General features: G+C 41.7%; 2 protein-coding genes and 1 long non-coding RNA gene across 8 annotated transcripts; 1 reads left to right on the top strand and 2 right to left on the bottom strand.

Annotated features, from left to right (window-relative positions):
- Positions 1–3,500: 3,500 nt before the first annotated feature.
- Positions 3,501–24,270, top strand: LOC113452215 (vomeronasal type-2 receptor 26-like). Of its 6 annotated transcripts, XM_087919241.1 has the most exons (8): positions 3,501–3,684; positions 4,022–4,148; positions 7,561–7,825; positions 9,383–9,560; positions 10,905–11,759; positions 12,197–12,424; positions 21,062–21,188; positions 21,456–24,270. In XM_087919241.1, exons 3-8 carry the CDS (start codon positions 7,584–7,586, stop codon positions 22,349–22,351), a joined length of 2,526 nt encoding a protein of 841 aa, XP_087775367.1. In that variant the 5' UTR covers positions 3,501–3,684; positions 4,022–4,148; positions 7,561–7,583; the 3' UTR covers positions 22,352–24,270. The 6 variants fall into 6 exon arrangements, 3 of the variants coding, with proteins under 3 accessions (XP_087775367.1, XP_087775366.1, XP_087775365.1); XM_087919240.1 differs by lacking the exons at positions 7,561–7,825; positions 12,197–12,424; XM_087919239.1 differs by lacking the exons at positions 7,561–7,825; positions 12,197–12,424 and having other exon boundaries at positions 9,282–9,560.
- Positions 24,271–42,296: 18,026 nt separating this feature from the next.
- LOC148123603 (uncharacterized) lies at positions 42,297–46,015 on the bottom strand. The gene is made up of 2 exons (XR_015740640.1): positions 45,054–46,015; positions 42,297–42,541 (listed from the first exon to the last, which is right to left on the bottom strand). It is a non-coding gene; the product is annotated as an uncharacterized LOC148123603 (long non-coding RNA).
- Positions 43,031–44,439, bottom strand: LOC148123604 (vomeronasal type-2 receptor 26-like). Its single transcript, XM_087919238.1, has one exon. It carries the CDS (start codon positions 44,240–44,242, stop codon positions 43,286–43,288), a length of 957 nt encoding a protein of 318 aa, XP_087775364.1. The 5' UTR covers positions 44,243–44,439; the 3' UTR covers positions 43,031–43,285.
- Positions 46,016–52,466: the final 6,451 nt, after the last annotated feature.

Raw genomic sequence — 52,466 nt, 5'->3', positions numbered from 1 at the left:
CTGGACAGTCACCTGTCTGTAATGGTATAGGTTCTCCTGTTCGAGCAAGGGCTGGACTAGAAGACCTCCAAGGTCCCTTCAAGGTCTATTCTGTTTGATAATGCTTTACTCCACATTTCCAAAGGAGATGCAGAGAGGAAATGAATCACTGTAGTTGTTAAATCAGCTACATGATCATTAAGTAAATCTAGCTTCTCCCATTGACTTTGTCATAAGAAGCTGGCTGGGAAGATCACAAGTGAAGCTCTCAGTCTTTCTATTTTGGATGGATAACGTAAGATATGATGAACGAATGATTCCCTGCTGCCAAATGTGGTTATCACATGACTCCAGGACATTGCAACTGTTGTAACTACATACCAGGTGTCAAACACCCAAACTTTGATCACTTGATTGGGTGGATGCTGCAACAATCTTAAGTCTAGAGTCACCAGGAGAAAGTCATCATATAAATTTAATTCCATAGTAGTACTCTTTCCCAGACAGATAGTAAACCTTAGCCTTTAGTTTAAATACTTGAATTCCCATCAGTGACACAGGTATACCAGGATATTTCTGGGCAAAAGAGCATTTAGTCCGTTCATTTGAGATACATTTTCTTTTCTTTTTTGTATATTTTTTAATTTTTTTCTTATTTACAAACATATCATTGTGTGATCAGTGGGGTACCAGGATATCTTACATTTTAAAACAAATATGACAATATTGTTCATAGTCAATACAATTGATAATCTTATAAATTTTCATATTAATGCACATATATTTTTCATTGTGCACCATTTCAGTATCTTTTACATTTTTAATTTTGCCACAATTGTGTTTGAGATACATTTTCTGATAGTTCTTAGTATCCTTTTAAAAACTGAACTGAACTGATTGGGGAATAAAATAATGGGACTACTGATAATGAAAATAGAGCAAGGGTTTCAAACCACATCATCATCACATGATGTATCACAACTTTTTTCCCCTTCACTAAACTGAACATGGGTGTGACCAGCATGTGACACATCCAGCCCATGGACCACGAGTTTGACAACCCTGCTTTAGAGTATAGTCAATCGTTATTCCAAGCCAAACAATTGTCACTGTTTTCACCGCTTTGGTAATACTTGTCAAAACTTCATTTATTCCAGCTTTATCATTTCCTAAGTCAAATTTCCTTTAACAATAGTGCTGGAGACAAAGTGTCTTTTGACAAAAAGCATGAATTGCTGGCTGGATTTGACATTATCAACTGGGTTACTTTCCCTAACAAATCATTCATGAAAGTGAAAGTGGGACAGATGGATCCTGAAGCACCATCAGGCAGAAGGTTCATCATCAATGAAAGAAAAATCACATGGCAGGACCATTTTAAACAGGTATCTCCATAATAAAGATAAAGGTTCCCCTTGCACATATGTGCTAGTTGTTTCCTGCTCTAGGGGGTAGTGCTCATCTCCATTGCAAGGCTGAAGAGCCAGCGCTGTCTGAAGACCTCTCTGTGGTTATGTGGCTGGCATGACTAAACACCAAAGGCATACAAAATGCTGTTACCTTCCCACCAAACAATGCATATGTGATTTAGCCCTATGTATACAGTGGCATTTTTACATGCTTTTGAATTGCTGGGTTGGAAAAAGCTGGGACAAGTAATGGGAGCTCACTCCATTACGTGGCACTAGGGATTCAAACTGCCAAACTGCTGACCTTTCTGATCAATGAGCTCAGTGTCTTGGCCACTGAGCCATCGTCCCTTTAACATCATAATATGGACCCATAAATTTGTAATGGACTAGATGTCATAATTTTTGGTATCTAAAGAAGCTAACTATGTAACTGCTTCTGGTGTGATTGTGATGAGGTCATCCAAGGTGCCTTGAAATTTATTGAAGAGATATTCTTGAACTGTAGGTATTATAAGTTTGCAGTCTGCACCAAGTCACATTGAAGGCTCTCAACCATTCCCCACCTAAAGAGCTTTGCCTTAGTTCTGACAGGGTCTGTCCTGATTCTGTTCAGGTGGCTGCATATTTCTTGAAAAAAAACTGCATTCCTTGAAGTGGTTTTGTTGGATCTGTGTGTTCTGTTTGGTTGTGGTTATTAAAAGTTGCTCATCTTTATCTAGGTTGTAACACTGTGGTGTATTATTCCAAATTGGCTTCTTAGACTTAAGCTAGATGAGAGGTAGATAGACTAAAGTTTTATGTATTGAAAGATCTCTTTTCAGCAATTAACAATCCCCAGTGCTTTTATATTAAGTGTCTGGAAGAGAACAAATTTGAAGTTGTTGACCCTATTCAGGAAATTTTTGGATATGAAAAGCTAGTTTGCAAGGGCGGAAGAAGAATTTATTTTAAAAAAAGATTGCTTCCTTTCTTTTTTTTCCTGCACAAAAATGGAGGCCTTTCTTTTCTTTTTCTTTTTTTCTGACTGACCCTCTGTTTTTTTTCTTTTTTGTAATAAAGTTTTATTATACATTTTCTCAAAAATGAAGACCTTTCAAACTGAGGAAATGCTTAGTTGTCCCAAGGTTCTACTGTGTATCTTAATACCTCTGACTGAGGATATTAATTTTAATTACCTGTCTAGCTTTTAGGCCATCCTTCTAGCTTTACCCATGGTGATCCTTTCAAGCACATAAGACTCTGTCAAGGTGACTTCTTAATATGTAAGTTTCCAAATATCTGAGGCAAATAAATATACTTGGCATGTCAGCTCCAGGGTACAAAGTGATAATTTCCCTGCTCTTTATATAATTAATTTTTGGGAGGGTTATTTTATCTCTACCCATGTACACCCACACTCCATCATCTATATTCTTCCAGTGGATTAATTAAATAACTCAGGAACTTCTTCGGTGGCAGTGGAGAAAGGAACTGGATGGTGCAAGCAATGAAATTCCCCCTTTTCTACTTGTCTTGTGATATTGAACGGACATCTAAAAGAGTTGAAGTTTTCAGTGTGAAGCCACCTATCAGAACGTGGAGATAGTTCAGACAGGAAACCAGTTCCATTATATTATATTTATTGTAAGAACTAATCAGGGGTGGGATTCAAATGTCTTAACAACCGGTTCTGTGGGCATGGTCTAATTTGTGGGTGTGGCTTGGTGGTCACATGACTGTCTGGGCATGGCTTGTATGTAAATATTGTAAATATTTATGTAAATATTGAATTTTTTATTTAAAAAAGAGCAACTTTTACCCCAAATCAGGCAAAGCAGGCAGGCAGATTGAGTTGCTCACAGAATCACAGATTCACTTAGAGATCTACCTTTCTGCAATCTATTGCCTGAGTTTGTCACATAAAATTTGCTTGCAAGCAAAATCATAAAATTTGGAAGTAAGCAAACTCACAAAATTAAGTCACAACACACCATGCAAGTAAATATTGATTTTTGTTATAAAAAGAGCAACTTTTACCCAAAATCAGGCAAAGCAGGCAGGCAGGCAGATTGAGTTGCTCACAGAATCACAGATTTACTTAGAGATCCATGATTCTGCAATCTACTACCTGAGTCTTCACTGAAATGTAGAACCTTCAGTCCTAAGAAAGGTTCAGCTCTGCTTTTAGATTATCTAGAAAACAAGAAATGGAACAATTTCCTGCTTTGTAGTTAATCTCCCGGCACAGCAGAACAGCTGATGGTTGGGAAGGAAAACAAAGAGAAAATAGCAATTTAGCAGGCAAGTTTGCCAGGTAAGGAGTAAGTGGGCGGGGTGGGGAGGGTGCGCAGCATTTCAAACTCCTCTTCTTTCCTGCTTTTTCAACCTCAGCTGTGTCATGCAAAGCAGCTGAGGTTGAAAAAGCAGGAAATAAAGGATAGCCAAGTGCTCAGGCAGGTGGGCAAACCAGTTCACTGTCAGCTGCTCTTCGGAACTACCGGTTCTATAGAACTGGGACGAAGTGCTAGCATCCCACCCCTGGAACTGATGAATATTTCTCAGAAGTTTATGATGCATGTACTGATTTCTGAAAATGGTTGGATTCAATGGAATAAAATATATTTCTCTCCTTCCCCCCACCCCTCTCATAGACTATACCTCTTGCTCTGTGCAATGATCATTGCCGACCAGGTTTCAGAAAGAAAAGGAAGGAAGGGAAGCCATTTTGTTGTTATGATTGTAATACCTGTCCATCAAGAAAGTTTTCAAATGAAAGTGGTAGGAAATGTTGTACTGTAGTGTTTGTATATGTGCAAATGAAAGTATCCACAAAGACACAAACAGATAAGTCAGACTGAGACAGCTATCACACACATACAGGTCATTCTCATTATTCATGAGAGTTCCATTCTAGTTGAACTCTCAAATAGTAAGATTTAATAGAGATCTCTTTAAGAGAGGTGTGAATCTGTGTTAATGGTGCTGGACTACATTTTTGTATGCTTTTGCTAAGAGAACAAAGGCAATAAATGGTGAAAATTGTTGCAAATTTCCATCCCAAGAACCATAGCTGTCCACTGATGTTTGATGACATAGGATGTTTTCATTTTGTAAATACTTCTCAATGAACAAAAGTATGCAAAATTTGAAATACTGTTATGAATTCTGAAATACTGTACATATTTTCACAGATATGGATGACTGCTTAGACTCTCCAGAAGAACAGTATCCAAACAAGGAAAAAAACTTGTGCATTCCAAAGGATCTAAATGTCTTGTCTTAAAATGAATCTTTGGGCATCACTTTGGCTGTTCTGGCTTTATCATTTTCTGTGACCACAGTGGTGGTACTTGGAATTTTCATAAAACATCGGAATACTCCCATTGTCAAAGCTAACAACCAGAATCTCACTTATCTTCCCCTTGTCTCCCTCTTCCTCTGCTTCCTCTGTTCCTTGCTAATCCTTGCTATTCCAGCCCCAATTGCTGACCTGTCTTCTTCGTCAAATTGCTTTTGGGATCATCTTCTCAGTTGCTGTCTCTTCAGTTTTGGCCAAAACCCTCACAGTGGTTCTAGCTTTTATGGCTACTAAGCCAGGATCAAAAATGAGAAAATGGGTGGGGAAAAGATTTTCAAATTCTCTGATTCTCTGTTGTTCTTGCATTCAACCAAGTATTTGCATATTGTGGCTGTGCATTGGCCCTCCGTTCCCAATTTTAGACATGCATTCTCTTCCAGAAGAGATTGTAGTTGAATGCAATGAAAGATCAGGCAACATGTTCTATTATATTTTAGGGTATATGGGATTTTTGGCTCTCATCACCTACATTGTGGCTTTCTTTGCTCGAAAACTGCCAGACTCTTTTAATGAAGCCAAATTTATTGCTTTCAGCATGCTGGTATTTTGTAGTGTATGGGTGTCTTTTGTCCCAACTTATCTGAGCACGAAAGGAAAATACATGGTAGCTGTAGAGATCTTTTCCATCTTGGCTTCCAGTATAGGAATATTGGGATCTATCTTTTTCTCTAAATGCTACATAATTTTACTGAGACCAGAACTCAACACAAAGGACCAGCTAAAAAAATAAATAACAATTATAGATATTCATTTTATTTTGAAGAATTTACTAGTGCCCTTGGGAAGAAAGTTGGAGAGGTAAAATGTTGATCAGTCAGGAGGAACTAGAATGTGTAAGAAAAAGACTCAGAATACCCCCAACTTGACCTCACTGCTCTTCAAATGGGGAAAATGGATTTTTGGCTTAGGTTTCAACTGTCTGTTACTATTGCCTAAAACAATAAAGTAATATTCCTTGAATTCCTGCACCATCAGTTTCATGACCTGGCGTACTTGAAAAAGTTGATCATTAAAAAGTAACATATTTGATTATAATATTTCTGGTTCAAATCTTAAACCAACTCATCTTTGCTGCCAGATGAAGACAAAATACTGTATTTATCTCCCTGTATAAATTGTATGTTTTATGAAAATAGCAATAACATACCACTCCTTAGTGTTTTACAGGATTCTGAGAACTTTATGAGATCAGAATATTTTCCCCGTCAATCTATTCTTCATTTTACTGACCTTGGAAGAATAGAAGTTTAAATCAACCTCAAATAATCAGGATCAAGCTCTCTGTGGGCAGAGATACCCTGCAATACTGCATTCTAATCACTGTGCCACTTCTAATCATACCGCCAATGACTGCCACCTTCTCTTCAACCAGGAGCCAAGAATCAAGGGGGAATCCCAAATTACATCTGGGATCCATTTTGGCAGTGCAACCTCATCCAGCATCATAGTCCTAGAACTGACAGGTCCCAAATTGTAAAGCCATTCAGAATTGCCAGGGTTCAATTGAACATTATCTTTCTCCATAGAGATGTTCACAGTATCCAAGCATTAGGATAAGTCCTAGGATTTGCATTTCCTCTTTTGCCTATAGAGCCAGCTATGAATCCTACATAATAGCAATAGCACTTAGAGTTACATACTGCTTTACAGTGCTTTACAGCCCTCTCTAAATGGTTTATTGAGTAGCATATTGCCCCCAATATTTTGGGTTTTCATTTTATCGACCTTGGAAGGATGAAAGGCTGAGTCAACCTTGAGCCTGGTGAGATTTGAACTGCCAAATTGCAGGCAGCTGGCAGGCAGCAGAAGCCTGTAGTACTGCACTCTAACCACTGCACCCCTAATGGCTTGTAGCCCCTATATAACTCCCTAGGAATCTGACAACAGCCAATAGAATATTAAAGGAGATGTTCAATCACATGGTTTGATCACTTGGAGGCTCATGTCATTCATCAACCCAGAAAAAAAATATGACCCACTTTGTGTTACTTTGAGAATATGGATTAAAAGTGAACTCATTGAAATGAGGTAAAAAATCCAAGCAGTCTTTTATTTTGCAACTGTGTTGAAAATGTGCCTCTCCAAGGTTTTAGAACTTTTTGTTCTAAAATTTATTCACTTTGTAACTTAAAAATTTATTTCCAATGATATTTCTTTATTATTTGCTTAGTTATGAGGCTTTGCACTTTACTGCTCCAATCCAAAAGGACTTTCAGAAACTTACACACCTGCACCTCTTAGGACATTTAAACCAAACATCATGATAAAATTGAACTATAAATACAATAACTGAAAGTAATTAAAGACCCTCCCAGTAGAATAAAGGGGGAGGGAGTCTACAAAAGGACGCACTTGTCTTTGGCTTTTTGGATCAATCATTTTTTTAATGTGCTTCCAAGAATTCATCAGAGTGGGAGACAATATTCTATTGTTGAAGAGAATTCCATCTTTACAGCCAGAGAATTAGTTTTAAAAATAATAATAATATATTTTCATTGTAATGTTTTTTTACCATCTAGCTCATATATAATTGGCAGTTATAGGCTATTTGGTTCAGAGCATTGATTTCCTCATTCTATTTCTTACTCAAAGACTCTAAGGAGCTTCACTTTCGATTGATCTTATAATTAGCAGCAGAGTCTTGGTAATGCAACTTCTTCTCAAATCCTTAGGGATGTCCAAGGAACAACCCCCCAAAAACAGTGAAGACTGAAAGATGCTATTATTTGTGGAACCAGAGGGGTAGAAATGTCACAATCTGAGAAAGAATATATATGCAGACTATTCTAAATAATGAGAGCTTCTTCTTTTTTTAATGTTTCATTGTTGCAGATGGAACTGGTTCGTATCTGGTGATGAAAGTCTTCTTGAAAAAGATGGCATTTTTCATGGCAGTAATGGCAATCCTATTGCCAGGGGTTACATGCCTTATTCCTCATACTAAAACATGTGCTATGGGGAAACCTCAATTTATTAAGCACAAATATTTTCTGCCAGGAGATTTCACGATAGCTGGGATACTCTCTCAGTTCTACATGGCATCTGATCGAGTGGATTTCACAAGACATCCATCTGAAGAACTGGTTGATGAGATCATGTAAAGACTTTCTCTTTTTAGCTGTAGTATGTCTCAAACCAGATATCTTTCTCTAAGAAGATGCCTGGACTGAGTTAATTAGTGGTATTGCTTGCAGCACAAATTATTTCTCCTGGTTTCCTGCTGGTTAGTTCCTTCATTCTTAAGCTAATAGAAATGGATTCCCACTGATATTTCTTACTGGCAAATAAATAACAAATACACAGCTTAAGGCAGATTTCACTGCAATGCTTCTGTTCAAATTCTATATTAGGCTTTTCTCATTTTCTTACTGTGGAATGAATCTTCAGTGCTCTACTTTTGAAACACTTTTTATAGCTGATTGAATGTCAACCTTTAACAGTTTAATTTTTTTCCTGAATATTAGGGAACAATGGCACTATGTAGTACTTTTAATTTGTTTGTTCAGCATGTATGGAGTACAAACGTAGGGCTGCCCTAATGGAACAGTTGTATCTTTTCCTAGGATAAGGAATTCCAGAAAAAGAATTACATACATCATTTATATGGAATATATAAAGAATGGTTGCAGGAATTGGGTATATTTAGTTTAATGTTCCAATATCAAAAGGGCTGCCACAAAGAATAGGGGGTCAACTTATTCTCCAAAGCATCTGAATGTAGGACAAGAAGCAATGGATGGAAATTAATCAAGGATACAAGCATCCTAGAATAAAGAGAAATTTATCTAGCTTGCTTTACTTCCACCCACTTTAGGCACAGGAGTTAAGGAGCTTAAATCTGTAATGTTGGAGGAAAAAACATCCTATATTAACCGCCCCAAACTTTGTTGCTCCAGCTTGCTTGTAAGTGAGGGAGGAGAAGAAGTAATAGATAGAAGCTAATTGAGGAGAGAAGCAACCTAGAACTAAGGAGAAATGTCCTGACAGTGAGAACAATTAACCAGTGGAACAATTTGCCTCTATAAGTTGTGGATGCTTCAACACTGGGGTTTTTTAAGAAGAATTTATCTGAAATGGCATAGGGTTTCCTGCTTGAGCATACAGTTGGACTAGAAGACTTCCAAAGTCCCTTTCAACTCTGTTATTCTATTTGCTCTCAAGTAACGTTTAAAACATATTTTCTTCCTTTACCCATAAAAGGTGAAGATTGAAGAGCTAAAGATACAAGACTTAGAAGTAGGTCTGGGGTAAATCATAATGTTATTATCAATAAAGCAATCCATCAGTTTCCTAGTGAATAACTTTTAGGAATCATAATACCTGGCTTAAAAAATTAATGTATTGTCCTGACCGTTTCTCCTTTCATCAAAAAATAATGTTTTAGAACACTCTTTGGGGTGCTAATACATTCACATGATTTCTTGCATGGTATTATGCAATCTCTTTTTTTCTGTGTAGCATTTAGCTTAACTGTAAATAAAGTTTATGTAATGCCACATTTTTTAAGAGAAGAAATATGATTTGTAATGTATTTATGTAGACTTTTTCTACAGAATTACCAACATATCCTGGCCTTAGTTTTTGCAGTAAAGGAGATCAGTGAAAACAATCATATTTTATTCAACATGACTCTGGGTATGCACCTCTCTAACAGTTATTTCATGGCGAGATGGACCTACTTGGCTTCAATGGAGCTCCTTTCAACACGCGGTAGATTTATCCCCAATTATAAGTGTGATTCCAAGGACTGGGCAGTATCGGTTATTGCAGGACCTAACTCTCACATCTGTCCCTTCATGGCAAACATTTTGAATGTCTACAAGGTGCCTCAGGTAAGATTTACTCTTGAAATACATATCATGGTCTATGACAATAACTTTGAGAGATAGAAGGAAGAACTGTAGCCTAGACAATGCTTGGTTAAGAAAAAATCTGATCCCAAACCGATTTGAGAAAACATCTCAGAATTGACTCCAGGAAGGAAGGAAGGAAGGAAGGAAGGAAGGAAGGAAGGAAGGAAGGAAGGAAGGAGGAAGAAAAAAAGGAAGGAAAGAAAAGGGAGGGTCATTCTGTAATATAAAGATCAAGATAAATATTCCCAAATACTAATACATTGAATTGCTTAATCAAGTCCATGAATACTTAATATTATTATTAAAACATGGTGAGAAAAAAGAATTGATGAAAATATATTAACATTTCTATTAGGTGTATTTATAAGTTAAGGAATCATAGTATTTTAATTAGTTTGGATTCAGTTTTAATAGTAAATCGAGTATAGTACCTAAACATACCTATTTCATATGGTCGCCACTACATTATTCATCTGGTTGATGATTTGTGTTATTTTTTTAGTGTAACTTTATTACATTAAAACAGGTAGGGGGAAAATTCTTTCAGACGTGGAAGATTGTGGTTTCAGGGTTTGGATTATCTCAAATGATTGACCTTAATCTTGCCCACCTAAACTTGCTTACTCAGTTGTCTTTACATTGCCATGAAGTAGGGAGAGTCAATTCTGAAATGGTTATAACATTTCCTGAATGAGATGGCTATAACATTCTTGTTTTAATTGTTTTTATTAAAGTCTATTACGTGGCAAAATATATAATAGATATTATTAATATCAAGAAATATAAAGACAAAAAGATAAAGTCAAGAAAAATTGAGAAAGATAAAGGAAAAGGAAAGAAAGAAAGGCATAGAGAGAAAAATAAAAACCAGTGGTTTTAGTTTTTTTTAATCACAGTACAGAATATGAAAAAGCTACGACCTCAACATTTCTTTACATTTCCAGTTAATTCAAACCATTTCTATAACAACAAAGTTGATCAAATCATCAAAATGTAAAATCAAAGTTTCCTTTTTTTTCCATTTTAATTGTAAATTCAAAAGTGGTTTCCAGGTGGAAACAAAACTCAGTAAATTGTTCCCTTTAATTAAAGCTGTCAATTTTGCCATCTCTGTCATCTTGGTCACAAATTAACACATTGCTGTCTTCAACTTTGCAACTATGGTACTTCTAAACATCAGATTTTTATGAACAAGATTAAATATCTATTAATGTTTGCATTAATGTTTACAATAAGGACCATGAATTAAGAACAGATTTTTCAAAAATAATAAATACTTCATTTTGGAAAATCATGTCCTCCTCCCTTTTCCCCCACATTTAGCTGATATATGGATCTTCTCCAATGACAGATGACCAGATACAAGCTGCTTTCTTCCATCGATTTTTCCCAGATGGTGATCAACAGATTGTGGGTATTCTCCAGTTGCTATTATATTTTAGGTGGAAATGGATTGGGCTGATTCTCCAACGTAATGAGAGTGGAGACAGATTCATTCAAAACGCTGTTCCTTTGTTTTCCCAAAATGGTGTCTGCTTTGAGTTCATGGAAGAAATGGCCAAGGAAACATTTTCTAATGATATTGGAGCAGCATTTAAAGATTTTAGTAAAATGTACATTATTATCATGAAGAGCACTGCCAATGTCATTATCCTATATTGTGAAAACCAAGTCACCGTCATTTTTAGAATGTTGCCCTATTTTACAGAATTTGAAGAGATACCCATCGAGAGAAAAGATAAAGTTTGGATAATGCCAGCCCAGATGGAGTTTACATCCCTTCCTTTTCAAAAAACTAGGGGTATGGACTTTTTCCATGGTGTGATATCTTTTGAAATTGCTTCCAAGGAGATTTCTGGATTTAATAAATTCCTTCAGATGAGAAACCCAACTTCAGAAGTGGAAGACCATTTATTAAGAGTGTTTTGGGAACAGGCTTTTGAATGCTCTTTTCCTAAAGATAAGTTAGATGAAGACACTGGAATGCTGTGCACTGGTGGAGAGAAGTTGGAGAATCTACCTAAGTCTGTCTTTGACACCACCATGACTGGACAGAGTTACAGCATCTACAATGCAGTTTATGCTGTGGCACATGCTTTACAAGCCATGTTTTCCCCCAAACACAGAACAAGAGCAAAAGTTGGGAGAGAAATTTTTTTGACCCCAAAAGCATGGCAGGTAATAAGAGATTGAATGAACATTTCCCATTGGTCTTCTCTCTAAGGCAGTGCTGTGTCCTACTATTATGGATATATCGGAGTGTTGATTTTAAGTCTCCTGCTACTCCGTTTTCCAAATCTTTTTGGGGACCTAGAGAAACCTTTGTAACTGTGAATAGGTACAACAATGATACAACAATATGGAGGAAAGAATTAAGATGCAGCAAAATCTGCCTGTTTGGAACAAATTCAGAACACCTGTGGCAGGGGAGAAACATGAAGGATGTAAGAACAATAATTCATTTAATTAACCCAGTTGTATTAAAACAATATCCATAATTTAGTACCTTTGAAATTGATCTCCCTCCCTTCCTTCTTTCTCCCTCTCCCTCTCCCCACACTCCCTCTCCCTTCCCATCCCTTCTTTTGAAATTACCAACTTTTGCTTCATTTTAGTTACATCGCTATTTGAGAACCACGTCATTTAATAACACTGCAGGAGAGAAAATTTCTTTTAATGAACATTTGGATTTAGACACTGGATTTGACATTATCAACTGGGTCACCTTCCCAAATGAGACCTTTGTTAAATTCAAAGTTGGAAAGATCAACCCAGCCACTTCTCCAGATAAGCTATTCATCATTTCTACACAAGACATCACCTGGCCTACTATGTTTAACCAGGTATTTCCTGCTCAGATGTCACACTGTGTGTTCTTCCCCATCCCTTCTTGCTTCCAGAATTATTAATTTGAATGGATCTCATCCTTTAAGTTGTTAAGTTGAAAACTGCAAAGATGAAGAAATTATGACCAGAGATTTTGAAATACAAAGACTTCAATCTCTGTATAGAAAAATAATTTACTGATATATTCTCATTAACTCTTTATGGTTTTAGCAGAATTTACAGCTGCTGTCTACTCCTGCTGGCATTTCAAGCTTGTCTGGTTTAAATACATATTTGAAAGTTGCTAAAGTAATTAAAGCTATTTATCATATAATTCACCAAGTAATACAAAACATAAGAAATATCTCAATTTGTCTATTAAACAGTCTCATTCATCTGAACCTCCCCCCCACAACAAAAAATAGCATTTTCCCTTTAGTTTTCTCTTTTCTTAAATGGCATGTCCAGATTTTCCATTTACTAATCATTGTATCTGGGGAACAGTCAGACTAATTGGTCCAGTGATTGATTATCCTGACTGGGAATGCCTGCAGGGAATTAACCTTGAATCATTGAAAAGTCACCAGCAATCAATGACCCACATCCTCCTAAGCTCCATGGAACCTTATCTATCTGTTTCCAGGGAAGGCACACAGGCTGGAAAGATACCTATATTATAGGTAGTATTGCCATAAAATATACAAGCAATCAAGCAATCAGAATAGAGATGGAAGGTATCTTGGAAGTCTTTTAGTCCAACCATTTGAACTAGTTGAACAAGTTGAACGAGTCAACTTGAACTCATCACGTGTTGATCTATTGAACATAGTACATAGAATAATGAAGTTGGAAAGAAGTCTTCTAATCCACCCCCCTGCTCAAGCACAAGACCCTATACAATTTCAGATAAATTGTTGTCTGTTCTCTTTTTGAAAGACTCAAGTGATGGAGCACCCACAACTTCTGACGGCACACAGTTCCATTGGTTGATTACTCTCATATCAGTATGATATTTCTCTTTAGTTCTTGGTTGTTTGTCTCCTTGGGTCGTTTGCATCCATTTGTTTCTCTCCTTGGGTACTTTGCCTTTTGGTATTTTAGAAGATAGTTTGACCCCTTGTCTTTGTTGGAACCCTCAAATATTGAAACACTAGTATTATGTCAGCCCTAGTTCATTGTGTAAAACTAAAACCCACATTCAAATAGAATGTTCAGAAACTTTTGAGTTTTAATAAATCCTGGTTTCACTTTTTAAAAGGTTTTTCTTTATTAAACAAACGAAGAAACAAACACAAACATAAACAAAAAAAGACATTAAAAATGTTGAACATGGTACAGTCTTCCTAACATCGATCTTTGTCATTACTTTGCTAAGTCCAATAATAATAATAATAATACATAATTTCATTCCATATACATTAAATATACATATAATTATTCCATATTCTCTTGAATCTTCCTTTTCTCTAGCCAACTGTAAAATATGTCCCATATTTTATGATAATCCAAATCCTCCTTATTTTTTAATTCCTTTGTTAGTTTATCAATTTCTGCACACATCATAATTTTCCTAAGCATTTCAAATTCTTTTGAAATATCTTTACTTTTCCATTTCTGAGCATACGCCAATCTTGCTGCAGTAATTATATGGATTATTAAATATATGTTTTCCTTGTCATATTTCCTCATATTAATCCCTAACAGAAAGAACTCTGGTCTATGTTCTATTTTAATCCCACATATTTCTTCTAGCCACTTGCATAATTTTTGGGCCTTTTTGCAACTCCACCACAAATGGTAATAAGTTCCTTTTTCTTTATTACATTTCCAGCATGTGGGAGAAAGTTTTGAATACATTATTGCCAATCTTGATGGAGGTATTTGCCATCTATAAAATAATTTATACAAATTTTCCTTAAACAGTATAGCTTTGTTATTTCTTTTCCATAATATTTGCCAATCGTCTAAATTAATGCTATAACCAAAATTTTTCATCCGTACCACCATTGTTTCCTTTACATTTTCTTCTTCCAATTTAAATTCCAATAAGACTTGATAGATATTTTTTTATCATCTTCTCCTCATTTCCTAATAGAAGTTCATCTAATTTTGTCATAGTTCTACTAATTCCCCACTCTTTCTTGTCCTTTAAATATTTCAATTGGAGTCGCAAATAGGCCCACCATTCCACATCAATTGCTTGATTCTTCAAATCTTGTCTAGATTGTAATTCCCCTTTTCCATTTAGTATGTCTTTGTTATGTCCCTGGAACTTGCAAGAGTTCCCACTCAGGTCCGCTCACGCTGCGGGGGCGTTTGTTGTTCCCCATTGGCTGGTGTCCCCCAGCCGGCTATAAAAGCAGGCTGCCGGGTTCAACCAGCCGCTGATCGCTGCGAGCCAGTTCCAGGCTTGGCTAGCACGTTCAGTCCTTTATTGTTTCAATAAAGTATTGTTGCACCCATGCCCTGGTCTAGCCTCTCATTGCTCAACTACAACACTGGCGACGAAGGTGGGATGGCTACCAGAGGCAACTCGCAACAGCTGAAGTCACTGAATTGCTGAGCCGCAGCCGCGCCTCCGGAGAGCTCGGTCAGCAAGAGCGAAAGTAATAGTGTCTGTAGCCGCTTGTTAGCAAGCTACAGAGGAAAGTGAAGCGCTGCGAGCCGCAGCCGCTTAATGCAAAAGAGCGCGAAATTCAAACGACTGTCGGTTGAATTTCAAGCCGGGATACAGTGCGGTGCTGTAATTCCGAGTCACTGACACTAACGCAGGCGCGAAATTCAAAGTGCCGTCAGAGCGGTTAGCCATCGCCGCCTACGCTCCCCAGAAGCACGAAAAAACAAAAAACGCTGCCAACGGCCGTTGCAGCTTGCTGCGTGTAAACCCAGAGAGAAAGAGAGGTGCGGAGCCTCTCCAGAGCTGAAGTCACTTGCCCTCCCCAAGGGCACAAGAGTTCCTTTTCCTTCATTGTTGTGTCAGAGAGATCCTATAGCAGTTAGTCACTGGATTCTCAACATGAACTCCAACCCAGCCTTCCCATCGTTCAAGCCGGACGAGGAGAAATGGGAGTCATACAAGAATCGTTTTAACCACTACATCGACGCCATTGGGCTGGCTGATGCAGGGGAGCACCGAAAAAAATCATTTTTCCTGAGCTACTGCGGAGCCATCGTTTTTGATACTGCCACAGCACTCGTGGCTCCACGTGAGTTAAAAAATGTTCCCTGATCAGAACTGTTAGAAATCCTTACTAACCACTATTCTCCCAGACCCTCACAGATTGCCAGGCGGTTCACATTCCGAATGAGGAAGCAAGCAGACAAAGAGACTATCAATCAGTACATGGCTGCCCTTAGGACTGCAGCACTCCATTGTGGGTTTGGGAGCTACCTTGATGACATGCTCCTCGACCAGCTAGTCTGCGGGGTCAAGGACCTACACCTCCAAAGACGCCTACTCGCTAAGAAGGACCTCAACCTTGCTCAAGCCGTCGAGGAAGCCCTGGCAGCGGAGCTGGCAGCACATTCAGCCACCGAGATCCAAGGTCCTGTTTCCAAGCAAATTGCGGTTTCCGTCCACTCTGAAGAGGTGGTCATCGAGGAGGACCCCAGTGATGAGGTCGACATCCACCGCCTCGCCCACGCCAGACACCCGCAGGTAGGAGCCAAGCAAGAAAGCAATGGTCCACCCAAGCACATCACTCTGTGCCTATCCTGTGGTGGACCTCACCAGAGGGCCACCTGCAAATTCAAGGGAGCCACTTGCAACAATTGCCACAAAAAGGGGCACATCGCCAGAGTCTGCCAAGCCGCTCACAACTCGGCACAAAGGGTCCTTTCCTTTTCACATTCTGGACCCCAAAGGCAAGTATTGAACTGTCGCACGCGCCACTATGCCAAACACACTTGCCATGCTATTAGTAAAATCCCACTCTCCGTTTTATTAGAAGGTAAACCTTGTCATATGGAGGTTGACACGGGGTCAGCGCTCTCAATTATCTCGTGGAGCACCCTCAAGAAACTACAGCCCAGACTATCCAGAAACCGGCTCCAGAAGTGCCACCTAAACCTGAAGGACTACCAGGGGAAGGACATCCCTGTTATCGGCAAAGGCAAGTTCCTTGTTAATTTTAAAACTTTCAAAGGCCACCTACCTCTAGTGGTAGTTAACGGCAACCTCCCCACACTTTTGGGGCTTGATTGGTTCCCCCACCTCGGCCTAGGGTTAACAGGAGTCCATGCTGTCTCAACCTCTGACACTGACTCCTTATTCGCTGACTACTCAGACGTGTTCAGCGATGAGCTGGGGTGTTATAACGGTACCCCCATATCATTCTCAGTCGACCCCCAAGCAGTCCCAATCCGGTTGAAACCTCATAGAGTCCCATTCGCCATTCGGCCTAAATTGGATGCGGAACTGGATAAATTATTAAAACAAGGGGTCATTGAACCCACAGACTTTGCCAAATGGGAGACGCCCATTGTCACACCCCTCAAAAAAGACGGTAGCCTGAGAATTTGCTCAGACTACAAGACCACAATTAACAAGTTTTTACAAGTTAGCGCTTATCCAGTGCCCGTCATTCAACATTTATTACACACTTTTGAACCTGGCAACATTTTTGCCAAATTGGACATGTCTCAAGAGTATCAACAGTTCCCTGTTGACAATCAAACAGCGGAACTTCAAACCATTGTCACCCACAGGGGTGCTTTCTGGTGCAAGCGTCTCCAATTTGGCGTAAGTGTTGCCCCAGGCATTTTCCAATCCCTCATGGAGCGGATATTGCAGGGCCTCCCTGGTGTAGTACCCTACTTCGACGACATCTTGGTCTCGGCCAGGGACAGACCCCAACTCTTCCAGAGAGTTCGAGCAGTGTTAGAGAGGTTCAGACAGCATGGCCTCAAATTAAAAAAGGAAAAATGTGCCATTGCCACTAGACAGGTGGACTTTCTGGGTTATAAAATTGACACCTCAGGCATTCACCCCCTGGAGTCCAAGGTTAAGGCAATTCACGAGGCGCCCACACCAACCTCCAAAGCAGAACTGCAGGCCTTTTTGGGGCTATTGAATTTTTACGCATCTTTCCTGCCCCACAAAGCATCTGTGGCGGAACCCTTGCACAGACTTTTGGATAAAAAATCATCTTAGCACTGGGGACACAAGGAAGACACTGCTTTTCGCGCAGTCAAATCACTACTCACTTCAGAGGCAGTCCTTATTCAATTTGACCCCAACCTTCCATTAGTACTGGCAGCGGACGCATCTCCCTTTGGAATCGGGGCGGTGTTAAGCCACAGGCTCCCCAATGGCTCCGAGGCCCCCATCGCTTTCTTTTCTAGGACGCTCTCCGCAACAGAGTGCAATTACAGTCAAATTGATAAGGAAGCTTTAGCAGCTGTCGCAGCAGTGAAGAAATTTCATGAATTTCTTTTTGGCCACTCTTTCGAGCTGGTCACGGATCATAAACCTCTCCTGGGTCTCCTAGCAAGAGACAAACAGACTCCCCAAGTGCTGTCCCCCAGAATGACGAGGTGGACCCTTTTCCTAGCAGCGTACTCGTATAAACTCATACACCGTCCGGGAAAAACACTAACCCACGCAGACGCCCTTAGCCGCTGCCCCCTGCCTGCTCCAGCTGAAGATCCTGCCCCGGTCCACGCTATCTTTGAGGTCACTCAGCTTGACCTTCCTGTCACAGCCCTCGACATCGCCTCCAAATCCAAGGCAGACAAAACGATCGCCCAGGTACTGGACTGGGTGAGGAGGGGGTGGCCGGGAAATAACATTGAAACCAATTTCACGCCTTTTAAGACCCGTCAACAGGAGTTATCGAGTTTGCAGGGTTGTTTGCTGTGGGGCACCCGAGTGGTCATCCCGACATCACTTCGCACCCGAGTCTTGGAGGCATTACACGAGGGCCACCCTGGCATCGTCAGGATGAAGGCGTTGGCGCACAGCTACATCTGGTGGCCGGGACTCGACGATGACATCATCAGATGGGTAAGCTCTTGCCAACCCTGCCAAGAATCCTGACCATCCCCTCCAATCACATCACCCACTAAGTGGGAAAGCGCCAGCGCACCCTGGTCCAGGATTCACATTGACTTGGCGGGCCCGATCCACGGCAAAATGTTCTTGGTGGTCGTGGATTCTTACTCGAAGTGGATTGATGTGGCCCAACTATCCATGACCACCACGCAAGCAGTTACTAAGGTGTTAACCCGCCTGTTCGTAACGCACAGGTTACCAGACTCTATTGTTTCCGACAATGGTCCTCAGTTTGCCTCAGCAGAGTTCAGTCGTTTCGCCGCTAATCTGGGCATCCGCCACATCTTCACAGCTCCTTTTCATCCTGCCAGCAATGGTCTGGCAGAGAGAGCCGTTAGGACCACCAAAGAAGCATTAGCCAGGTTCAGCAAGGAAGACTGGCACCACAAACTCTCCCGTTTCTTGCTAAGCCAGCACTCAACCCCGTGCACAGTCACTAATAAGTCCCCGGCTGAACTCCTGATGGGTAGACGCCTGCGAACGATGTTGGACAGGCTTCACCCTCAATACTGCCCTGACTCTCCCCTCACTTCAACGTCGGGGGTTAGACATTTTTTCTTACAGGAACCTGTATTCGCAAGGAACTATGCCGGAGACCCCTTGTGGATCCCAGGAGAGATCATGGCCATCACTGGCCCCAGGTCGTACCGAGTCAGACTGGAGGATGGCCGCATCTGGAAAAGACACCTGGATCAACTGCGGAGGCGCCACGGTACCCACGCCAGCGCTGACTCAGGGGCACTGATCAGCCCTAGGCTACCATTTCAACCATGCAGCGACACCAGTTCCTGTGACCCGTCGCCCCATCCAGTCGAGCCAGGGAGTCTGGACATGGACAGTGACCGTCTGATAACTGATCTACCCGTCCCAGCAGACGAGGACACATCTCCACCGACCAGCTCTACGACTCCCGAACCAACGCAGACCGATGAGCAAGTTCGCGACTCCACACCGGTCCAGCCTTCCACTACAAACTCTGAGTTACCAGACAACTCACCAGAACTGCACCGTTCAGGGCGCCAGCACAGGCCACCCGCTTATTTAAATGACTATGCATGTTCGCATCTGGGGGGAAGGGGTGTTATGTCCCTGGAACTTGCAAGAGTTCCCACTCAGGTCCGCTCACGCTGCGGGGGCGTTTGTTGTTCCCCATTGGCTGGTGTCCCCCAGCAGCCGGCTATAAAAGCAGGCTGCCGGGTTCAACCAGCCGCTGATCGCTGCGAGCCAGTTCCAGGCTTGGCTAGCACGTTCAGTCCTTTATTGTTTCAATAAAGTATTGTTGCACCCATGCCCTGGTCTAGCCTCTCATTGCTCAACTACAACAGTCTTCATAGGAGATGATTTTTCCTTGTTTCAATAAATGTGGGTGCATCAATGCTTCCAAAGTTGATAGCCAAATAGGTATTTCTACATACATTTTTCTTTTTATTTTATTCCATGTATTTAAAAGAATCTGTCTAACTTTATGTCTTTGAACATAGTTATAGCCCTTTAAATTATCCTGCCAGAGGAAGGTATGCCATCCTGATTGCAAATTGTAACCTTCTAATATTAATATTCTTTTATTTCTATGGTTTATCAAATCTTTCACCCGTTAAAATTGCAGCTCTATAATACAATTCCCAGTCGGGTAGGCAAAATCTTCCTCTTTCTGTAGCATCTTGCAACAACTTCAGTTTGACTCTTGGTTTTTTCTTTTGCCATATAAAATTCACCGTATGGGGGCATTTTGAAAAAGGAATAATAATTTAGGTAATACATTCATCTTTATTGCCGCTATCCTTCCTATGACGGGTAGTCTTAATTTATCCCATTTTCCAAATCTTCAGATGTTCGTTTTATTAGTGGATCATAATTATCTTTTTTAAGTGTTGTATAGCTCGCTGAAATTATAATCCCCAAATATTTAACTTTCTCTACAATTTGGATGCCCATTCTTGCTGCTAAAATTTCCTTTTGTTTATTTGTCATATTTTTAGTAATTATTTTTGTTTTCTCCCTGTTAATTTTTAGCCCCGCAACTTCTCCAAATTCTTCTAAATTATCTATCAGTTTTGGTCCCGGATTTTGTGGTTCTTCTAAAATAAAAAGTAAATTATCCATGAAGGCTTGTAATTTAAACTCTTCTTTTTTCATTTTTAAACTTTTAATTTCTGTTTCTTTCCTAATTATTCTTGCTAACACCTCCAACATCAAAATAAACAAAAGTGGTAATAGCCAGCATCCCTGCCTAGTTCCTTTTTGTATTTGAAATTTGTTTGTTATCCCCCCATTCACCAAAATTCTGGCTTCTTGCTTTTCATATATTTCCAATGTAACATTTAAGAATTTTGGTCCTAGGTCCATATATTTAATTTGCTGCAAACTGAAATCCCATTTCACTTTATCAAAAGCCTTTTTGGCATCTAAGAACACTAATGCCACCTGTTCACCACTATGATCCTCATAGTATTTCTATTCATTGAATATAATTGTTTTAAAACAGAAGGAGATTTTGGAACACCTACATCCTACGTTCTTGGTGTAAAAGTAAAATCCACATTCAGATAGAATGTTATGAAATGTTTGAGCTTTAATAAATCCTGGTTTCACTTCTTGATAGGTTCTACCTCTTTCTGTATGCAATGACAATTGCAATTCTGGGTCCCTGAAGAAGAAAATAGAAGGGAAGCCATTTTGCTGTTATGATTGTCTTCCATGTGCAAAAGGAAAAATTTCTACCCAGATGGGTAAGAGCTGTGTTGTGCAAAACTATTCAGTCCTCTTAACTGTGATTCAAAATGGTAATTTCCAAACTTCCTATAAATAGCCTCTAATGTGATGATCGAACCAATGATATACCATAGCTATATAAATATTAAAAATGAAACGGTTACCAAAAACAGAATATTTAATATAAATAGGTATTACTTAATTGGGAAAAATTAAACCAATAATTAACTCTCAGTCCTGCTACCTGAGCATTTCTAGAAATTAACCATGTTTTGTTTTTCCAGATGCAGTTGACTGCTTTCAATGTTCAGGAGACCAATATCCAAACAAGGCACAAAATCTTTGTATTTTAAAAACAACAACCTTCCTGTCTTATAATGAGCCACTGGGAATCACCTTGGCCAGTGTTAGTCTCTTCCTTTCTTTCATCACAGCTTTGGTGCTGGGGATTTTCATTAATCAGCGGAACACTCCCATTGTCAAAGCCAACAACAGGAGCCTGACCTACATTCTTCTCATTGTTCTTCTGCTCTCATTCCTTTGCAGTTTGCTCTTCATTGGACAACCTGACCAAGGAAAATGTTTCATGCGACAAGCTGCTTTTGGCATCATATTCTCTGTAGCCCTTTCTTGCATATTAGGGAAAACAATCATTGTTGTTCTTGCTTTCATGGCCACCAGGCCTGGTTCCAAAATGAGGAAATGGGTGGGGAATAGGCTGGCTTTTTCTATTGTCCTATTCTGCTCCCTGGCACAATTTACCATTTGTACAGCATGGCTGACAATTTCTCCCCCATTCCCAGATTCTGACATGCACTCTATAGCTGAAGAAATTGTCCTAGAATGTAATGAAGGTTCAACCACAATGTTTTATATTGTTCTTAGTTTTCTGGGGCTCTTGACTTCAGTCAGTTTCACAGTAGCCTTCCTAGCTAGGAAGTTACCGGATAGCTTTAATGAAGCCAAATTTATCACCTTCAGCATGTTGGTCTTTTGTAGTGTCTGGATATCATTTGTTCCAACCTATTTGAGTACTAAGGGGAAATACATGGTGGCTGTGGAGATCTTCTCCATTTTGGCTTCAGCAGCTGGATTACTGGGTTGCATCTTTTTCCCCAAATGCTACATCATTATTATGAGACCTGATTTGAATACAAAGGGACAGTTAAAAACAAAATAATCCTGAAGTTCAATTTGCTCATTGATTCAATTCAACCTTCCCCTCTATTCTTACAAAATAATACAAAGTGACACTAATGAGGATCTTTATTTTCTCCAACCTGCACTCTTTGCATTTGGTCTTTAAGATACTACCTAGAAATTGAAGCACGGCCTGAGGCCTTCCCCTGATCACTCTTATGACTGCTGTTATCACTTATGACAGCCTTGTTCTACTAAGTCATGCCCTCTCAAAGTATCTATAGTAGTAGAATTCAATTTGCTTTGATTCTCAGAATATACCAGTTACACTTGATTCCTTTTCCAAACGACATACATTTCTTGTATCCAAATAATGGATCCAGCTAACATTACTTGAAGCAAATCCATTCTAATTCCCAAAGATTTGAGTACTTTATAGTGATTGGCTCAATTAAAGTGTGCTCCAGTATATGATTATTTCCTAGGCTGCTTAAGGAAAAATGATATTTATTGTTAGATAAAATATCTAGGAAACCAAAGACAAAGGAAAAACTCATTACTTTGCAGCTAGGCACTATAAATAAATGAATAATGATAGATACCACCCCCAAAGATTAAGAAGATAGGATTGAAGATTATGAAATCCAAAAGGATATCATAGTTTAGGTCTAACTTGGTACAAGTGTTTCATTAATACATGCCAGTATGAATCACAACTATAAGTAGGTTGTGGGAAAATGTACTTTTACAGAAACATACAAAACTATGGGAGAAAAAGACCTAATAGTCCTTTGAGTCTACTTTTTAAGTTTATTTGTTTTTTCTTTTCTTTTTAATGTATTTTTACTTATTATTTTTAGATCATAGATTTTTATTTTATTTTTTTACCCACATACCTCTTTGTATGTGGAGATGGAAATGGTAATAAGCAATCACATAGTCCTTGATATTCTAAAATATTAATAGAGGATAAATTGATTGGCAATTTGACAGTTCATTTTGGCCATGTTGTTCAAAATGTTTAGCTTAATCATTTAGTTCTCAGAATATGGAATTATAATAATTAAGAACATCTACAACAGTAGTCTATCTGCTTTGCATTAAAATATGTTGAAAATTATGACTCTGACTGATTTAACTTTGACTGTCTTTATAATTGTAGCCCAATTTCGAACTTAATTCCCAGTACAAAGAATAAGTCAAGTAGAAGGATATAACTTGATTAGAAATAACAGAATAACAGAGGTGGAAGGGACCCTGGAGGTTTTATAATCTAACTCCCAGGTCAAGCAGGAAAGCCTATACTATTTCAGGCAAATAATTGTCCATTTTTTTTCTTAAAAACTTGTGCTGGAGTGGAGCGCCCATAACTTCTGGAGGCAAGTTATTCCAGTGATTAATTGTTCTAACTGTCAGGAAAGTTCTCTTTAGTTCTAGGCTGCTTCTTCCCTTGATATGTTCCATCCATTGCTTCTTGTCCTGTCTTCAAGTCCTTTGGAGACTAGGCTGACCCCCTCTTCTTTGCAGTAGCTACTTAGATATTAGAACACTGAAGTCATATGATCCCAAATTCTTATTTTCATTAAACTAGACATACCTAATTCCTGCAATGGTTCTTTGTATTTTAATTTCCATTCCACTGATAATTTTTGTTGCTCTTCTCTGCATTCTTTCTAGAATGTGTCAACATCTTTTTAATATAAAATCAATCTGCTACTTATAAATAAAGGAGGATGGAAGCCTATAACATGAAGACTCTCTTTCTTATAGCCATTCAACCACAAAATTTTCCTGGGGTGGAAAAAAACAATTACAATTACTTAGACTTAATGGATCTTCCTTGTTGAAGATCTACAAACAGATCTAGAGGGTGGCTATACATCTGGTGATGAGTTCTGTGACACTTGAAATCCTCTAAAACATCCTTTATTTCTCTCATTTTATAGATTAGGATGTACATTATAGCCAGCATGACAAAGAGAGATACTTCCCATGAACAATAAAGAATCTAACTAGATAGGAAGTTTAATTTGTTTTAATAAAACACATTTGCCATATTCGTATACATAAAGGAAGTATGACTCCAATGGTAGTTGATTAGTGTTTGGGGACAAACCCCAAGCAGAGTGCACAGCAGCAGTCAAGCCAGGCAGCCAAATGAGAGAGAGGCTGGGCCCAAGAGTATACACACACTGGAGACAAAAACACTGTTTGTAGTTTTAAATAGTTATTTAATTCACACAGAGATTAAGAAGTGTCATTCAGTCCATATGTCATTATCCAGTATATCCATCCAGTAACCTAGTCCATTAACTAGTAATTACAATGTCTTTATCTGCTTGTACATCTTCTCCTCCCGATACCTTTCTCTCGAAGACAACGCTGAGTATTCACAGGATATCAGCTAACCAAGTAAACAGTCCTTTGTTCAGTAGAAACGGTATCCAGCACAGTAGCCAACAAGCAGACGTCTCATACAGGAGTAAACAGCAGGCAGCAGAGATCAGAGAAACCAGCAGACCAGCGACCAGTAACACCAGGAACCAGACCAGAAACCAGGAAGCAGAAACCAGAGACCAGGAAAGTGTTACATCTCTCTCACTGCCTTATTACTGCTGCTTGCAAACGCACCCTTAATTCATCACATACATTGTAGTTTTTGTGCTTAAAGCTACAAACATTAAATGCAGGAATTGTTTATCACCCAACCTGGTGCTGCATAACACAATTCCCTAAGAGACATAAACATATAACACCATATTCTAAACCATATTTTCACAACTTCAGGTGTTAATGGCACTGGGCTTTAGTAAATTATTGTCTCCTTCCAACAGGCTCCAGCCGTATCATTACTACGCATGTGACTGTCTTGACGCTAGGTGCCCAAATCTGTACAAATTTAAGTTTTTATCAATATTTGTAATATTTGAAGGCTGCCTGATTATCTTTTAGTGGCGCAATGATGTGACAATTTGCAGTTACACCCATATCATTCCATCATTTGTTTATATATACCACTAGTATTATACAGAAATAGAATTTCCTGTTTCTGCAGGAAATAATAAATTTATATGCTGTTAACGATACTCACCATTAGTTTGACTATATATTTGTCAGCCTCTTTCTTGTGTCTCTTTCTGATGCAAAACTAGCATCTGCATAAGCACTCAATATGAGATCACCTTTTGGTTCTAGATACAGTGCATGGTGTAATGTTCCTTTAAGATATCTTAAGATTCTCTTCAATGCTATCCAGTGACATTGAAGCGATCATTATTGTGTCGTGCCAGCTGATTAATACTATAAGCTATATCTGGACTTGACCAATTGCTAATATATGATAAGCTACCAATCAAAGATTGATATATGACCTTATCAAACTTGGGACTTTGAGTATCCATTTTGCAAATATCCTGACTCATTGGAGTCTTTGCAGGCTTACAAAGTTCCATCTTATAATCTATTAGCAATTTAGATATCTTATCCTCCTGAGATATCTTAAAACCTTTCTGTGTTTTCTACTATATTCAAACCTAGATATTTCTTTTATCTCCCCTAATTGCTTGATTTTTATTTTATTTTCTAATGATGTTATTATTTTATTAGCTTCATCATTAGTCTCAGTAATCAAAGCAATATCATCAGTGAACAACAATAATAATGATATTTTTCCATTTGTCTCCTCTTAAACAGACATGGATCGGCTAAACCAGCTTTAAACCCTATATTGTTCAGTTCCTTTACAATATACTGGTTCCATTCATAGCCTGATTGTTTAAGACCATAGAGGCTCTTTTTAACAACCAACAATCATTATTATGTTCACCTTTCAATCCAATAGGCCTTTTCATATATACAGTATGTCTTAGTGGAGCGTGCAAGTAAGCAGTTTCCACATCTAAATGGTTAACTATATATTTCTTGCTTGCTGCCCACACTAAAGCTGCCCTTAATGTTGCTGCTTTAAGACTAGGTGCAAATATTTCATCATAGTCATTTTGCGCTTTGTCTAAAACCTTGAATACTAATCTTGCCTTATGGATTATATTTCCATCCTTATCAGTTTTTATCTTAAAATCCATTTTGCAGCCAATGGGTTTTATATATCTACAGGTAATCTCGCATTTTCATATACTTTCACATCCTTCAAGGATTTCAATTCCTTATTCATTGCTGCATACCAACTTTCCTTATCTTTAGAAGGATACTTCTTAATTTCATCCACAGTACATGGAACTCTATTTACCTGGCACACTGTGTTAGCCTGGTATCTATCAGGCGGTCTAGATATACGTGTAGTTCTTCTGGGGATTACGGGGCTTGTATGAGGACTTGTTTGAGTTACTACTTGTTCCTTTTCCTCATCTTGCTCAGCTAGTGGTTCTATTTCTTCTTCTATGGGCACTATCTCTTCCTGTACTTCTCTCTTTACTTTATTCTTAAAGTTACAGGGATACTTAATGGGATTTCTATAGGATTCAATAATCACTTCTTTATTGTTATCCTGTTCTAACTTATCCCATCCTACGTGCTTCTAGAAATTGGGCATTGGCACTACATAACACCTTAGATGTGCCTTTCTCCCAAAATCTATATGCCCTATGGTTAGCTTGGTAACCAACGAAGAAAAATTGTTTAGCTCTGTGTTGCCCTTTACGCCTGAGTTGTGTAGGGATATGCACCCATGCTGGTGCACCAAATGTGTGCAGGTAACTCAGATCAGGCTTCCTGCCATGCCACATGGTGAATGGTATTTCACCAGTAGTTGAGTTAACAACGTTGTTCAATATGTGATTAGCACACATTGCAGCCTCCCCACAAAGAATCAGGTAATCCAGAATCAGTTAACATAGTTCTAACCATTGCCTGTAGTGTTTGGCCTCTTCTTTCTATAAATGCGTTGTGTTGTGGTCTGTATGGTGCAGATTTTTTTGTGCTCTATTCCAGCTGCCTTTAATCTATTCTGGAATTTGCTGTTACAAATTCCGTACCATTATCTGTAACCAAGGTTATCAGTTGCCGCTTAGTCTTTCTTTTCTGCAAACTTTAACCAGTTGAAGAAATGTTGATATGTTTCAGTTTTGCTTTTCATTAGGTAGCAAAACCCATATCTAGAGTAATGGTCCATAATGCTCAGTATATATCGAGCACCCCCATACTGGGTTTCTTTGGACCTATAATGTCTGAAAATACTACTTCTAAAGGTTCTTTAGTTTTGAAACCATTTAGCCTATTTGCAGGCAATATTTTACTCTTATCTTCACAGCAGACATTACAAACGCAAATATTTATCACAGGGTTTTAACCTTATTCCTTCAGATAACTCTACTGTACGTTTAGCATTTTAAAATTTACATGCCCCAAACGCCTATGCAACAAATGGATACATTCATTATGAGGCTTGATATTGTTAAATACAGTCTGTGCCTCCCCTTTCTTACTATCATGTAAGACATACAATGTTCCATTTAAAGCTGCAGTTACCTTTTTGTTATCTTTTTCCAGTATGCACTTATTATCCTTAAATGTAACTACATAACCTAGTTTATCTAATACTCTTACAGAAAGTAAGTTCATCTTTAACTGTGGTACATACAACATTTTTATATTCTGGTTTAAACATGGACAATATGCAATACCTTCACCCTTGGCCTTGAGGTTCCAGCCATTCAGAGTGATATATGTTGAGAGCTTGTAGACATTTTTATAAACTTTGTCTTATCTCTCGTGATGCAGTGGGATGCACCACTGTCCACCACCCATATATCATTCTTCATATCACAGTTGCTAAACATGGCTAGTTCAAAGGATTTCTTTGGCTTCCTTACATTCTGACTTTTTTCTTTTCTGCAGAATCTTGCCAAATGTCCTCTGCCTCCACAATTAAAACACTTTTTAATTGTGTATGCCGTCAAGATAAATTCTCTTCTTCCGGGTGCTGTACTTTACATAGCTGGTTTCTTTCAAGCTTGAAGATAATTTCTCTTCTTTATTAGGCTTATCTGCTCTCAGCTGGTCACGTTCACACCTTCTTCTGGCTTCTTCTAATAGCCTGCCGGTAATCTCAGTTACTGATAAACTGTCTTTTGGCAATACCTCTAAAACAGTCACAAAATCATCATAGCTTCGATCCAAAGAAGACAGTATGATGTATACTTGTTGCAACTCATTAAATATAAGCTCCTTTTCTTGTAATTCTTGAAAAATGCTTTTCATACAGTTTAAATGAGTTAACATGTCTCCATTTTTCTCAAGATGTGTTCTAAACAGCTTCCGTGTAAGATTGATATGAGCTCCTACACTGTCTCGAACATAAATCTTCTTGAGATTCTCCCAGCAGTTAGCAGCATTTAACTCTCCACGAATATGAATCAGTTGCTGGTCTGAGAGAGTCAGTCCTATGATGCACAAAGCCTGCTCATTCTTTTGTTTATAGTCTTGTATCTTTTTAGCATCCTCTTCTACATTAGGATCTAAGTTAAATACATCTGGTGGGTTTGTTATTATGTCCCACAAACCTTCTCTTCGTAAGCAGTAAACTACATTTCATTGAACATGAAACATAGTTTGTTCCATCTAGTCTGGATATCATGGACAGACTTGGCAAATTTACTTGTGCCATTGCTCTTCAGATAAATAACTATCCAACAAACAGTTTGTACAGTAATGTGCAACTCACACCAAACTCACTGGTATAACCTGGTTAGTTAGACTGTGCTCACTGCTGGGCCCATAACCAATGTTAGTGTTTGGGGACAAACCCCCAAGCAGAGTGCACAGCAGCAGTCAAGCCAGGCAGCCAAATGAGAGAGAGGCTGGGCCCAAGAGTATACACACACTGGAGACAAAAACACTGTTTGTAGTTTTAAATAGTTATTTAATTCACACAGAGATTAAGAAGTGTCATTCAGTCCATATGTCATTATCCAGTATATCCATCCAGTAACCTAGTCCATTAACTAGTAATTACAATGTCTTTATCTGCTTGTACATCTTCTCCTCCCGATACCTTTCTCTCGAAGACAACGCTGAGTATTCACAGGGATATCAGCTAACCAAGTAAACAGTCCTTTTGTTCAGTAGAAACGGTATCCAGCACAGTAGCCAACAAGCAGACGTCTCATACAGGAGTAAACAGCAGGCAGCAGAGATCAGAGAAACCAGCAGACCAGCGACCAGTAACACCAGGAACCAGACCAGAAACCAGGAAGCAGAAACCAGAGACCAGGAAAGTGTTACGTCTCTCTCACTGCCTTATTACTGCTGCTTGCAACCGCACCCTTAATTATCACATTACATTGCAGTTTTTGTGCTTAAAGCTACAAACACTTAAACCTAGGTTCATATATTTATTCACCCAAACCTAGTTGGTGTATGCATATACCCAACAGTAGTCTTTGCAAAATTAGATGAGAATTATAAATAGATTAGATTTTTAAATAAAGGTTATTAAAAGAAATTAATAAATAAAGTAGAAGTGCAGAAAAAATAAAAATAAATACAAAGAAGTGTCCTTTGTACCAAAATTTAAGTACAACAACAATTACGATTTTCAAGATGGTGGTGCATGTATATGCAGCGACTCAACACTTCAGAGATCAGTATCTTTTAATTAATTTATGGTTTGTGTATTTTTTAGTGAGTGCTCTGCTCTTTCAGTCACAAGTAGTTTACAGTCGACAAGAGCTATTAATTATTGGCAGAGTAGGCAGAGAAGGTTGCACTTTTTAAATCAGGGGTCTCAATTTACAACATTCTAGCTGAGCTGATTAAATTGACCCCATGGATTACTCTCCCTGTTAGAAAGCAAAGGAAACAGAAGAGGAGATGAACAAAATGCAAACAGAAACAAGACTGTAGAGCTGGACTACATGTAAAGTTAGGTAAAAATCCTCATAAGCTTGCACTGCCAAGTCTTTAGGTTTCAAATGTTAGCTATCTCTTTAACAAGATTGAGGAGCTGGAACTTACTATTTCTCTGCAGAAAAACATTTGGGACTGCTGTGATATGATCTTTAAAGAGACATGGCTAGACCCTACCATTCCAGGGAAGGCTATCGAATTACAAGGATGCTCAGTACATTGTGGAAGATTCTATTCATTAATAGAATCAATAGAATCAATAGAATTCTATTCATTAATGGAATCATCTCTTCTATTCATTATGAATAGAAGAGATGATTCCACCAGACTGTCAATCACTTGGAAGCCTGTACTCACAAACAAAAAAATCTCCACACCACAAGCCAGGGAAACACCTGGACACAGACAGATCCCCCCAATACCTCCAGCTCAAACACACCCCAACCAGGCACCCAGATGAAACCTAGCTTCCTAACTAATGATAGCTGTCCTTTTACCCAGAGCCAAGCTGCACTAAAGGCCTCCAATAAAGTAACACAAGGTTGCCAGCCAATCAAGATACAAAAAGAGCCAAAAAACAGACAGAAGATATTAGAAACACCAATCAAGCAGAACACAGCAAACTCCAAGACCAATAAACACAGACCAAGACTCCCAACCAATCAGGGTGAAGAAAAAACCATTCTGGCACAGCAATAGGCTGCCTCAAATTTAAATCTAAAACCACTATAAAAGCCTGACTCACAGATGAACACTATACAGAAGCCTGATGATGGCAGATGAGATTCTGCCGAAACGTTGCTACAACTTTAAAAGCACAACTACTATGACGTGGGAAAATACCCGAACAAAGCCGAATGCCATACATGTAAGTACCTGCGAAAACTTAAGAAAATATACATATACATATACATACATACATACATACATACATATATATACATCTTGTTGCTAATATGACTACAGCTATGAGTCACCTGTTAACTGCTATTAGCAAACAACAACAGGCCTACCCAGATGGAGTGCCGGTGGCTGCAGGTGATTTCAATCAAGCCAATTTAAAGACTGTCCTCCCTAAGTTTTATCAGTACATAGACTGTCCCACTAGAGGGAAAAACACTTTGGATCAGGTATATAGTAACATTATGCATGGATAGAGGACTATACCTTTACCTCATCTGGGACAGTCAGATCATATATCTTTCTTCTTGATTCCATCATACAGATCTCTTGTCAACAAAATCAGACTATCAATTACAAAAATACAAGATTGCTTTAGGAGCATTGAATGGGCATTGTTTGAGGAGGACAATATTGATACTTACACCTCAACAGTACTGTTTTATATTAAAAGCTGCATTGAGGTTGTCACTACCATGAGACAAGTATGGTTGGTTTCTAACAGCAAGCCCTGGATACATAGAGAAGTGTGTCTTTTATTAAGAGCTAGAAATGCTACTTTCCATTCTGGTGATGTGCTATAGTACAGTGAGGCAAGAGCTAAATTAAAAAAGGGAATCAGGGATGCTAAAGCTACATACAGATGGAGGATTGAACATCATTTTGAGAGCTCAGACTCTCATCAGGAATGGCAAGGTCTGAGACAAATTATGGGGCAGACAAGGGTGGGATTTTACCAGTTTGAACCAGTTCTATAGAACTGGTTGTTAATGTTCCTGGTAGTTCTTAGAACCAGTAAAACGGACCCCTGGCTTGCTCTGCCCTTCTCCGCCCGCTCCTCCATTCCCAGAACCAGTTTTTCTTATTGCACATGATGGATTGGAGGTTTCCCAGAAAAAAATTAGATTGCAAGCATTGCAGAAGTTTTGAAATTTTGATCAAAGAAAAAAGTGTCCATGGGGCTAAGAAATGGAAGAATTTCCAAATTGAACCATCAGGAAAGAGTAAAGAAATACAACAAGCTTCCCTTGCAAAGAAATTGAAGGAACATTTCTCATCTAAGGCTCACAACATCTGTACAGAGAAGTTGAAGCAATGTGAGCAGGATGTCGTAAGCAAAGGACTGGAGAGGATGACTGAGAAATATTTGGGTAGTACATGTAGAGTGTTTACTATAGTGTATAGTCTGACACAAACATGCAGACCATTTTCATATATAGAAGATCTGATTGAATTATAAATAACAAATGTTTAGGTTTGGAAACAGCATTGCATTCACATAAAACTGCAGTTGCAATTGTAAATTTCACTGCAAAAGACATCAGGAAACATTTATTTAGCAAAATTATTGAGAAAAGTCACAAAATCTGTTTGGTAATTGAGGAAGCCTCAACCATATCTTCCAAACCAGTTCTTATACTGTACTTAAAGGTTGAGGATCCATTTTTCTCACCAACAATTTTCCTTGAAAATTAGAATTAGATAAACAAGATGCAGAAACAATATGTTGTTCAGTTATAGAAAGTTTGAATAAAGTTGGGTTTAATAGGAACTATCTGGAGAAACATTTAATTGGATTTTGCTCTGATGGAGCCAGTGTTATGCTTGGGAGAAAATCTGGGGTATGCATTAGAATAGCCAAAGAGTTTCTGTTCTGGACTAGCAGGCTCAAAAGCCTGCAACTCTGATTGGCCCGCGAATAGCCGATCGTGATTGGTCGCCATAGACTGATGCAATTGGCCAGTAAATGGGCTGCCGTGATTGGCCCTGCCAAGAGCGGCAAACTCAAATCGCCTTCATTGGCTGCCTAGCTGCAGCCAGCCCTATATAAGGGGCTGCTGCGGCTGGGATAGTTCGCTCAGATCTGAGGTCACTAATAAAGAGCTCTTGTTGCTATCTGAGTCTTGCCTCCGTTCTTGAACCATCCTCCCAGATCTAACACTGGCGACAAGGATGGGATGCAGAGGCAATGAAGTCTATTGATTTGAACTAGCTGAAGGAGCATGTGGCTGACAGAGCGCAACAACGGCGACATGGACAGCAGCGCTATACCACCCACCCCATTCGATCCAGCTAGCGAGAACTGGGACTCATATATGGACAGATTTCAAATGTTCCTGAAGTCCAACAACCTCAAAGATGCCACGCCCAGCAAGAAACGAGCCATTTTTCTAACCCATTGTGGGCCAACCGTTTTTAAGATGGCTAAAGCCTTAGCGAAGCCAGCTGAGGTTAAAACCATGGATTGGGACACCCTTGCTCCCATCCTGCGCAACCATTATGCCCCAGCCGTGCCAACTCTCATTCGCAGACACGAGTTCTACCAGAGGGACCAGCGTGAAGGTGAGAGCGTTGGGGATTTCGTGGCAGACCTGAGGAACCTGGGTGGTTTATGTGGCTTCACCAATCTCGAAGAAGCCATGAGAGACCGCATCATCCTTGGCCTCGGAGACCCAACCGTCCAGAGCAAGATCATGGCCAAGGGAGACATCTCGCTTGCAGATGCCATAGCAGACGCCACCGCAGCTGAAGCCACTTGTAAATCAGCAGCACGAATGCATCGAACCAGCGGAATGAACTGCCAACCCACCAATGATCCTGGGAAACCTTCAGACAAATTCACATCGACCACCCATCATGAAGATGTCGAGTCATCCATAGACAGCGAGGAGGAAGAAGTCCACAGGCTCCGGTCAGAACGTGAGCAACGGGACCAGCGGGGTCGTAAATCCAACTACCAATGTGCCGGATGCGGGGGAAACCATCCTCGATCCGAATACAGATTTTTAGATGCCATGTGTTGTTTTTGCGAGAAATGAGGGCACGTCGCAAAGGTATGCAGAAACAAGAGAAATTCCAGCCCCAGATGGAGAGGGAGCAGCCCGAAAAGGAATGATGGCAACTCCACCACACAGAGGGACTGCCCTAGCAACCAGTGGAACCAGTACAGCACACCCCCAAGGTTTAACGGCACACCCAGACGAGAGGAGGCTCATCAAACCATCACCATCGGCCACGCTTCATCACTTGACGCTAAAAAAATCCGAGTAAAGGTCACCATTGAAAACAAACCATGCATCATGGAAGTCAACTCTGGGTCATCACTATCCATTGTATCCCGGAGAACACTCAAGCAGCTAATTCCCAACATCCGACGCCTGACAATCTCAGCAGTCAGAGACTCATACTGAAAGACTATCAAGGCAACCAGATTCCAGTCGCAGGTACCCGCCATTTCCAGGTCTCTTTCAAGGGACATAATGCAATTCTACCACTCACCATCATAGACAGAGACTGGCCAAGTCTATTGGGCCTTCAGTGGTTCGCGCCATTAGGAATCAGAATGGCTGGCATCCATCATACCGAAGACAATGACTGGGAGGAGGCTCTCGTCCACGACTTCTGAGATGTGTTCAACGAAAGCCTAGGCAAGTACAAGGGGTCCCCTATTTCATTTAATCTTCGCCCCGACATTGCACCCATTCGCCTAAAGCCACGCCAAATTCCCTTTGCTCTCAAATCCAAAATTGACGAGCAACTGGACAAATTAATTGCACAAGGCGTGTTAAAACCCATTGACCACGCCCGATGGGAGACACCAATTGTCACCCCCATAAAGTCTGATGGGTCCATAAGAATCCGCAGTGACTACAAGGCCACGCTCAATCACGCGCTACAGCAGAGCGCCTACCCAGTACCAGTTGTTCAACATCTCCTGCATTCACTTGGGAGTGGCAAAATATTCACAAAATTAGATCTGGCCCAAGCGTATCAACAGCTGCCAGTTGATCCCGAGACTGCAGAAGCCCAAACTATAGTCACACATCATGGTGCATTCAAATGCAACATGCTCCAGTTTGGTGTAAGCGTAGCCCCAGGCATCTTTCAAAGCCTGGAAAGAATGTTACAAGGTATAAAAGGGGTCGTGCCCTATTTTGATGATGTATTAATAGCAGCACCCACAAAAAATCAATTAGAGAAATGCCTCAGAACAGTCCTACAGAGGTTCAAAGATGCTAGCCTCAAGGTTAAGAAGGAAAAGTGCCAGCTTTGCACAGAAAGGGTGGAGTTTCTTGGCTACCTCCTTGACAAGCAAGGAATCCACCCTACAGAAAAGAAATTGCCAGTTATCCAAAATGCCCCAAGACCCAAAAACAAAACTGACCTCCAAGCCTTCCTGGGATTTATTAACTTTTATAACATCTTCCTATCCCAGAAGGCAACTTTTGCTGAGCCCCTTCATAGACTACTCAATAAAAGGGCATCCTGGATTTGGGGACGTCGGGAGGAACACGCCTTCCAGCAAGTAAAAGACCTCCTTACCTCTAATGCAGTATTAATTCAGTATAACGAGACACTACCCTTGACGGTCACTTGTGATGCCTCACCATTTGGCATGGGGGCCATTGTTAGGTATAACATAGGTCACCTAACGTAGTTTGGGTAAAATAATATATATAAGCTATGATTGTTAGTTTAAGTGTGTGTCACTTTAACTGCAAAGCATGTAATTTTGGGTGTGGTGTGAAACCACCATAAGAGGGAGCAAGACAACCTGATTGATCGCTGATGAGACACTGACGGTTTGCTGGCAATTACTGACAATTTACTGGATTGATTGGATTACATTGATGGTTTGTTAGCTGCGTCTTTCCCTACTGAAGAGTTGCTGATAAGAAGAGAGGAGTTTTTGAGTTCTGCATATCTCTCTACTGTGAGGAGATATATCACCGGACTGATATTTGTAAGTGTACTGACCTCTCTTTTTCGACACTGGAATTTGCAAATGAATAATCCCTGGACGGACTGAACTAAGTGAATGATATATGGACTGTTTTGACTATGCTTTAACTCTTGCTGGAATAAAACTATTTAATTAGCACTTGTATCTGTTTTTACTGAGTGTAAGCTACACAACGTTTATCTCACATATTCTGCCTGCCTGCCTGACTGCCCTGCAGATCTTGCTAGGGTATATCCCTAACAGCCATCCTCAGCCACGTCCTACCAAATGGATCAGAGGCACCAATTGCATTTTTTTCAAGAACTCTATCAAAAACGGAAAGAAACTATAGCCACTTAGATAAGGAAGCCCTTGCTATTGTCTCTGCCATTAAAAGGTTTCATGAATATGTTTATGGGAGACCATTTTCTATGATAACGGATCATAAGCCACTACTTGGCATTCTGGCGGGTGACAAACCTACTCCACACATTCTCTCCCCCAGAATGATGCGATGGTCAGAATTTCTTGCTGCCTATGGCTATCAATTAAAGTAACGCCCGGGGAAATCTATTCCTCACGCAGATGCCTTGAGCCGCTCGCCACTACCCGAGCCACAGGAAGACCCAGCTCCCACGCTCCCAGTACTTCAAATAACAACAATGCCATCGCCTCCACTAACGGCCCAGGACATTGCGTTTGAAACCAAAAGAGACTCTTGTTTGGCACAAGTTCTTGGCTGGGTGGAGAGGGGATGGCCAGATTACGACCCTAAGGAAACATTTAAGCCATTTAAAAACAGACAAACAGAACTTTTTTCACAAAGAGGGTGCATCTTGTGGGGAGACCGGGTTGTTGTACCAGCTAAGCTACAAAAAAGGTCCTGCAAATGCTACACAATGGACACCCGGGCATCGTGTGTATGAAAGCGCTGGCAAGAAGTTATGCCTGGTGGCCAGGTATGGACAAACAAATTGAAACCTGGGTCGCCTCTTGCCAATTAACATCATAACGGATAGTCTATATGTCTCTCAATTGGTCTTACATATTTTTGAGGCATATCTATCTCCCTCTATACAACCATCATTAATGACACTGTTGCTTCAGCTGCAAATGCTCATTCAATCTAGGACCCATTCTCTATTTGTAGCCCACATACGTAGTCATCAACATCTCCCAGGTTTCCTTTCAGAAGGGAACCAGGTAGCTGATACTGCTTGTAAAGTACTTCCCATCAGTATTAAGATGCCTCAACCTTCCCCTCTATTAGCAGGGGAAACTCATAGTTATTTTCATCAAAACAAAAAGCTCTGGTTAAACAATTTGGCATTTCTCTGGAAGAAGCAACTGCAATCATACAACAATGCCCCACTTGCAGTTTGCAAGCAAAAACTCTTCCGCAAGGGATTAATCTCAGGGGCATAGAGGCTTGTGAGACATGGCAAATGGATGTCACTCAATTCTCACCTTTTGCCCCTTGGAAATACCTTCACGTGTCTATTGACACCTATTCAGGGTTCATCATGGCCACCCCTCAAAGGGGAGAAACGTCAAAGCACGTTATCAATCATTGTATTCGGACCTTCGTAGTACTGGGACCGCCAAAAAATCTAAAAACAGATAATGCACCAGCCTATATCAGCTCTCAATTCTCTGAGTTCTGCCATCACTGGTCCATTATCCACAAGTTTAGGATCGCCTACAATAGCCAGGGGCAAGCTATTGTTGAAAGGGCTCACCAAACCTTAAAATTGGCATTACAACGATACATGGGGTCAAAAGGCCTTAAGGGCCCCCCTAGCCTCCCAGTATTACAAAATGTGTTAAATGTTTGTCTGTATATGCTTAACTCCTCAATCTCACTGGCACCCCTCCCCTGTCTGCTGCGTCTCGACACTTTACTAAACCACCTGTTCCCATTTCGAGACCACTTGTCTATTATAGACAGTTACCTGATCCTGCGTGGAAAGGACCTGCCGAATTGATCACCTGGGGTCGAGGCTACGCAGCAGTCCAGCTTCCTGACAGAACTCTCTGGGTTCCTGCAAGGTGTGTCCGCCCATATCACCGCCCACAACCAGCAGAGCCATCATCCGAAAAAGATGACAACACTCTTCTTCTTCCTGCTTGGCTGTTCATTTCGCTGGACTGATGGGACATCCACCAGCCTTAACGCCCACAAACCATACAACATCACATGGGTCATCAAGGACGTATACGGGCAGGTATTGAATTCAACACACAACTATGCCAAAATTGACACTTATTTCCCACACTTACAATTTGATTTCGCTGAAATGATCGTGGGCAAAACAGCATATACAAAGACAGGATTTGAGACTCCACAACCAAGCCCAAACCTAGTGAAAAAAACTCCATCTTTATGTCTGCCCAGGTCATGACACCTCTCCAGACCATCAATACACTTGCGGTGGCCTATCGGACTACTTTTGCAAATCCTGGAGCTGTGTATCCACCGGTCACATCTGGTGGAGCCCTCCCTACGAAAATGACTTAATCACCCTTTCCCGTTCAAAGGAGGATAGATCTTGTGCAGGGCCAAAAATAGTCCGCTGTAACATGGTCACTGTGGAATTCACTGCTAGGGGGAAAGCATCTACATTATGGGACACTGGAGTAAAGTGGGGGGGAAGAGTGTATGACACCGTGGGGTATGATTCTGGCAACATTTTTTACATACAACGACACGTACACATACCCACCTCTAATCCTGTGGGACCAAGTGCCAAGGAAATTAAATCTCCCTTTCTACAACCTTTACCAACAACAACTAATCCCCTGCTGCCACTTCTCCGATCTTCCTATAGTGTCCTGAATGCTTCTAACACTTTCATATCTAAACATTGTTGGTTATGCTTGTCTCCCACTCCGCCATTTTATGAAGCAGTTGGATCCTCACAGGCCATAAGAAATGACACCTCGGACTCCCAATGTAGATGGCACGATAGTACCACCATCACTATCACTTCCATAATAGGACAAGGCTGCTGTTTGGGCCACATACCTGAGAATTACTCACAATTCTGTTTAAATGCCACCACGGGAAAGCACTTATGTGACATGTACATACCGGCTCACCGACTCAACCTTAATACAGGAGGATGGACCCAGGTATTTACCACCTTCGGAGGCAATATCAGCAAACGCCTCCAGGGTCAATACTTCATTCCTGGAGATGCCTCAATGTGGGCATGCTCTATGGGACTGACAGCCTGTGCCAGTGGGGATACTTTAATCAAACAAAATTCCTTTTGTATTCAGGTACAATTGCTTCCCAAAATTGATGTATATAACTCAGAAGATTTTGTTTCTTTACTAGAACCTAGACAATATAACCTTAGGGCAAAAAGAGAAGTAGTAACTGCTTTGACGCTAGCTGTACTGCTGGGATTGGGGGCTTCTGGGACGGCCACAGGTATAGCTGGCCTTGTTACTTCTGATCAGCATTTTCGCCATTTAAGCGCCACCATAGATGCAGACTTACGCCGCATTGAACAATCTATAGTTGCTTTGCAGAACTCCCTCACTTCCCTATCTGAAGTTGTCTTACAGAATAGAAGAGGTTTAGATTTGTTGTTCCTCAAGCAGGGTGGGTTATGTGCAGCACTGAAAGAAGAATGTTGTTTTTATGCAGATAGTTCAGGAGTGGTTTTAGATTCTATGAAAGAGTTAGATACGAGACTAAAAGAAAGGCAAAGAGAACGAGAGGCTCAACACACATGGTATCAGGGTCTGTTCAACTTCTCCCCATGGTTAACCACCTTAGTATCTGCCATTGCTGGTCCTCTTATTCTCCTACTTGTGCTCTGTACCATTGGCCCTTGTATTTTAGGCAAAGTTTTGGCCTTCTTAAAACGCAGATTAAGCCAGTTGGATTCCAACCTGTCACGAACTCAGAAACAGGTAAATACTCTCATATCCCATACACAAGAAAAGCAACCTTGGTTATAATTCTCCTCGGACTCAGACAAAGATGAAATCATCAAAAGTGTTGGTAAGGATAAAACATGCATCCTAATGCACTTGCAAGCCTCAGACTCAGAAGAGGAGGGGGCGAGCAAGAATCACCATTAGGTAGTGTTAATATCACTTTCCAAATAAAATAAAAACAGAGGAGATGTTGCAATGTACTGTTACGCTAAACGTGGCAATGCTCAACCTTGTAAAAGTGATGGATGGACAATGGAATGTAGCCATGTGATAAGGTGCTGTGTGGAAAAATACTGGCTGGAGAAACGGAGAAATGAGAGTAATATGGGAGAAACGAAAGTTATGGAGATAAGAGTAACTGGGAGGAGCTAAGAAGTAGGAGCATAAGATACCAGCTATGGCATAGGTTTGCATTAGCATAATTATGTAGAAAGCGTCTTTGTCCTGCTATGACGTATGCATGTAGCCTATAAAAGGAGTACCCACCATTATTAAAGTGCCTTTTCATCCCGAGTAAACACTGGTGCCGTATGTTTATTTATTTACCATGAGAAGGCCCAGGGCTCTGAGTTCAGACCCTGTCGTCGCCAGGAGGCAGGCAGTGAAAAGCCACAGATGTGTCCCCTTTTGAAAGAAACCTCTCAAGGAGGAAAGCGGCCATGAGAGCAGGAGGGCCAGAGCCTGAAATTATGCAGGGACAATCAAGGCCTAAATCTTAGGCCAAGCCAGGAATTCTCCATATTCAGGGCTTCCTGGCTCAGGACAGGACATAATTCTGCATTATTCCTTGTATTTTTCCATTCATTGGACTGGTTTCCAGACTGGTGGCTGGAAAACTCCCTGGGGAGCCAAGAGGGAGGAAGAAATAAATCCCCAGCCTTTCCCTTCATCATAGGGGGGAAGAGGCTCCTCTGCAGGGCTGGGAATGAGCCTGTGAAGAAAGACTCGGCTCCAAGTTTCAGAGCTCCAGATTTGGAAATTCATCTGTGGGAAGCAAATATGCTTTTCTTGCTGAAAGGAAACAAGGCTGAGATGTGGTGATGAAAGAAGGAGCAATCCTGGCTAGTTCATGCCCAGGTTTCCTGCCCTCCTGAAAGGGCTCCCTGCAGATGGAGACCCTCAGTGGGCTCAGGGCCCCTTCCCAGAGAGCCAACCCTCCCCCGGGTCTCAGGCTGGGTCTCCTCTACACTTTTCTGGGCACATTGGGCCATTTGGGGGGGAGTCAAGGGCCCACCCACCCTCCAAAATGGGGAGGCAAGGGGGAGTCCCGAAGCAGCAGCTGTATCAGACCGAAACAATCCCTAAAATTGGAAGTTGCAGCAGGTGAATGAAAACCAACCTGATAGCAACCTGTCCGTCCCTGAAGGTCCTGCAGTGAATATGGGAGACAACCTTCCTTCCTCCCTGGACCTTCCCCTCATCCACCCAGGGTCCCACCCAAATTTCCCCGCATAAAAAGACCCTGGTTGCAACTGGAGCCATGTGGGATCTCCTGCTTGGCCAGGACATGGAGGTGCAATGGCTCAATGGGTGGCCTTTCTCTTTGCCCATCTTCAAGGAGGTTAATACCTCCAACCCTGCACCTGTGTGAGGCTGAGGGGGTCTCCTCTCCTCCTAACCCCACCCCATTCCCTGCTTTCCTGGCTGGGGGCTGGAGGGTCCCCTCACTCTGGCAAAACCTCCAAGGGCCTCAGGCAACAGAACGAGGCTCCCTGGAAGCAGCAACCCAGGAGAGGCAGCCGGTTGCCAGGATGGCAGATGGCTTTGTCCCCTCTGATCCGATCCCTGGTGGTCCTGGGTGCCTTGGGAGGAGATCCTGGGGGTCCCTCTTGGAAGGAAGCTGGAGGAAGGGGGAAGGGCTGGGGTGGGGCAGCCTTTCCTCCTCTGGACTGCGAGAGAGGCCGGGGGTCCTGGCAAGGGTCTCTCTCCAGAGGAGGAGGACCGAGAATGCTGGGTTTTTCTCCGTGTTTTTATGGGGGGGATGCAAGGATGAAGTCAAGGCCTCTCCTGTCCCTCCAGCAGCCCCCTGAGGGGCAGGCCAGAAGCCCTCCATCCCCCATGGACTAGGGGAAGAGGCTGCCTTCAGAAGTGCGGGGGGCTTTTTCCCTGGAGGTCTTTTCTACTCCTTTGCATGGAATGGTCTGGGGTCTCCTGCTTGGGCAGGGGGTTGAACTAGATGACCCCCAAGGTCCCTTCTGGCTCCATTCTGATGGGATCTTAAGGAGCCTCTTTGTCAAAAATGGCTCTGAGGACAACATGGACTTGTCCACTTACAAACATCTGTTTGGTGACTGAAGTTACAACAACACTCAGGAAAGTGACATGACCAGTCTTCACATTAATGACCATTCCAGCACCCCATGGTCACATGATGAAAACTCAGGCGTGTATTTATGACACTTGCAGTACCTTGGGGTCATTGGGGTCACTGGAAGACTTGCTTAACGACCGCATGATTTAACTAAACACCACACTCATTTGCTTCACTCATTTGCTTTTGAGGCAAAAAAGTTGGTAAAATGAGACAGAACTTACTTAGCAACAAAAATTGTGGTCATAAGTGGAGGATTGCCTTTATTGCCTTATAGTTCCTTGAAATTTATCTCCAGAGACGTTCAGGATCTCTTAGTCAGAATATTCACCTTTCTTCTCCCCACTTCTGCTCACTTCCAGGGAGCCTGGAACAAAGTCCTTGGTAGGAATTATTTCTGGGGCTTCCAGGGCTGGAAGCAGCCTGAGAGGACTGAGGTGAACCCCTAGGTGAGGCCTTCAAGGGTTGCACTGCTGGGCTTCCTACCTTGGAGAGAAAGAGAGAGAGAGAGAGAGAGACCCTCTTTCCTCTGGTGGAGTTTGAGATGCCCCCAAACTCCTGCTTGCAACTATTCACACGGTGCAGCCACAATGAGTCCAATTTTGTCAGGATGCAGCCTGACTCTCCGGTGGGGCTTCTCCTCCTTCCGCATCTTCTGGACTCATCTCAACTACCTCAAGCATTGGGGAAAAGAACCGACTTTAATCAGGGGATGGAGAGAGGATGGTGAATCTCATGGAGAAGCTTCTTTCACAGGGCAGAAGCAGCTATGGGAAAGGGGTGCTAACTAGGTCTCTTTGGATGAGAACTTCTAAGCAAGAGGCCCTGGAAGCCTCTGCCTTCTCTGGCTTGGTGGGATGGCCAATGGCTCTCATGGAGATTATCAAACAACATAGTTGGAGTTTGGCTCCCACACCAGCCATCTTACCACTTTTCGTATTCATTCTCTCATAGATACACTATTAGCTGCTCTCAGTATGAATAAGGTGTCAAATTTATTGGCAGTGGCTGAATAACAAATTCCTCTGAATGATTTTCAGAGTTCCCTTTAGCAAGATTTATTGAGATGAAGAAAGTTGCAAGGATTACAGTCATTCAAACATTTCCCATTGAAAAATGTAGACATGATTTCTTTGATTCCTGCACATTATCTAAGTTGAAATAATTAGTGTCTACTTTGACATAAAAGGAAATTTTACAATTCTTTAAATGTCATGTGTTATGTCTTATGTTTTTACAATTGTTCTGGCTGTGAGATGCTCCTTTGTGTTCAGCTCTGGCCTCAGAAGGATAATGTAGCACTTGGGGATGAAGATGCAGTCCAGCAGACCAGCACTGGAGGCCAGAATGGAGAAGACCTGCACAGCCACCATGTGTTTCCCTTTGGTGCTCAGGTAGGTGGGCACAAAAGTCACCCAAACACTGCAGAAGACCAGCATGCTGAAGGTGATCAACTTGGCTTCATTGAAGGCCCCAGGCAGATTCCTGGCCAGGAAAGCTACCGTGAAGCAGACAGCAGCCAGGAAGCCCATGTAGCTGAGGGTGACGTAGAACATGACAACGGCCCCTTGGTTGCATTGCAGGATGATCTCTCCAGGCTGGGAGTGGAGATCAGAGTCAGGGAAGCGGGGAGAAACTCCCAGCCAGATGGAGCAGATGATAACTTGGACACCAGAAGAAGACAGGATGATGGAGTTGGCCAAGCTCTTCCCCAGCCATCTCTTCACTCGGTTTCCTGGTTTTGTGGCCAGGAAAGCCAGCACCACCGTGATGGTTTTGGCCAAGAGAGAAGAAACAGCGGCCGAGAAGATGATGCTGAAAATCGTTTGTTGGAGAAGGCAGGTGGCTTTCTTTGGTTGACCAATGAAGAGAGAAGAAGACAAGAAGGAAAGCAGGAGGGAGACCAGGAGGATGTAGGAGAGGTCCCGGTTGTTGGCTTTGACAAGGGGAGTTTCTCGGTATTTAATGAAGATGATTAAAACAAGGCTTGTAGTTAGGAACAAGAATAGGGCAAAAGAGACAAGGATGATGCCCAGAAGTTCTTCATAAGACAGGAAGGTTATCACTTTGGGGATACATTGGACTCTTTCTTTATTTGGGTATTTATTATCTGGACACTTGGTGCATTTTTCTGTATCTGAGGGGGGAAAAAAACCAACCACATATTTCTTTGTCCTTTGCATTTCAAGATATATTGTACATTCTTTGGCAACTAGTGATTATTGAGAGCATTTTCTGGGATGGATTTCTTAATATCTCCAGAGACAGAAAATAAGTGTACCACTTTTTTAAAAAATATACCTACGATATATTTTTGATAGGGTATGAAATTGAGTGAAGGCTTAGGACTTGAAAGATTTCTTTTGTAATGTTCGGAATATTGATATGAACCTGCATTACTAAAGGTAAATAATGAATCAATTAATCTTTCTAGAGAAACTTACCTGCCAGGTGGCAATTCTTGTTTACTTGCCTCAGAGGATGCTGGCGGAAAAAGTGACTCCTGCAAATAATTTGGAATGGCCATTGGAGCAGTGGTGATACAGGTGCAGCCAGATACACGAATCACTAACCATGCCACCACATTGTGTATCTCATATATCAGCAATACCTTTTCAGTGTTCCTCAAAGGGAACCCATGTAGACTGCATTGCAATCCTCCTTTCAGGAGGTGGACTTAAAACAATTCCTCACACTTTAAGAAACTCAGGTGTTCCTAGAGAAGTAAATGTGGAAGGAAGGACACATCCAAGCTAAAAAGAAGAAATATTTTCTCTGGCAGTAGTAAAGCTTGTCCAATCTGCCACTGCCACCTCTCTCTATCCAGCCCTTCCTTCACAGTCTTTTTGTTCTTCTGTTTAGAGAAGAAACGGGGAATTTTGGAAATAAAGAAGAAACCAATTCAGCTTCAAAGTCTTTTTTAATTCACACTTTCATGACAATGCTCTGGATGGATCCAGTTCCACCAGGCCTCCCATTTTCTTCTGGTGTCACCCACCTTTCTGAGTGGAGAAGGTCCCCTCTGGACAATGAACGCAGTCGTAGCAGCAAACTGGCTCTTCTTTTCGAGCCCTCTTGACAAATCCAGGACGACAACTTTCCACACATTCAGATTGAGGAAAGGACTGAGCAGAAAAAAAACAGGATTGCCAAAGGAATGTGTTAGGACTCTCCGTCCATGCAAAATGGAGGTAGAAATGGATATTAGACAAGATATTAGATATTAGCCTCTGGTCTTCACTTAAGTAAATACAAAATCTCTCACTATTTCCAAATGGTTGGAGATATAACTCCTGAAAGATTCTTCCTTTAGTTCCTCTCTTTTGCTTTTGGCATCTCACATTGCCAAAAAAAAAAAAAAAAAAAAGGCCTTCATTAAATAGAAAAGTCTGGAGAGATTGAACCAGTGGTGGGATTGTACTGGTTCTGTCTATTCTATAGAACCGGTTGTTATGATTCTGCGTAGTTCAGAGAACTGGCAAATTGCACCACTGACTGGCCCCTCCCCTCTCCACCTGCCCCTCCCCTCCGCACCCAATCAGTCCTTATCATGCATGCGTGGCATCGCCTGCAGCCTGCTTTTGCCCACTCGCCAGGCCAGCCATTGCTGCATGCCTTCCGCTGTGGCCCTGCCTGATCTCTCTGGGTGAGTGAGGCTCTGCAAGCTCTGGGGCCCAGTTGCCTATTTGCCACTGCCGGTCACCTTTAACCCCCCAACCCCACTTGCCTTTTGCTGCCACCACCCGCCGCCCTCACCCCCAGCAGGGAAGGCCCAGTATCTGCGGTGAATCCAGGCGGGGGGCGAGATGCAGACTGGTGGGGACCTGAGCTACATTTCGCTGTACTGCAAGAGATGTGGCGAGTCTCGTGTCCTCCTACTGCTGGGAGAGCAAGAGAGTCTTTCCTGGCACAGCTCAGGGTGGCAGAGAGAAACAGGATTCAAGCGGGCTACTTCTCTGCCAGACAGAACCGCCCGTTTCCCCATTGGAGAGGAAGTTGCAAACTTTTCACTGTGCAGGGAAAGACTCTTTGTTACTTCTTTCATTTCTTGCTTTTGGAATCCAGACAGGCTGAACAGGCGACCCTCCTCCTCCTCCTCCTCCTCCTCCTCCTCTCATAACCAGCAGTTGTGGCAGGGCCAGGAGGGTGCATGTGCATGGGGCGATGCTCCTTAAGCACATGCCAAAGCACAGCCTACCCAGTCACATGGCCACCAAGCCACACCCATAAATTAAGACACGCCCACAGAACCGGTTGTTGCAAAATTTGAATCCCACCGCTGGATGGAACTGAGAAAAGATTTCAGTATTAAGTGATAACCAGACGGTTCCTTCTCATGACCCCATTAACACGCATTTCTCCCTTCTTCTTACACCCATAATTTTAAGGTGAGATATCAGAACAATCTTGATAATTTCAGGTGAACTGAAAGCCTTGGAGCTGCTTCCTAGGAGCAGAAGGCCCATTGCTCCATCCCAGGGAGGGCCTCCTTAAGAGCCTCCCAGATTATGGAGCTGCCCCTTCAGGGGACACTTTTCCCCAAGCAGGATGAGAGGAAGCTTCTTTCCCCCAATGGGGCCTGGATTCAGGCCCCGGTCAGCAGAATTGCCGCCTTCGTTGCTCTTCTGGGCACAAGGAGGAAACAACCAGAAGCTACTAGGGACACATTCCCCAGCCGTTGTGGGTTTCCCACCCGTTTAATGGAGACCCTTAATTGTAAGTGGTCCACAAAATGGAACAATATTGAAGCCTCCCAAGCAGCCTAAGGGAAAAAAATCCATTTTCTACTGTCCAGATTCAATTCTCAGTGAAGATCAACCACCTGTGGAGAATAGCATCAGCCCTCTTGAAATGGGACCTCAGGTTTTGGAAAACGGAGAGAAGACAGCAAAACTTTCTCCTACCTTGTTGAGCACCTTTAACAATGAAAGAACATCTTGGTCGAAATAAAGTATCTGTCTTAAAAAATACGCCACAGCCTCTCTCCTGAGATCATCCCTGGGAAGAACCAACAAGCCCGAAATGAGCAGATCTGCTGCTACCTCTCCATTTGGGTCCATGTAGAGTTTAAGGTCTGAAATATTGACAAACTCATTCTTCTCCAGGAAAGGATGGAACTAGAATGGGAACATGCAGCAATTTTAAAAGCGGAAAACTTTGTTTCTTATCCCAGATGCTTTTTCATATTTGAATCTGTTAGATCTGGGAGGATGGTTCAAGAACGGAGGCAAGACTCAGATAACAACAACAGCTCTTTATTAGTGACTTCAGATCTGAGCGGAACATCCCAGCCGCAGCTGGCTGCGGCTAGGCAGCCAACGAAGGCGATTTGAGTTTGCCGCTCTTGGCTGGGCCAATCGTGGCAGCCCGTTTACTAGCCAATCGGATCAGTCTGTGGTGACCAATCACGATCTGCTATTCACGGGCCAATCAGAGTTGCAGGCTTTCGAGCCTGCTAGTCCAGAACAGAATCTGTCTTCTGTAGTTACAGATATGCTTTATTAGGAAAATAGGTGTTACCACTATCTTACAAGTGAACGAAAAAAGTTCACAAAAAATTGTTGATCATATTTTGACAATATAGATTTTGACAAAATATAGTTGAACAACAGAAAAAAGGAGATTTATGAACTCCCTGAAAGCAACAGGTTGCTTATCAGAAACACGGATTTCTGAAGAAGAAAATTGTCAGGGTCATCCTCTCCCAGGAAGCCCAGACAGGAAACCTGAGCTAGGCCCACTTCGCTGTAATGCTGCACTGACAGGATTTGGGGAGTCAGAAAGTACAAATCTCCCACCGACCCTTTTTTTTAATGCAGCTGTAGGTGTCCTCCTCTTCTCTGCTTCTTCCCCAGGCAGAATCTCTCCTCCACCCCACAAAAGTCATTCCCTCCTATCACGGCCCTTTCTAAATGGGTTGTGGGAAAGGGGGGGATATAATTTATGTGCTCTATGCAAGTCATCCTCACATATTATTTCATTTCCCAAATACATTATGGAAATACTGCTGATATAACTTGATCTCAGGAAAGAGTAACAAACAATTTTGTGATGTGATCAGAAACCCAGTTAAGTGAGGGGTGGATGGTATGATAATTAAGTGGATAAAAACTGATTTTAAAATGGTACTCAAATAATCTTTAGTTTTTTTAATCTTTGTCATGAGAGTGGGAAGATACAACATTTTGTCATTAAGTCATCAATTTTTCTATGTTGTGATTAATATAATAGTGTTGATAAATCGCTATTATACAAGATTTATAACAATTCTCAGGCAAATATACTTTTATGTTATTTAAACATTACCAACTTTCCAGAAAAATATTTCTGATTTCTCCTAGAAACAACTGTATGACTGAAAAGCAGTAGAAAACTATCTGGATGTTAGGATTTGATAAATTATAGTATCTCATATAAGAACATTAATGATGCACTGGATGAAGGATTGTGCCAAGCTTGATAAGTATATAAGGGAGCCAGTTTTGTCTTCTGGTGAAGCCTCCGAAAGAAGTAGAATCCAAGAGGCTGCGAGTTCAAGTCCCGCCTTGGTCATGAAGCAGACTGGGGATTTGGGGCCAGTCTCTCAGCCCAACTCAACTCACAGGGTTGTTGTTGTGGGGAAAATGAACACACAACTACTCATTGGTACTCAGCCCCCGTGGCTTCTGCAGGGAAGGGCTTTTAAGGATGGGGGATGAGTTAGTGCACTTAGTGAACTCAAACAAGGCCTCAAAGATCTGGAAATCCAACAAGATGGGGCTGCTCTTCCCAAGAATGTTTATTTGAGCAGCCTTTAGAGCAATTATATCGAATAACCCTGCCAAAAGTCCAAAGGGAATTAACCTCCGAGAGCTGCAACGGAGTTCCCAGAGCCGTTTCAGGGGGCCGATACAAAGAAAGAGCGCCTGAGCTGAGACTGGGGTCCTGTGGACAAGGGGCCACTCAAACTGCAGCTCACGCAGAGGCGGTATTCAACCGGCTCTCACCGGCTCAGGTGAACCGGTGGTCACCCCTGGTTGGCCACACCCCCAAACCGGGTCACCCGCTTGTCCCAGTCGCTCTCCTAGCTTTCCCTACCATGTGGTGGCTGTGGTGCAGATTGGGCAGATGTCCCAGGGCTGTTGCACATGCGCACTGTGTGTGCAGCCGTGCGTGTGCTACTGATGCAGTGCGCATATGCAGCAGCCCTGGGACATCCGCCTGTCTCCCCGCCCTCCCGGAGCACATTTTCTTACTTCTCCCGGTGGATGCGCCTCCTCCAGTCCAGCCCGGCCCGGCCAGCCAGCAGGGGAGTGGGCGGATGTCCCGGGGCTTCTCACCCTCTTGTGGCGATATGCCTGCAGGAGCCTCTCGGGCCGGCTGAGCCGGGAGTCGCCATTCCCAGGCTTCTACTCTCCCGTGCTTGGTCGACGCCTCTTCACCTTGCCTGAAGCGGCTGGCCCTGCCCCTCACCCTCCCCTCCCTCACCTGGCCTGAGAAGGGAAGGGGGACGGTGGGGGATAGCGAAGAGTCCAGGTCCCTATCTTCCCCTCTCTCTCCCCCACTCTCTGTGTCTGTGTGTGTATGTGTGAGACAGAGAAAGAGAGTGGGGGGTGTTAGTGTTTGGGGACAAACCCCCAAGCAGAGTGCACAGCAGCAGTCAGGCCAGGCAGCCAAATGAGAGAGAGGCTGGGCCCAAAAGTATACACACACTGGAGACAAAAACACTGTTTGTAGTTTTAAATAGTTATTTAATTCACACAGAGTTTAAGCATTGTCAATTCAGTCCATATGTCATTATCCAATATATCCATCCAGTAACCTAGTCCATTAACTAGTCAGTACAATGTCTTTATCTGCTTGTAAATCTTCTCCTTCCGATACTTTTCTCTCGAAGACAACGCTGAGTATTCACAGGATATCAGCTAACCAAGTAAACAGTCCTTTTGTTCAGTAGAAACGGTATCCAGCACAGTAGCCAACAAGCAGACGTCTCATACAGGAGTAAACAGCAGGCAGCAGAGAATCAGCGACCAGAGACCAGAGCAGGAACCAGGATCAGTAACCAGGAACCAGGAAGTGTTACGTTACTCTCACTGCCTTTTATTGCTGCTTGCAACCGCACCCTTAATTATCTAATTACATTGCAGTTTGGTGCTTAAAGCTACAAACACTTAAACTTAGGTTTATATATTTAGTCACCCAAACCTAGTTGGTGTATCCATATAACCAACAGGGGGGCAAGAGAAGAAAGAAAGAAAAAGCAAGAAAGAAAGAGGGAGAGAAAGAGAAAGAAAGAGAGGGAGAATGGAGAAAGTGAATAAGATATATGGATGGATAGATAAATAAATGGAAGGAGGGAGGGAGGGAGAGAAAAAAAGGAGAGGAAGGAAGGACACAAATCCTGGATCCAGAAGACTCTTTGAAGCAGCACAGCAATCTAGGGCTGGCCTGCAATGAATCTCAGAGGTCATCTAGTCCAACCCCCTGCTCCAGCAGGATATCCTTACAGAATCAAAAATAGCAGGGTTAGAAAGCTAAGTGTGTGTGTTTCTGTGTGTGAGTGTGTATGTGTGCATGTGTGTTTGTGTGTTTGTTTATCGTTGTCAAAACTCCAAAAACGGGAGAAGTAGCTCTGGGGAGATCAGTTATAAATTAGAACACTTGCCAAGCACCCGGCCATTAAGCGAGGACCAATTGTATTTGGTTGGACAGTCACATGGCCCCCTGGCCCAGCCCACTCAGTCACATGGCCACCAAGTCACACCCATCTGCTCACGTGACCACCAAGCCACACCCACAAATTCAAGCCATGCCCACAGAACCAGTAGTAAAAAAATTTGAATCCCACCAGTGAGTTCACAGCCTGCTATGCAGCATCTCCTATCAGGACTCAGGGATTCACTTTGTGACGCCTCTCCTAAGAAAATATCCAGGAAATACGGAACTCTTTTATGTGCAACTGCAGTTATCAGATCAGTAGGAAAGAGTTTCTCTGAATGGGGCCAAATTCTGTTCTATTGTAATGCAAAATTATGTATTTATTTATTTAGGACATTTATATTGCACATTTATATTGCATTAGGCAGACTCTAACTGCCCATTACTGTCATTTATTTTTATTTTTCTCCATTATTATAATTATTATAATAATTATAATTATTATTATTAATAATTATTATTATTATTAATTGTAATGCTGGTCTCTGACTGTACTAAAAGTGGACTGGATGAAGGAGGAAGCTGTGTTGGAGACATTTGCCATCTTGAGTTATTTGTAAATAAAAATAACTCAAAAATAACTTGTTTATGAAAACAATCTCAAAATTGTACTTGACTGTAATCTGAAACTGAGTCTTGAGAGAAGACAAGGAGGAGATTATGAGAGCAGCTTCTCCAACTTACAAAATTTCTCAGTTGGACAAGGGAGGATTCAAGACTCTTCCAATGACTGAAAGAGGTGTTGGGAGTTAAAACCCTCCCCTCTCCTAGGAAAATGAAATATTTTAGGATATACTAAAAAGGGAGAATATATTTCCCCTAAAAAGAAAAGTAGAAACTCAGAGAGGCTGAAATTCAGCCCCACTCCCACCTTTGCTAATGGACCATTACTCTGGTCTAGGCCACTCTATTTTACATAACAAAGATCTACTCCAGGTAAAGCTCAAAAGGAATTGCCCAAAGCCCTTTCATCACATCACCATCATCCAGGCAGGCTCAACCAAGCCTGGGACTCAGGACAGCCTACAGAGTTGGCCCTGCATGGCCCCATGGGAGTCTGACAACCAATCAGAATACAAGCTCCAATTCAAATCCCAACAGAGGGCATAAAACAGTTGCACTCTCAGCATCTCAGCCCTTCTTTCCTCAACCAAGGCATGTGCTCCTGTCCACCATTAAACCATCTTCCAAGCAGTCACCATGTTTCCAGCGTCTTTTCTCACCACTTGGACCTGAACCCAGAAGGAGATTTCTTCCAACAGAGGCTAGACAGAAACTTCAGATCTGCTCCCTGTTATTCTGGAGCGTCAGACAGGAGCAATTAGATGGTGCAAATCTCTTGACCTTGTGCAGCACAAGAAGGTTGAGATGTTCCCCTCCTTCTCCTTTGGGTTCCTTCTCCAAAGGATCTCAGATAAATAGATCCCTATTGGGACCCCCATACCTGCCACGGCTGCAGCCTCGGAGCCCCCAACCTCTTTTCTCCCTCCTTCCTTCCCCTCCTCGATCTGGAGGAATAAGCGGCATTCATGGCCTGGGCCAAAGTCTGAATGAAGCTGTAGTGATAAGGGTCATTTATGATCCGTTTCCTGTTCCTTTTCTCCTGGGTCTCCAGTGGGGCTTTCTGGGTGCATCTTCTGCGGCCTTTGACAGAAAAGACGTGCTTGGAAAGGGAACAGTGAAAATAATGATCTTGAAACGGATCTT

The sequence above is a fragment of the Pseudonaja textilis genome, unplaced genomic scaffold (genome assembly GCF_049901715.1).
Source record: "Pseudonaja textilis isolate UNSWEBS1 unplaced genomic scaffold, rPseTex1.2 PTEXSCF68, whole genome shotgun sequence".
Taxonomy (NCBI): domain Eukaryota; kingdom Metazoa; phylum Chordata; class Lepidosauria; order Squamata; family Elapidae; genus Pseudonaja; species Pseudonaja textilis.
Note: the sequence above shows the minus strand (reverse complement) of the source record. Positions and strands in the feature narration are given on the sequence as shown.

Coding starts and splice junctions, on each gene's coding strand:
- LOC148123604 (XM_087919238.1), bottom strand. CDS start 44,242: ATGCAAAGGACAAAGAAATATGTGGTTGGTTTTTTTCCCCCCTCAGAT.
- LOC113452215 (XM_087919241.1), top strand. CDS start 7,584: ATGAAAGTCTTCTTGAAAAAGATGGCATTTTTCATGGCAGTAATGGCA. Junction 9,561..10,904: donor ATGTCTACAAGGTGCCTCAG/GTAAGATTTACT, acceptor CCCCACATTTAG/CTGATATATGGATCTTCTCC. Junction 11,760..12,196: donor TGACCCCAAAAGCATGGCAG/GTAATAAGAGAT, acceptor GCTTCATTTTAG/TTACATCGCTATTTGAGAAC.